General features: G+C 40.2%; 1 protein-coding gene across 5 annotated transcripts; it reads right to left on the reverse strand.

The window, feature by feature from the left end:
* Positions 1-5,072: 5,072 nt before the first annotated feature.
* ZNF41 (zinc finger protein 41) lies at positions 5,073-51,703 on the reverse strand. 5 transcript variants are annotated; one of them, XM_055563387.1, is made up of 6 exons: positions 47,884-49,145; positions 43,792-43,890; positions 35,696-35,930; positions 23,050-23,170; positions 22,690-22,785; positions 5,073-12,063 (listed from the first exon to the last, which is right to left on the reverse strand). In XM_055563387.1, exons 3-6 carry the CDS (start codon positions 35,765-35,767, stop codon positions 10,025-10,027), a joined length of 2,328 nt encoding a protein of 775 aa, XP_055419362.1. In that variant the 5' UTR covers positions 35,768-35,930; positions 43,792-43,890; positions 47,884-49,145; the 3' UTR covers positions 5,073-10,024. The 5 variants fall into 5 exon arrangements, with proteins under 5 accessions (XP_055419362.1, XP_055419368.1, XP_055419367.1 ...); XM_055563393.1 differs by lacking the exons at positions 43,792-43,890; positions 47,884-49,145 and adding an exon at positions 51,541-51,703; XM_055563392.1 differs by lacking the exons at positions 43,792-43,890; positions 47,884-49,145 and adding an exon at positions 50,971-51,498.
* Between the last annotated feature and the right edge of the window lie 20,386 nt (positions 51,704-72,089).

The raw sequence follows: 72,089 nt of genomic DNA on the forward strand, positions 1-72,089 counted from the left end.
TTAGAAGATAGAGTAGCCATCATAGTCAACAAAAGAGTCTGAAATGCAGTACTTGGATGCAATCTCAAAAATGACAGAATGATCTCTGTTCATTTCCAAGGCAAACCATTCCATATCACAGTAATCCAAGTGTATGCCCTGACCACTAACGCTGAAGAGGCTGAAGTTGAATGGTTCTATGAAGACCTACAAGACCTTTTAGAACTAACACCCCCAAAAGATGTCCTTTTCATTATAGGGGACTGGAATACAAAAGTAGGACATCAAGAAACACCCAGAGTAACAGGCAAATTTGGCCATGGAGTACAGAATGAAGCAGGGCAAAGGCTAACAGAGTTTTGCCAAGAGAATGCACTGGTAATAGCAAACACCCTCTTCCAATAACAAAAGAGGCAACTCTACACTTGGACATCACCAGATGGTCAATACTGAAATCAGATTGATGATATTCTTTGCAGCTGAAGATGGAGAAGCTCTATGCAGTCAGCAAAAACAAGACCGGGAGCTGACTGTGGCTCAGATCATGAACTCCTTATTGCCAAATTCATACATAAATTGAAGAAAGTGGGGAAAACCACTAGACCATTCAGGTATGACCTAAATCAAATCCCTTATGATTATACAGTGGAAGTGAGAAATAGATTTAAGGGACTAGATTTGATAGACAGAGTGCCTGATGAACTATGGACAGAGGTTTGTGACATTGTACAGGAGACAGGGAACAAGACCATTCCCAAGAAAAAGAAATTCAAAAAAGCAAAATGGCTGCCTGAGGAGGACATACAAATAGCTGTGAAAAGAAGAGAAGTGAAAAGCAAAGGAGAAAAGGAAAGATATAAGCATCTGAATGCAGAGTTCCAAAGAATAGCAAGAAGAGATAAGAAAGCCTTCCTCAGGGATCAATGCAAAGAAATAGAGAAAAACAACAGAATGGGAAAGACTAGAGAGCTCTTCAAGAAAACTAGAGATACCAAGGGAACATTTCATGCAAAGATGGGCTCGATAAAGGACAGAAATGGTATGGACCTAACAAAAGCAGAAGATATTAAGAAGAGGTGGCAAGAATACACAGAACTGTACAAAAAAGATCTTCATGACCCAGATAATCATGATGGTGTGATCACTGACCTAGAGCCAGACATCCTGGAATGTGAAGTCAAGTGGGCCTTAGAAAGCATCACTACTAGTCTTCATGGAAAAAAAAAAAAAAATAAAGCTGGTTTTGATAACTCTTAAAAAAAAAAAAAAAGAAAGCATCACTACGAACAAAGCTAGTGGAGGTGATGGAATTCCAGTTGAGCTATTTCAAATCCTGAACGATGATGCTGTGAAAGTGCTGCACTCAATATGCCAGCAAATTTGGAAAACTCAGCAGTGGCCACAGGACTGGAAAAGGTCAGTTTTCATTCCAATCCCAAAGAAAGGCAATGCCAAAGAATGCTCAAACTACCACACAATTGCACTCATCTCACATGCTAGTAAAGTAATCCTCAAAATTCTCCAAGCCAGGCTTCAGCAATATGTGAACCGTGAACTTCCAGGTATTCAAGCTGGTTTTAAAAAAGGCAGAGGAACCAGAGATCAAAATGCCAACATCCACTGGATCATGGAAAATGCAAGAGAGTTCCAGAAAAACATCATTTCTGCTTTATTGACTATGCCAAAGCCTTTGACTGTGTGGATCAGAATAAACTGTGGAAAATTCTGAAAGAGATGGGAATACCAGACCACCTGACCTGCCTCTTGAGAAACCTGTATGCAGGTCAGGAAGCAACAGTTAGAACTGGACATGGAACAACAGACTGGTTCCAAATAGGAAAAGGAGTACATCAAGGCTGTATATTGTCTCTGTGCTTATTTAACTTCTATGCAGAGTACATCATGAGAAACGCTGTGCTGGAGGAAGCACAAGCTGGAATCAAGATTGCCGGGAGAAATATCAATAACCTCAGATATGCAGATGATACCATCCTTATAGCAGAAAGTGAAGAAGAACTAAAGAGCCTCTTGATGAAAGTGAAAGAGGAAAGTGAAAAAGTTGGCTTAAAGCACAACATTCAGGAAACTAAGATCATAGCATCTGGTCCCATCACTTCATGGGAAATAGATGGGGAAACAGTGGCTGACTGGGCTCCAAAATCACTGCATATGGTGACTGCAGCCATGAAATTAAAAGATGTTTACTCCTTGGAAAGAAAGTTATGACCAACCTAGACAGCATATTAAAAATAAGAGATGTTACTTTGCCAACAAAGGTCTGTCTAGTCAAGGCTATGGTTTTTCCAGTAGTCATGTATGGATGTGAGAGTTGGACTATACAGAAAGCTGAGCACTGAATAATTGATGCTTTTGAAGTGTGGTGTTGAGGACTCTTGAGAGTTCCTTGGACTGCAAGGAGATCCAACCCGTCCATCCTAAAGGAAATGAGTCCTGGGTGTTCACTGGAAGGACTGATGTTGAAGCTGAAACTCAAATACTTTGGCCACCTGATGAGAAGAGCTGACTCATTGGAAAAGACCCTGATGCTGGGAAAGATTGAAGGCAGGAGGAGAAGGGGACGACAGAGGATGAGATGGTTGGATGGCATCACGGACTCAATGGACATGAGTTTGAGTGAAGTCCGGGAGTTGGTGATGGACAGGGAGGCCTGGCTTGGTGCAGTGCATGGGGTCGCAAAGAGTCAGACACGACTGAGCAACTGAAATGAACTGAACTGGACCGAACCCTTATGACCTCATTTAAACTGTAATTACCTTCTTGAAGTATCTATCTCCAAATATAACCACACTGAGGGTCAGGGCTTCAAAATATAAATTTTGTGGGAACACAATTCAGGCCACAATAATAATTCATAATGTGCAACAATGAACAAAGAGATATTCTAAGAGCAGTGCTTTGATAGAGAACATGCAATTGAAACATTTATTTCTAAACCTGGGGGAGAGGGACTTCCCTGGTGGTCCAGTGTTTAAGACTCCGTGCTCCCAATGCAGGGGTCCCAGGTTCGATCCCTGGTCAGGGAACTAGATCCCACATGCCACATCGAAGAGTTTAATTGTCACAACTAAAGATCCTGTATGCCACAACTAAGACCTGGTGTAGTCAAGTAAAAAAATTAAAATGATAGATATTAAAAAATAAAACTGGGAGAGATAAAACCATGAAGGGCTGACTTTCACGTCTTCACAAGTGTGTGCTCACACTCAACATGAGGATGGCCAAGGGAAGTTCTCCAATAGATAGATTCCTTCACTTTTTGGAAGAATCTGGGGAAAAGGAGGAGGCAGAGAGGATGCCACTATGACCATACAGTTCTCCCTCCCTCCCCAACAGCAGCTCAATGTCGTTTTATTCCTACCTGATGCAGTGGTCCCAGGACCAGGTCCACAATTGCAGGGGCCAGAAGCAGGGATGATTCCTAAGCAAGAAACTTTCATTGTACTTTCAAACTTTAATGTCAGAATTTGTAATGGCTTAATGTGATAGACTGTGCCTTCACCCAACTTGGAAAGTTGGGGTTGATGGTGAATACAGCTGTATTACCGAGTGGTTGAGACAAACCATGAGTTCCACACCTGTGCAATGATACCCTATACAAATGGGAGTGGGCTGAAGGGGAAGCATTTGCTAGATTGATATTGCTGATGACCATCTGGACCAGCACAGTGGATGAACCTATTGTCTCTTTCAAAGATGGAAAAATTTGGGTCAAATTCAATGATAAATGGAGAGAAGGAGGAATATAGCTGAAAGCAAAAGAATGAATAAATAAGTTATGCAACAAGGAAAATCCATTACATTGGTGCCCTGAGAGGCTCAGAATAAGTGATAATACTGTCTCAACTCAATTAAACCAGATGCCAGAGAGAATGAAGCCACTTGTTGCCAAGACTCCTCTTACTTTTGAAACCTGAGAAGGTCAAATGGAAGTCTACAAACCTGAGCAATATTGTTCTGGGAGATCAACTGGACTAATTGTTGATGACCTAGTGGGACTCTAGTAATGTGCCAGTATCTTTTGATATATTTTACTTTGGAAAAACACTTAACAGGACATCTACTCTTTTGAAAAATTTTAAATGTAGAGTATATAATGTTGACTATAGGCACAATGTTGTATGCAGGTTACACATATTATCAATGTTGTATGCAGGTTACACTACTATCACGGTGTAACACTGGCATTGTTGCTAAGATTATATTTGTATTGATGGTCAAATATATAGGGAAATTGAGTTAAAGGATTTTTCAGGATATAATATTGATGGCAAATGACTAGCTTGAGGAAGAAATGAATTTAGCTAATCATAAGCTAAATAGTTCCACACAAGTTTATCATAAGGTACAAATAGAGGCAGATCAGAGATGAAGAATAATCAAATTGGTATAAAATATGATAATGTATTTAATGGCTTGACAGGATGGATTGGAATGATTAAAATTGAGGGTGTTCTTAGAGACCCTTGAACTTGCAGTTGGTGTTGGAAGTGAGGGCAGTCTTATGTAGGGACTGTTTCCTCTAACTTCTGCCCAAGATAAGCATACAAACATCAGTTGCTTTTCTGCGTGAGTGCTAAGTCGCTTCAGTTTTGTTTGACTCTTTGCGACCCTATGGACTGTAGCCCACCAGGCTCCTCTGTCCATGGGATTCTCCAGGCAAGAATACTGGAGTGGGTTTCCATGCCCTTCTTCAGGCAACTGCTTTTCTACATACTAGTAATTAACAATAAGTAATTGAAAAAAATGAATACTATACAATAAAGTGGAAATAAAACATCAAGTAAAATAGCATCAAAATATGAAATACTTAGGCAACAATTTGTCAGAAGATGTGAAAGACCTGTACACTGAAAACTACAAAATACTGTTGAGAGAAATTAAATGGAGAGATATGCCTTATTTATCGGTCAGAAAACTCAATATTGTTAACACTTCAATTCTCCCCAAATTGATCTATAGATTCAAACCAATCTCAATAAAAATCACAGCAGCTTTTTATGTTGTTGAAATGAACAAACTTATTCTACCGTTTATATGCAAATGTTAAGGACCTAGAGAGCCAAAACAACTCTGAAAAAGAAACAACTTTATTGAGGTATAATTTAGGTTCCATATTTAAATTGTACAGTTCAATGACCTTTTAAAAAAAGTTTATTTTTAAATGTACAACAGGCTCCAAGACAACACTTCATTCTAGATATGGGTGGCAATAGATGTTATGGCAGAGAACCCAGATGCTTAAACAGGAATGGAATTGAGGATCACTTCAATGACCTTCATTAAACTTGCCCAGCTGTGCAACCATCACCACAGTCAAGTTCTGTAACATTTTTATCTCCCCAATAAGATTCCTCTTACTAATTCACAGTGATGATTCCCATCCTTACCCCTATGGTCAGTAGCTCAGCTGTATCCTATTTGTGTCCACATGGATTCCTCTGTCTATGGAATTTTCTAGGCAAGAATACTGGAGTAGGTTGCCATTTCCTTCTCCAGGGGATCTTCCAGACAACCACTGATCTACAGAGCTTTATAGATGTTACTTTTGTGGACATTTCATATAAATGCAATATTCAAATATAATACTAGATGTATTGCATCTCACTTCTTTCACTTAGCATATTTTTGAAGTTCAGCCATACTGTAGCATTTGTTCTTTTTTTATTGCTGAATATACCATATTTTGTCTATTTCTAAGTTGATGGATATTTAGATTGTTTCTACTTTTCTGTCTTGTATGAATAATGCTATTATTAATATTCAAGTGCAAGTGTTTGTATGAACACATGTTATATATCTTTTGGTTAGATTATAGAAGTGGCAGTACTGAGTCCTCTGGTAAATTTATGATCAACTTTTTAAGAAACTGCCAAACTTTTCCAAAATGGCTACGTCATTTTAATACAGTCACACCAGAAATGTAGGAAAGTTCTTGATTTTCCCTATCTGTGCCAACATAGCCATTTTAGTACATATAAAGTGGTATTTCATTGTGGTTTTAGTTGCTGTTGTTTAGTCACTAAGTCATGTCTGACTCTTATGTGACCCAATGGACTGTAGCCCACCAGGCTCCTCTGTCCATGGGATTTTCCAGGCAAGAATACTGGAATGGGTTGCCGTTTCCTTCTTCAGGGGATCTTCCTGACCCAGGGATTGAACTCACATCTCTTACATTGGCAGGCAGATTCTTTACCACTGAAGCCACTAGGGAAGCTTGTGGTTTTAGTTAAAATTTCTCTAATGCCTAATGATGTTGGGCATCTCTTCACATGTTTATTCATGTGTGTGTGTGTGTGCGTATATATATATGTGTGTGTGTGTGTATATATATATATATATACATGCTGTGCTGTGCTTAGTTGCTCAGTCTTGTCTCTTTGTGACCCTATGGACTGTAGCCCGCCAGGCTCCTCTGTCCATGGGGATTCTCCAGGCAAGAATACTGGAGTGGGTTGCTATGCTCTCCTCCAGGGGATCTTCCCAACCCAGGGACTGAACCCAGATCTCCTGCATTGCAGGCTGATTCTTTACCGTCTGAGCCACCAGGGAAGCCCAAGAATACTGGAGTGGCTAGCCTATCCCTTCTCCAGGGGATCTTCCTGACCCAAGAATTGAACCAGGGTCTCCAGCATTGCAGATGGATTCTTTACCAGATGAGCTACCAGGGAAGCCTGTATATATATATATATATATATATAATGTAGCTGGCAAACTCTCTCTTCAAATCTTCTGCCTAATTGTAAACTGGGTTGTGTGTCTTCTTTTTATTGGATTGTAAGAGTTCTTTATATATTCCAGATACAAGTTCTTTAACAGATAAATGTTTGCTCCCAGTCTGTGCTTTGTCTTTTCATTTTCTTAATGGTATCTTTTGAGGTTTGAACCTTTTTAGTTTTGATGAAGTCTAATTTATCATTTTTTCTTTATGGATCATGCTCTTGGTGTTGTATTTAAGAATTCCTTGCCTAATACAAGATCACAGAGATTTTTCTATGTTTTCTGCTAAACCCTTTATAGTTTTAGCTTTTATATTTACATCTTTGATCCATTTTTAGTTAATTTTTAGTATGGTGTGAAGTAAGATTTAAATTCATCTTTTTGCATATGTATATGTAATCATTCCTGCACCAAATGTTGAAAAGACTTTTCTTTTCCCAATGAATTGCCTTCACATTTTTGTAAAAAACTATGTTTACCATAGGTATCAGGGTTTATTCCTGGATTCTTTTCTATTCCATTGATCTCTCTCTCTCTCCCCATACTGGTACCATACTGTCTTGATTACTGTAATCAAGAAATTGGGAAGTTACTGTCCTTCTATTTTGCTTTTTGGCAAATTCCTATTTGCTATTTTTGGTCTTTTCTATTTCTATATAAATTTTAGGATTAGCTAATCAATTTATGGGGAAGAAAGCCTGTTGGAGATTTGATAAAGTTGTATTCAATATGTAGACTATGTGGACTATGTGCTTTATGTGATTTTTTCTTTTTTTTTTACCCTGTATATATAATACGGTAGATTGCATTGACTGATTTTTGAATGTTGAAGCAAGCAGTCTTGCATCACTGGAATAAATCCCACTTGGTCATGATGTATAAACATTTTATATGTTGCTGGATTCAACTTGCTAATATTTTGTTGCAGATTTTTACATCTATATTCACGAGGAATGTTGCTTGTAGTTTTCTTGTGATATGTTTGTATGGCTTAAGTATCAGGGTAATCCTGGCCTCATAGAGTTGGGGAGTGTTCCTTCCTCCTCTATTTTCTGAAAGATTTCTACTCAAATGTTTAATGCACTCAACCAGTCAAACCATCAAGCTTTGGGCATTTTTGTATGGGAATATTTAAAGTTACTAATTGCTTACTATTGTTGGTGAGATGTAAAATGGTACAGTCACATGAGAACCATGCTAAGTTTCAGATCTGAGATATCAGGCAACTGTCTTGGGAAGATACTATGGTGGGGTTGAAGGATAAGAAAATAAAAATTAAATCACACTGAGATATCACTATACATCCAGCATAATGGCTATAGTTTAAAAAAAAAAAGATGGAAAATACCAAGTATTGACAAGGAGCAACTAGAACTCATATACTGTGTTGGTGGGAGTGTACACTGGTGCAGTCACTTTGGAAAACACTGGTGCAGTCACTTTGGAAAACTAGTTTCATAAACTAGCTGAGCATATGGATACAATATAATCTGGCAGTTCAACTCCTAGATATATGCCTAACAGAGTTTATAAATATGTTCACCAATAGATAGGTACTAAAATATTTATACTAGCACTATTTCCAATAGCTCTAAGCTGCAAACAACACAAATGTCCATTAACAATAGAATGGATAAATATATTGTTGAATTTTCAGTGTAATTTAACCTGACAATAAGAATGAATTACCTAAAACTACATTTAACAATATGGACAAATCTCACATTTATAATGTGAATGAAAGAAGACAGATACTTAACAATATATTACCAAAATATGAAATATAACTACTGAGTGAATTTATATAAAATACCAAGCAGACAAAACTATTTAAGTCAAGATAGTGTTGACCTAGTGGGGGAGGTGGACAATAAGACCTGGAAGGGAGCACAGGGAGTTTTTCTGGGGTGCTAGTCATGTTCTGTTTCTTGATCTGAGTGTGTTCAGTTTCTTAGAATTCATTGAACTGTATGCTTATGACATATACATTTTCAGTATGCATTATACTTTAATTAAAAAGTTTAAAAACAAAATAAAACTACATGCTAGAAAGAAAGCCCCTTTTCTTAAGAGTATTTTAAAGATTTTTTAATTAAAAACAAGAAAGTGTTTACTTATCAGTGCTTAAAAAAAGCAGTGCTCTTTTTAGAGAAGTCTTCTGGTTATTCAACTATAATTATAATCATATCTTAGGCTAAATAACTAATGCAACATGACTTTATCCCATAGCAATCCACACAAAATTACTCTTAATGTGCACATAAAAATGAATATAACTTGGAAGAAAACCCACCATTTTATGTATTGAAACCCAATTTCTTTAACTGTTGTTTTTCAAACAGGAATCCCAAAGAAAGCAGAAGCTTCAGCGGAAGTCCAGAGTGCTGTGGCTCAGTTTCATTGTCTTAGGTTCAGTTACTAAGGGGATAAGAAGTTTATGGTCTGCAGCTTACCTAAATGATAGCTTTGGGAGTACAGATTAGAAGGTATGCTCACTACTTTCAAGTGTGAATCACCTGCTGCCACAGCATGGAATTGATAAGGGAACAACTGCCACCTTTAGACATATGTAACATTTAATAACTATATTCCTGTAACATAGGCTAGAGCTATGTTTAATTTGCCAATGCATAAAGTCAGAAATTAACATTTAAAATTTTTATTTCATATTTTAAAAATATACCATGGTGATGTCTCAAAGGGAAGAAAAAGAGCGCTTCCTCAGGGCAATCTTTTCCATGTCTTAAATGTCAATTATCATAAAAACTTTCGGCTTCTACTCATAAATCTATTAATATATTCCCAAATTGGTTTTTGCCTTGACTTCAGTGTCCTAAAAGTGTTTGGACAATGAATGCTCTTCTCCCCACCTTAGAAATTTGAAAAAAATTGGTCAGTATTGAGTAGTTTTACATTTCAGGGTGTGAAGAACAAATCAGTGCTGAATTGATAAAGCCCTTTATCCAAAAAGTGAAGCACAAGAGATTACATCTCCTGGGGTCTCTATTTCTACCATTTGTGGGAGAATGAGAGTGTCTGTGTGAATCATGAAACCAACCAGGGCTATTGCTCAAATACTTTACCAAAGTGGCTCCCTACACATATAATTGCATATCAACTTGTATTCCACCTGACTGAAGAATACTTGGCTTTGTTGACCTTTTGTTCACTGAAGCTATTTGTAGTCTGTCATATCTACTCCCCCTGCGCAATGATTGCAGCATCAGGCACTCCTTGTTGCCTCTGTGAGACAGCTGATGCACATCCCATTATGATTTTCAGCTGAAGGTATTTTCAGTCACCAGACTTATAGTTTTTCTGCACTATGAGTTTTCTGATGTTTAATAAGATTTGATCTGTCTGTGAAGGCCTTCTGACATTGTGTGCAAGCATAAGCTTTCTTTCTTGTGTGAATTATCTGATGCATACTTAGTGTTGCCTTCTGGATGAAAGCTTTCCCACATTTACTGCATTCGTAGTGTCTCTCTCCAGTATGAGATTTCTGATGGATAGAGAGGCGTGACTTCCAGGTGAAGGTTTTTCCACAATCACTACATTTATAGGGTTTCTCTCTAGTGTGGATTTTCTGGTGTGTTATGAGATTCGACCTGTCAGTGAAAGCCTTTCCACATTCAGCACATATGTTGGGTTTCTCTCCTGTGTGAATTTTTTGATGCACTCGGAGTTGTGACTTCTTGGTGAAGCATTTTCCACAGTCACTGCATGCGTAAGGCTTCTCTCCAGTATGAATCCTATGGTGTGCAATGAAGTGTGATTTTTGGATGAAGGCCTTCCCACACTCAGGACAAGCGTAGGGTTTTTCTCCTGTATGGATTCTCTGATGTACACTGAGTGTTGATTTCTGGATAAAAGCTTTGCCACATTCATTGCATTCATAGTGTCTCTCTCCAATATGAGATTTCTGATGTATTTTGAGGCGTGACTTCCATATGAAGGCCTTTCCGCAGCCATTGCATTTATAGGGTTTCTCTCCAGTATGAGTTTTCTGGTGTTTAATGAGATTTGACTGATCACTGAAAGCCTTCCCACATTCGGCACACATATATGGCTTCTCTCCAGTATGAGTTTTCTGATGTGTAGTGAGATTTGTCCTATGAGTAAAGACCTTTCCACATTCTGTGCATATATAAGGTTTTTCTCCTGTATGAATTCTTTGATGCACATGCAGCTGTGATTTCTTAATGAATGATTTTCCACAGTCACTGCATTCATAAGGTTTTTCTCCAGTATGAATTCTCTGATGTGTATTGAAATGGGATTTCTGGATGAAGGCCTTTCCACATTCAGTGCATATATAGGGTTTTTCTCCTGTGTGAATTCTCTGATGCATCCTGAGAGCTGATTTTCTTGTGAAGGCTTTCCCGCATTCACTGCATGCATAGTGTTTCTCTCCAGTATGAGTTTTTTGATGTATACTGAGGTCAGAGTTCTGAGAAAATCCTCTTCCACATTCATTGCATTCATAAGGTTTTTCTCCTGTATGAATTCTCATATGCCTAAAGAGATATGATCTGTGGAAAAAGGCTTTTCCACATTCACTGCATTTATAGGGTTTCTGCCCAGTATGAATTTTCTGATGTGTAATGAGGTTTGACCTGAGGGTAAAAGCCTTCCCACATTGAATACATATAAAAGGTTTCTCTCTTGTGTAAACACTTTGAGGTACCTCAATTTGTGGCTTCTGGGTGAAGATATTCTCATCCTTATTGCATTCATGGGATTTTTCTCCAGCATGAATTCTCTGATGCTCAAAAAGATGTGACTCCTGGGTAAAGGTATTCACATATTCAGTACATATATAAAGTTTATCTCCAGTATGAATTTTTTGATGGTGGGCAAGAACTTGTTTGTGGTCAAGATGTTTTTCACATTGATTAAGTTCATAGGAGTTTGTTCCTATATTAGCATTCTCATTCTTAGTAAAGGAAGAGCTATGTACAAAATTGTTACCATTTCCAAAAATCTTATCAAAGTTCTTTGTTGCATTGCTTTTATTGTGATTATGTAAATTTAAAGTATGCTTCAAACTTTTTCCAAATGTATCAAAGTTATGGAGTCTTTTAATTGAAGGAATAAGCCTGGTACTCACATGAATTATTTTTTCAATATTTTTATATTCATAGCCCCTCTCCTTAGTCAATACTTTCACATGACTTAAAGGGTTATTTTGGTTTTCTTGATTTCTTTCTAGCTGGTCATTACCTTGCCACAGTTCTTCTATAATGGAACACAATGAATCTTTTCCTATGGATTGACCAATTTTCTCACAGTGGAATGAAACTTCTCCAGAAATTCTCTGTTGTTGAGTTTGCCCAATATCCTCATCTAAAAAGAAGAAAAAAAATGAAAATGACTCCAGAACAGTTATCATGAAGTTTGGACAGGATGAACAAAAAAATAGAAGAGTCCATATAACAATCATGAAAATTCTTCTAGAACACTTAATATATGCAAAACAATTATATACCATTTATGATGTACCAGGTACTATTCCCAAGTGTTTTACACAAAATAGCTCATTTAATCTTCACTAAACCCTAATGGGTAGCTATCATTATCAATCATGTTTCACAGATGAGAGAACAGAAGCACAGAGAAGTTATGTAACTTGCTGAAGATTAAATAGCTAAATAAGTAAGAGATGGGGTTTGAACCTTGGGAATCCATATCCACTATGTAGGAAGTCAGGACACTGAGTAGGGTAATCAGAAGAAGAAACTGAAGTCTGTTATGGGTGAAGCATGAAAGGAAGAAATATTTCAGAATGCATGTCCTTATTATACATTAGCTCTAAAAACTTAATAATCTCTCTTCTTCCTTTTGTTTTTCCCTCTGAACTATTATGAGCATCGCCATTAAATTTATAGTCCTCAAATACCAATTCCTCTATATCTATAGGAAAACTATATGCTTTCAACAAGTGTCAAATAAGGCAAGCCATCCATCTATGGTAGAAACTATAAGCCATCCACCAGTATCTATTCACCTCTTCTTTTATAGAAATAGAACATAGCTGGGCTTTACCTTTATCAGTCTCACTTTGTTCTTACCAGTAGAGTGTGAGCAGAAGTGACATTTGCTGCACCTGGGCCAGGCCTTAAGACAGTGGGCAAATCTCCATTTCTCCCTTCCCCAGCCCAGAGGACTCAACAATGATCCAACATCAACCAACCCAGCTGACAACAATGGCCTAGGAGATGGCAGAGCAATAACTTGGAACATGGCTCCCAAATAACCCAACAGGATCAGAGTTGATTTGTTGAATGGACCCATTCACCTGAGAATGCTTATGTAAGAGAGGATATAGCTATATTAAGCTTGTTGCTTTGCTCCTCTGTGCATATTCAAAATGTATTGCCCTTGATATCAGCTCTAATTTCAGTATACCTCTAGGGAGGTGTATAAATGAATGCCTGTTATGAATGTATAAAGCAGATATGGTACCACTCATACTGATACTCAATTTGGCACAATTCTGTTACAACATAAAGAATTAACACACAAAGGCTGCAATTAATAACATTTCATGCAGTTATCTTCCCTTTCTAAATATAATCTATAGTCTTTTGAATTCCTCTGAGCATACACTTGAGGAATCCTTCTGAAAGAGAACAAAGTACCTTCCTCTGACTATCTCTCCAAATTCAATACATTTAAGTTTAATAAATATTCTCCATGCTTTGCTTCAGAAAAATTGAAGAATAAGTGCTCCAGTTATCAATTTATTGCCTTTTAACCCCGAATCACACTTCCTTGCCCACTCTACAAAAATGGATCTGAGTCTCTTTTCCTTTGGTAGCTGGCATGATGTTGAACCTTATCAACACAGGGTGATGGAGAAACACTGGAAGAAGGGGTTTTGCTTCCTGGTTCTAGGTGAGCTCACTCAGCATGCTCCTCCAGCAAGGGCAGCTTGTTTAACACCAGGCTCCAGAAGTGTGGTGGCTTCAGCAGCATCTGGCTCCTGATGCACATGCAGTTTCCCAGCCACCCAGATCTTGAAGTGCAGGTGACTTCTTTAGCACCCAACTCCTGCTGCTCCTATGGCTTCCCAAGAACCCAGCTTCTGCAATTCTTTGCAGCCAGAAGCACCCAGCACTTCTGGCACTCCTCTCAGATGATTTGCAGTGGAGTATTTCCAATGAGACACTGCCCCATGATCAGTTTTTTCTGGAACCAAAGAGGACAGATTTCCAGCAAGTTTCACCAGTGCAGCACAACAGCAACTCTTCTGCCATGCCATGAGCCGTGGATATGCCCTCCCTATAAGGTCTGTATTCACCTGTGGGAAGCTGAGGAGGCTCTCCTTTGGGTGTTCCTTCACAGCCCTTGAGCTACTCTCACACACTAATCTGCTATTTCTTTATTCACTAGAGTTCTCTTTACTCTTACTGGCTAATCCCTTATTACTTCAATCCCACAATAATCAATAATTAATGTTAAACTTTTCCTGTTCAAATTAGTATGTGGTTTCTTTCCCCGATTAGGCCCTAAGTTATACAATAAGAAACTGGCTTGCTTTCTTCAGTGTAAGAATGGATTTTTTTTAAACTCTTTTTTCATTATAGTTTATCATAGGATATTGAATATATTTCCATGTGCTATACAGTAGGACCTTGCTGTTTTTCCATCCTATATATAATAGTTTGATCTGCTAATCCCAAACTCCCAGTCCACCCCTCCTCCACCTGGAAACCATAAGTATGTTCTCTATGTCTGTGAATCTGAGAAGCAGGCTCTTAATTCTGGGAGCTTTCTAAAAACATACAAGTAAAAGCCTTAGTTAGGGGCTTACCTAATGGCTCAGATGTAAAGAATCCACCTGCAATGCAGGAGACATAGGTTTGATCCTTGAGTTGGGAAGATCCCCTGGAGAAGGGAATGGCTACCCACTCCAGTATTCTTACCTAGAGAACTCCATAGACAGAGGAGATTGGCAGGCTACAGTTCATGAGTTTGCAAAGAGTCAGACATGATTGAGCAACTAACACTTCACACAAAAGCCTCAGTTACTACATGGCCTAAAATCCTATGTTTTCCCTGAGTTCCTGTGGGATGGAGGATGAGAAAAAAGAAAGAGCCAAACATTCTGGAGTACTTAAGAGCCATTTCATGAAATAGTGAAATCTGATCACAAGGTGAAAATGTATCATCTGGATAGAGAGAGCACAGAGTAGGATCAGATTAGAGAAACACTATCAAATATGGCAGACATCAAGAAGACATTAAAAATGTACAGCAAAAGAATTAACAAAATGAAGAGACAACCTCTGGAATGGTAGAAGATATTTACAAATCATATATCTGATAAGGAGTTAATAGGCACAATATATAAAGAACACACGCAGCTCAACAGCAAAAAAGCAAAAACAAAAAACCAAACAAACCAATTAAAATGGGCAGAGAAACTGAATAGACATTTTTCCAAAGAATCTGTGCAAATGACCAATAGCTACATGAAAAGGTGCTCAATATCAGTAATCCTCAGGGAAATGAAAGTCAAAACCACAATGGATGTCACTTCACATCTATTAGAATGGCCATTATCAAAAAGATAAGCAATAGCAAGTGTTGGCAAAGAGGTGGAGAAAAAGGAACCCTTGTGCACTGTTGGTGGGAGTGTAAATTGGTGCAGCCACTGTGAAAAACAGTATGGAGGTTCCTCAAAAAATTCAAAGTAGACCCACAATTCCACTTCTGGGCATATATTCAAAGGAATTGAAATCAGGATCTTTTAGAGATAGCTGCTCTCCCATGTTCACTGCAGCATTACTCACAACAGCAAGATATGAAAACAACCCAAGTGTCTGTCAACACTGAATGGATAAAGATGTGGTATACATATACAATGGAATATTACTAATATCATACATGAAAATGAAGGACATTGTGCCATTTGCTACAACTTGGCTGAACGTTGAGGGCATCATGCTAAGTGAAATAAGTCAGACAAAGACAAATATTGCATGGTATTATCACTTGTATATGGAATCTATAAAAGCCAGACTCAGAGAAACAGAGTAGAGTAGTGGTTCCTGAGGACTGGAGGGTGGAGAGAATGGGGAGATACTGGTCCAAGAGCACCAACTTCCAGTTATGAGATGAACAAGTTCTGGGAACCTATTGTGCAGCAGGGGACTATAGATAATGATATTGCATCATAAACTTGCATGTTGCCTAGAGAGTAGATCTTAAATGTTTTTACCACAAAAAAGAAATAGTAACTGCGATAAGATGGAAGTGGTAGCTAACCTTATGGCAGTAATCAGTTTGCAATATATAAATATATCAAATCATTTATATATCTGAATTGAAAAAGTTGATAATCTTAAGGTGCTAATTACCTCTAAACTGATTAAATTTAATCACAATCAAAACTCACTTTCATAGCAACAAAGAAATGACTATAAAATTCAAATGGATACACAAAGTACTTACAGTAGCCAAACGAATTTGAAAGAGAAGAACAAACTTGGAGGACTAATACTACATGATTTAAAATTTATTACATAGCTACAGTAATCAAGACTGTGTAGGAATGGTGTAAATACAGATGAATACTTCAGTGGAACAGAATGAAGAGTCTAGTAAGAGATCCACACACATATGACAACTGATTATCAATAAAAGTGCAAAGGCATTTCAGTTGAAAGGATGGTTTTTAAGTAAATGATGCTGAAATGATTGAATAGCTATGTGCAAAAACAAAAAACAAACACAAAACTTTGATCCATACTTTAAATCACATACAGAAATTAATGCAAAATGAATCATAGAACTAAATGTAAAACCTAATTTTTCTGTGACCTTGGATTAGGTAAAGATTTCTTAGAAGCAATACCAAAAGCACAATCCATAAAACAAGGAAAAAGATAAATTAGACTTTGTTAAAACTTTAAATGCCCCATGAAAGGTATTGATAAGCAAATAAAAAGAAAAAATTTGCAAAACACATACCTGATAAATAACTTTTGTCCTGAATATATAATGAACTTTAAACTCAACAATAAGAAAACAATGTTTCCTATAAAAACTAGGCAAAAGATTTATAAAAACACTTCACCAAAGAAAATATATAGATGTCAAATATTAGATATTATGGAAATACTAATTAAAACCTCAGTAAGATACAACTATCTTACTGTTAAAATGGCTAAAATTTTTTAAATGGACAATTCCAAGTTCTGGTGAGAATGTAGATCAACTGGAACTCTCATACATAGCTGGTTAGAATTTAAAATCGTATAGTCACTTTGGAAAACAATTTGGCAGTTTTTAATAAAGTTAACACATACTTACTATACAACCCAGCAGTCTGACTCGTAGATATTTACCCAAGTGAATGAAATCTCATCATCACATAAAATATGTAAACATATTTATAGCACCTTTATTATCACCCAAACTGGAAACTATCCAAATACCCTTCAGATCATTGAAAATGGCAGAGTAGAAGGGTGTACGCTCATCTCCTCCGTGAGAGCACTGAAATCACAACTAGCTGTTAAACAATCATCAACAGGAGGACACTGGAACCCACCAAAAAAGATACTTACTCCATGTCCAAAAACAAAGAAGCCACAAGAAGATGGTAGAGGGACTGCAATCATGATAAAAATCAAATCTTATACCCACCAGGTGAGCAACCCACAAACTGGAGAACAATAATACCAAAGAAGCTCTCCCACTGTTGTGAAGGTTCTGAGCCCCATGTCAGGCTTTCCAGCCTGGGGATCTGGCAAAGGGACTAGGAATCCCCAGGGAATCTCACATTGAAGGGCAGTGGGATTTGATTACAGGACTTCCACAGGACTGGGGGAAACAGACTCCATTCTTGGAAGGCACACACAAAATCCTGTACACAGCAGGACTCAGGGGAAAGGAGCAGTGACCCCACAGGAGACTGAACCAGACATACCTGCTAGTGTTGGGGGATCTCCTCTGGAGGTGTGGGTCAGCAGTGGCTTTCTACAGGGATGGGGGCACTGGAAGTAGCAGTCCTGGGAGTTGTCCCTTGGTGTGAACCCTCTTGGGAGTTTGGCATTCGCCCTACCATAGAGCCTGTAGACTCTAGGGCTGGGTCGCCACAGGCCAAGCAACTACCAGGAGGGGAGCACAGCCCCCACCCATCAGCAGGCAATCGGATTAAAGTTTTACTGAGCACAGCCTGCCCACCAGAGCAAGACCCAGTTTTTCCCACCACCAGTCCTTCCCATCAGGAAGCTTGCACAAGCCTCTCAGTCTCATCCACTGGAAGGCAGACAGAAGAAACAGAACTACAATACTGAAGCCTCCAGAATGAAAACCACAATCACAGAAAGTTAATCAAAAATGAAAAGGCAGAGGATTATCTCCCAGATGAAGGGACAAGATAAAACCCCAGAAAAACAACTAAACAAAGTAGAGATAGGCAACCTTCCAGAAAATGAATTCAGAATAATGATAATAAAGATGATCCAGGATCGTCCAGAATTTTGGAAAAAGAATGGAGAAGATGCAAGAAATGTTTATCAAAGACTTAGAAGAACTAAAGAACAAACAGAGATGAACAATACACTAGAAGGAATCAATATAGAATAACTGGGACAGAAGAATGGATAAGTGACCTGGAAGACAGAACGGTGGAAATCACTGCCACAAATATAGAAATATAGAAAAAGAATACAGAAAAAGAATGAAAAGAAATGAAGACAGCCTAAGAGACCTCTGGGACAACATTAAACACACGAACATTCACAATAGAGTCCCAGAAAGAGAAGAGAGAGAAAGAACCCACGAAAATATTTGAAGAGATAATAACTGAAAACTTCCCTAACATGGGAAAGGAAATAGTCAACCAAGTCCAGGAAGCACAGAGAATCCCAAGCAGGATAAACCCAAGGAGGAACACACCAAGACACATACTAATCAAACTGACAAATACCCTTCAGTTGGTGAATGGATGAACTGTGGTACATCCATGCTATGGAATACTACTCAGCAATAAAAAGGAATCAAGCTATGGAAAACACAACAGGAGGAGTAAGTTTTGAAAGCTAAGTAAAAGAAGCCAGGTTCAAAAAGCTTCATACTGTATGATTCCATTTATATGACATTCTGAAAAAGGCAAAACTACAGAGACAGAAAAGAGATTAGTATTTTCCAGGTCTGTAAGCAGTGGGAAGGAGTGACACAATAAAGGACCTCAGGTAATTTTTGTTCTATATCTTGATTATTGTGGTGGTTACATGACTGTATGCATTTGTCAAAACTCATAGAATTATTATTATTATTTTATTTTGTCCACACTCTGAGGCTTGTGGGATTTTTATTCCCTGACTAGGAATTGAACTCAGGCCTTCAGCAGTGAAAGCACTGGGTCCTAGCCACTGAACTGTCAGGGAATTCCCCAAAACTCATAGAATTATTAATAAAAATAAACCTCATAGAATCATAAGATATGTTAAAAGTGGAGTTGTGCAAAACTGCAAGGAGATCCAACCAGTCCATTCTGAAGGCGATCAGCCCTGGGATTTCTTTGGAAGGAATGATGCTAAAGCTGAAACTCCAGTACTTTGGCCACCTCATGCTAAGAGTTGACTCATTGGAAAAGACCCTGATGCTGGGAGGGATTGGGGGCAAGAGGAGAAGGGGACGTCAGAGGATGAGATGGCTGGATGGCATCACTGACTCGATGGACGTGAGTCTGAGTGAACTCCGGGAGTTGGTGATGGACAGGGAGGCCTGGCGTGCTGCGATTCATGGGGTCGCAAAGAGTCGGACACGACTGAGCGACTGATCTGATCTGATACAAAACATTCAGACACACGTTTGAATTGGAAATACATGGCCATGTTTTTTGTCTTTGAGAATGAACAGTTATATGTGAATAATATTAGGGTTTTTTTCATAAAGCTAATGTCAAAATAAATAAAAACATTTTAGGCAATGAAATCTGTCAGTATTTGAAGTGAACTAATAAAAAGAATGGAATCAGCAACTATAATCAGTAATAGAAAAATTATAATCCAGGCATAAGAAAATATGGAGCTGGTTTTGGATGGAACTGAAACGGTAACAGGCAGGAAGGCTAGGGGTCTCCAAACGGAGGAAATAGGCTGCAAGTGTCAGACATTTTTTATCTGTCTTAAGCTGCAAGAGGAAACAAACTTCAAGTGTCAGGTTTTTTTCCCCTTTCTATACAAATTTAAATCTGCCTGCAGTGCAGGAGACCTGGGTTCAATCCTGGGTTGGGAAGATCCCCTGGAGAAGGAAATGGCAACCCTCCAGTATCCTTGCCTGGAAAATCTCATGGACAGAGGAGTCTGGTGGGCTGCAGTCCATGGGGTCGCAGAGTTGGACACGACTGAGAGACTAACACACATACAAATTTAAAAGGGGGTTTCTTTTAAAATTCTGTGCTGCCATGACAACACCTGGTTCCACCTGAACTTAACTTTTCTCAAACAAGCTTATGGAAATATTTTTCTTAAGCTATGTTAATGAATGTATTTACCCTAAACTCTGTCTTTCTTCAAGTCAGTTCTGCCTAAGACTCAGAACCGACTTGACAAACCAATGTTTTACTCATACAAATGTTCTCTTAAGCTATGTTAATTAGACTATGTCTTTGCTTGGAAACCTGCCTTTCTTCAAGATTCATGTCAATTGTTTTATGGCCCAGGACAACTCACCTTGTGCCAATATTATCTCAAAATGCATGTTGTGGGTGAGGAGCCTGGTGCCAGTCTCTGAGTTTTGAGACATTTCCTTTCTCTAATTAGCAGCCTGTTCAGTTCAGCTCAGTCTCTCAGTCGTGTCCGACTCTTTGCTAGTAGCTATATAACTTCCAGCTAAAGGCTAGAAGCTTTCTCTATCTCTTTTATACTTTAATAAAACTTTATCACACAAAAGCTCTGAGCAATCAAGCCTCATCACTGGCCCTGGATTGAATTCCTCTCCTCTGGAGGCCAAGAATCCTGGCATCTTTAACGGCTCAGCAACAACCTTTCAGAACTAAGAAGATGGGAACTAAGAAGATGGATTGAGAACTAAAAACGATATTTGCAAAAATGAAAAAGCAATAGGAACTGTAGAGTGATTAATTTAAAATGACTGAAAGATTTAAGAAACATTGACAGAATATGACAAAAGTTGGAAGGTGAGAAGGGCTTCTGATATATGAGGTAATGATTTCCATTTCTGATATATTGAGTAGTAAGAGAAACATCTCAAGGGAACTTTCTGAGTAGCTAAATATAGTGCTAAAAAGTACTAGGGGAAAAAAGACTTGAGATGTCAAAAGCAGAGTCATCAGAGTCTTCAGAATTTCAGGATGGATGAATCCTTGAATATATATAAGACTGGTGAACAGTAGACAGTCTCTGTAGGGAAATCTCATTTATGAGGATAATGAGGAGATGCCTGGAAAAGCGGGAAAATAAAAAAACTGGATGCAAATCAGTATGAACCAGAGTAAATTTAATCAAAACAAGGGGAAGATGAGCAAGGTCATTCAAAGGAGCAAAACTCAAGAGACCACAACAGGTCAGTGATGAAATGCTCAAACTAAGTACTGGAGAAATGAGAAACAAAAAATGAGATTCCACTTTATACCCATTGTTGGCCAAAAAATGAGAAACATTCAGGATGAGAATATACAGTGATCTCAGGCAAACCCTCTTTTCTATACGTCCCTGAGAAAATCTCACACTCTGTAAAGGAACATTTGTGTAGAAATGTATTGTAGAATTGCTTGTCTTGCTGCTGCTGCTGCTGCTAAGTCACTTCAGTCGTGTCCGACTCTGTGTGACCCCATAGACGGCCTCCTACCAGACTCCTCTGTCTCTGGGATTCTCCAGGCAAGAACACTGGAGTGGGTTGCCATTTCCTTCTCCAATGCATGAAAGTGAAAAGTGAAAGGGAAGTCGCTCAGTCGTGTGCAACTCTTAGCAACCTCATGGACTGCAGCCTACTAGGCTCCTCCGTCCATGGGATTTTCCAGGCAAGAGTACTGGAGTGGGGCGCCATTGCCTTCTCTGATTGTTTGTCTTAGATGGGCGTTAATGAAAACCTAGGTTCCACCACTGGATGAATGGTTCAATAAGATGTGGTACTGGCACACTGTGGAATATTATGTAGCATAGTATTCTACTGTAAAAGACCCAGATGCTAGAAAAGATTGAAGGCAAAAGGAAAAAGGGGTGGCAGAGGATGAGATGGTTAGATAGCATCACCAACTCAATGGACATGAATCTGAGCAAACTCCAGGAGATAGTAAAGGACAGGAGAGCCTGGCATGCTGCAGTCTATGGGGTCACAAAGAGTTGGACACGACTTAGTGGCTGAGCAACAACCACAAGTAAACTCATACTTTAGGCTTTAAGAGGATACCACACAAATTCAAAGATCAAATACATTAGATCTGTTACCAGTGGGAGGAGGCATAAGGGATGGATATGAGGAATTAGAATAAAAGGGAAGAAAAATTAAAATACCTGAATGTACAAGGAAAGAACCTAAGATAAGAGGGTGGGAGTGGAGTAGGAAGAATAAAAGTTCCCAGGTAAAATAGTTTCCCAGGTAGCACTAGTGATAAAGAATCCACCTGCAATGCAGGAGACGTAAGAGACACAGGTTCAATCCCTGGGTTGGGAAGATCCCCCGGAGAAGGAAATGGCAACCCACTCCAGTAAGATAGGGTGCTATATATGTGCTGGTACAGAGGGTACAGAGGTTAGAGACAGCTCTTTTATCAAAAAGCAAAGAAGACAGTGGATATTGGCGAGGGTCATACTTGGGTCATACTTGGCCCTCGGGTATTAGAGGGGCTTCTGTCAACTCTTCCAAGTGACTGCAAAAGTTTAGAGCCTTCAAGACAGGTTATCTTCAGAGCCTTTCAAAGGTATCAGCCTCTCCTAGAAAAACAGATCTACTCCACATCCCCCATTTTCTCAGGTCACACTCACTCACCTGAGCAGCTGTGATGTGGAATTTCTTTGTCCAATGTCCATGACCCCTCTCCTTGCTCCAGTCTGAAGATGATCTCTGGTTTGGGAACTTGGTAACCTGTGAACAGGACATGATACAGGATTGGGTCCTGTTAATTGGGTTTCTAGGCCTTTCAACCACATTTCTATTTGTTGTTCAGGAAAGTAATCCCATTCCCTGGGAATAGAGTAATAATCACAGAAGTGTAAAAGGACTGAAGAATCTCAGGCAAATCAAAGATGACACCGTTACACACTTTAGATGCCCCAGAGCTTTCAGCAGCAGAGAATGGAGGCAGCCTCCCTGAGGCCCCCAGGAAGTGCACAGGGCAGCTGTGCTTACCCACTGCGCACAGGTGGCTGTAGGTCTCCAGTGTCACCTCCCAGTACAGGCGCCGCTGAACAGGGTCCAAGTGCTGCCACTCCTCCTGGCTGAAGTCCACGGTGACATCCTCAAATGACACCTGTAAAAATACAGTGCCATTCAAGATGACACAGTGAGCACTGGGCGATGGAGGGAAGAGGACTAGGAAGTTAGTTGTTTTTAATGATTTTTACCATAATGTATCATGTAGGCTTTCCACTCAGCACAGTTTTGCATTTTATTTTGTGAGAAAAAAACACACTAAAGTATCTTGACATTTGCTATGTATTACATTCATTCATTTATTCATTCAGTCCCTGTTTTTTCAAACATAAGGATTAAAATAGGCTCCCTTTAAGTCCTCAAGTTAACATAGGGACTATATATATAATACATTTACTGGTTGATTATGTGCCAGCCAATGGCAATATAGAATTGACTAAAATAAAAAACAACTTAAAAAAAAAAACTTGGACAACCAACATAAGAAGATACAAAGGGGTCTAAAAGGCATTTCAAAGAAATGTACTGAGGGGAAAAGCAAAACAACAAAACCTTTAATAGGTAACAGGAAAAAAACATAGTATAGATGAATATCTTTATGATCTTGGATTGTGAAAATAATTCTCAAACAGGATGCAAAAAACACTAACCATAAAGAAAAGATTGATATCTGTCTACAATAAAGTTTAAAATTTCTATTTTTAAAAAAGACCATAAGAGAAAAAAAAGAAAATCCAACAAATAGAAGATATCTCCAGTAAATATTACTGACAAAGGGCTCCTATCTAGAGAAATGTAAAGAACTCTTAGAAACCAATTAAAAAAAAAAGAGGCCACCTAGTAGAAAAGTGGGCAAAAGATTCGAACAAGCATTTTATGAACGAGGAAATACAAGGCATTAATAAACACAAAAAGAGTTCAATCTCCTTAGTAACCAGAGAATGTACATTGAGGTAACGAGTTACCATTACACAACTTCTACAATGTCTTCAATGAAGAAGACTGGCAATATCAAGGATGTGGAGAAAAACTACCCTTATACACAGTTGTTGAGAAGGTTAACTGGTACAGCCACTGTGGAAAACAGTTCCTGAAAAAACTAAAAACAGAGCTACCAAATGATTCAGCAGTTCCACTCCTGGGTATATATCCAAAGAAAATGAAAACACTAATTTGTTCATAGCAGCACTATTTACAATATCCAAGGCATAGAGGCAACCCAAGTGTCCATCTGCAGAGGAATGGATAAAGAAGATGTAGTATATATATACACAATGGAATACTACTCAGCCATAAAAAAGAGTGGAATTCTGCCATTTGCAACAACATGGATGGACTTGGAGGGTATTAGGCTAAGTGAAGTAAGTCAGACAGAGAAAGCCAAATACTGTATGATATCACTTATATGTGGAATCTAAAAAATAAAGCAAACTGGTGAATATAACAAAAACAGAAACAGACTCACAAACATAGAGAACAAACTAGTGGTTACTGGTGGGGAGAGAGAAGTGAGGAGGGGCAAAGTAATGGGCGGGGATTAAGAGGTACAAACTACTATGTATAAAATAAATAAGCAACAAGGATATATTGCACAGCACAGGGAATATAGTCAATATTTTATAATAACTATAAATGGAGTATAATCTTTAGAAACTGTGAATCACTATGTTGTACACCTGAAACACATTTATTAACAAATCAACTACACCTCAATAAAAGTTTTTTAAAGACTGGCAATATGAAGTGTTGAAGAAAACATGGTGCAATGAGAACTCTCATATGTCTGATGGAGGCGTATATTGGTATGACCACATTGGAAAGCATTTTGGCTTCATCTGGTAATGTTGAAGCATGCATACACAAGGACACAGTGATTCCATCCATGGAAATACGCTCAACTGGAATATTTGCTCATGTGCAACAAGAGGCATGTCCAAGAGTATTTACAGCAGCATTATTCAAAATGTATGTAATATTTCATGATAAAAAAGTTTTAAGTTAACAGTAACATAATAGTATCTACTTTCTTTGTGGGAAAATATCAAGGATATTTTCTTAGTTGCTTTTATCTGCATAATCACTAAGCATATACCACATGCCCACCAACTAATCAAGACTGGTTTTTTGGTTAGGGAGATCCTGTAGGACTGGGGGAGAGAACCATGTGAATGTATTACTTATTTAAAAATTAAGTTAAAAATTACCAATGGGTCCAAAATGGAATAGACAGAATTCTCCCTATTTCTGGTACTAAGTGCAGCTATGATCTCTGGACATTACATATTAAACAAAGAAGACTGTCAGTTGGAGAGACCTTGGTTAGGGACCTTGGAACTTGAGGAGTGACACAGTGGTAATTTCCCTGAGTTTTCTTTTTGTTCCATGTATCTTGGAGTCAGTGATGGAGAATTTGGCAATCCAGAATGCCAAATGGTGCAGATAAAAACAGCCCCAAGAAAGTCTGCTCTCTCTAGCCAAAGTACCAGGAAAGGGGCAATGTAACAAGGGAGAAAAAATTAGATAATTACTGCCCCATCCCCATTCCCATCAGTAAATGCTAAACAGGGAGTCCTGGTTTTCATCCCTGCCTGGGAATAATGAGGCCCCTCCCTGACAGTGTAAATTTAGGCCACTGTAAATTTGGGGGGGTCCTGAACTTCTATCCCCAACCCAATAATGAGGTGCCTTTTTTGTCTCCCCACCAGGACGGTGAAAGAGAGAGTCTGGTGCGGAGCATGAAATTCCACATCCACCCAGCAGCAGCAAGATGCTTGTCCCCTCTGGGGTGTCAAAGGAGGCCAAGTAGGGACCTGAACTTCCACCTCCACCTGGCAGTAAAAAGGAGATTCTCCTTTTTTTTTTTTTTTTTTGGTAGAACAGTATTGGAGGGAGGTTGCTAAAAAACAGGATTTAAATAGTATCCAGAATCTCCGAGTTCCCAAAATATCCAGGACATAACTGAAAATCAGGCATCATGTGAAGAAGCAGGAAAAATCTCAACTGGAATGAGAAAAGACTGAGATGACACAGATGTTAGAGTTATCAACAATTGTAAAGTAGCCACCATAAAAAAGCTTCAATGTATTTAAATGCAAAAATAGTCTCATAATAAAAAAGGATATAAAAAAGAATAGAATGAAAATTTTAGAACTGAAAAATATAACTAAAATTTTAATACTCAATGGATGAGCTCAACAGCAGAATAGAGAGGACAGAGGAAAGAATTAGAGAACTTGGTAAAACAACAGAAATGATCCAATCTGAAGAAGAGAAAGAAAATTGATGGGAAAAAATGAGCAGAGCCTCAGGGAAATCTGAGACTATAATAAAAGATCAGGCATTCATGTCATCAGAGTCCCAGGGGAGAGGAGAAAGTATGAGGCTGAAAAGTATTTGAAAAAATTATAGCTGAAAATTTCTCAAATTTTGTAAAAGATATAAACAGAGTTTCAAGACGCTGAGCAAACCCCAAAAGGATAAGCCAAAGAAATTCTACCAAGACACATTATAGTCAAACTTCAGAAAACTTAAAGACATAGAAAGAATATTGAACTCAGCAAGTGAGAAATGATACGCTACCTATAGGGGAAAAATACATTGATAGCATCTGAAACCATGGTCGAGAGAGGCAGCACAACATTTTTCAAGTGCTGAAAGAAAAGAACTGTTCACTCTGAGTTTCATACCTGGCAAAATTATCCTTAAGAAATAAAATATCATGGCAAATAAATACATGAAAAGATGCTTAGCATCATTAATTATCAAGGAAATGCAAATCAAAACTACAATGAGATACTACCTCATACTCACTGGGATGGCTAGATCCAAAAACTCAGATAATAACAAGTGCTGGTGAGGATGTGGAGAAATTGAAAACTTCACACACTGCTGGTGGGAATGTAAACTAGTGTGGCTGCTTTAGAGAACAGTCTGGCAGTTCCTCAAATGATTAAACAGAAATTCTACTCCTAGGTGTATGTATACTTGAGATAAGTGAAAATATATGTCCACATAAAAATGTTTACAGGCAGTATAACTTATAACAGCCAAAAGGTGGAAACAATCCAAATGTACATTGGCTGATAAAGGAATAAACAAAATGTGGTACACTTGAACAGTGGAATGCTATCCAGGAATGAAAAGGAATAAATACTGATACATGTTACAACATGTCCATGCTACACTTCTTCCCTATTTGCCTACTTACATATATACCTAATGAGCTATCATATGGACTGGTGACTTTCTACTTTATTCAGTGGGTTGTAACCTATTATTACCATGATTTATTTTGCTATTCAAATTGTCCCAGACTTGGCCAGAGGGAGTTTCTTGAAAACATTATGCTGAGTGAAAGATGTCAGACACAAAGATCACATGTTATATGATTCAATTAATGTGAAATGTCCAGAATAGTGAAGTCTATAGAGACAGAAAGCATATTAGTGATTGCTTAGTGTTGGAGGAGGCAGGGAGGTGAGGTGGAGGAGAGTGATGGCTAAAGGGTATGAGGTTTCTATCTGAGGTGATGAAAATGTTCTAAAATTGATTTTAGTGATGGTTGCACATATCCATAAACATGCAAAAAACACTGAATTGGACACTTTAAATGAGTAAATTGTATGGTAGGTGAATTATATCTCAATAAAGCTGTTACTAAGAAAGAAGACACAAATGGGGAAATCAAGATATTCTCAGATGAAGGAAAACTAAGAAAATCTGTTGGCAGCAGATGTACCCTTAAAGGAAGCTTTTTAAATAGGAAGGAGATGATAAAAGAAGTCCTGCAACATCAGGAAAGAAGAAGAATGGAAAAAGAAAAAATATGAATAAATACAATAGACTTTCCTTTTCCTGTTGGGTTTTCTAAATTACATTTGAAGGTCAAAGCAAAAAGTATAACATTTTTATGATGTGGATCTCCATGTATATATAGAGGAAATATTTAAGATATTAGTAACAGGTGAGGGTAAAGGGACTTAAAAGGGAACTAAGTTTTCTACACTTCACTCTAACTGATAAAATGTCAACACCAGTAGAGACCTATACAGTGATGGAATAATTCTGTATCCAGATTATTATACAGGAATCTACACATGTGTAAAATGGCAGAGAATAACAAGCACACTGCAGAAATGTCAATTTCTTGCTTGTGATAATTGTACTCTAGTGATACAGGATGTAACCATTGGGGGAAACTGGGTAAAGGGTTACATGAGACCTCTCTGTACCATCTTCACAACTTCCTGTAAACTTATAATTATTTCCAAATAGAAAGTTTTAACAAACTACTAAATTACCCTCAGAAAGACTGGAGTAGGAGCACAGCAAAAAAGATCAAGATGTTATTAAAAAGGAGCCTTCACAGGGGTTCCCTGGTGGTCTAACGGTTAGGATTCCAGGCTTTCACTGCTGTGGCCCGGGTTCAGTCCCGGGTCAGAGAACTGAGATCCTGCAAGTTGTGCAGCACAGCCAAAAACAAAAACAAACAAACAAAAAAGCAAAAGGAGCATTCACTTCTTTCCTGTTTATCTGCCTACCTGTGTACCTACCTACCTATTATAGGGACTGGTCACTTTCTACTTTATTCAGTAGATAGTAATCTATTACTATTATGATTTCTTTTGCTACTCAAATTGTCCCAGATTTGACCAGAGGGAGCTCCTTAAAAGTGGCTCCTGTGTCATTCTGACATGTTCCCATCTTTTGAGTGCTTCATTACTTCCCAGCATAATGAGTTCTTCTATAATCATTTTGTACTTTTCTCTGTTCTAACCCCGGAGTAAGTCATTTCTCCAAGAAGTTCTAGTTCCTATTAGTGACAAATGGTAAATCAAGGTGCGCTCATTGTGCCTGGCATATAATCATCCTTTCAGGACTCAGAGCAAGGAATGTTTTTCCTTATATGAGACTGCCAACTAATCAATATAGAAGAAATGATGGAATCAGAAAAACACCATTAGGAAAATAGCACAGTTATTAATTGCTACAGGCAAGAATCGTTGCTTGATGCTATAATCAATGGACAAAAGCATGAGAAGCAGGATATTCACATAGTCCCAAAGTATTTTCCCACAAAATATTGGGTTGGCCAAAAAGTTCATTCAGGGTTTTCCACAAAATGTTACAGAAGAACTCGAATGAACTTTTTGGCCAACCCGATAGTTATTAATTACAAAGAGAAAGATAGTAACTTTATATAGTACCTGACAGGCAACATCTTAGCCAGGTGATCAAAGTTAACATTATCAATAAAGGACAAACTAATATTGAATGCTTGCTGATATGACACACTGAGAACACAGCATCATTTCTGTGATATTCCTGACAAAAATGAATACCCTGAATCTAATTATGAGGAAGCAAGAAACAAACCCAAATTGAGGGACATTCTTCCAAATGATCAGTGTCATGAAAATCAAGGAAGGGCTAGAACTCTTTCAGAAAGGCTAAAGGGACACGAGAACTAACACAATACACGTGCCTGGATTGGATCCTAAATCGAGCAGAAATGCCAAAAAGGACGTATTGAGACAATTGGGGAAACTATTTACAAATGGTATGTTAGTAGAGAATTGATGCTTTCAAACTGTGGTGCTGGAGAAGATTCTTGAGATCCCTTGGACTACAAGGAGATAAATCAATCCTAAAGGAAATCAACCCTGACTATTCATTAGAAGGACTGATGCCTAAGCTGAAGCTCCAATATTTTGGACACCTAATGTGAAGAGCCGACTCATTGGAAAAGACTCTGATGCTGGGAAAGACTGAAAGCAAAAGTAGAAGGGGGTTACAGAGGATGAGCTGGTTAGATAGCATCACTGACTCAATGGACATGAATCTGAGCAAACTACAGGAGATAGTGGACAGAGGAGCCTTTGTGTTCATGGGGTCGCAAAGAGTCAGACACAACTTAGTGATTGAACAACAACATACACATAAATACATAAATTGAGAAGAGAAAGCAAATGTGGCAAAATGTTAACAGTTAGTGATTTGGGGTGAAAGGCAAAAGAATCAAGAGTTTCAAAATGATCAATGCTTTAAAACTCAGGAGAAAACATAGGTGAACATTCGTTTAAGGCAAGGATTTCCTAAACAGGAGAGAAAATGCACTAAGTATCAAGACAAGATCTAGTGATTCAGCTATGAGGAAATGAGGAGCCTTTATTCATTGAAAGACCCTTTGTTCTTTGGGGGCCCTTATTAGTAAGTGCACAGGGACATAGAGCAGGCACAGAACTCACAGTACCTGCTCCACCACCTGCAGCTCCAGAGGCAGATCCACAAGCACTGGGCCATGCCCAGCACTTCTCCACCCACCAGTTCTCCCGAGCACAGCCTCAAAGGTTGCCAAGAGGAGGAACTCCACTGGAGCCTCTAGCCACACACCTGACCTGCTCTCCCTCACTGCCCAAGGGCACTTACCCAGGAGAAGTCCCAGGGTCAGGCTGGAGGGAAGCTCTCATTCTGCCTGCCCACCCTCCTGATCCTTGTTCTCTTGCCTGTGACCTGAGCCAGGACAGACTGGGAGGTGTGTAGGTGACACAGGGGAGGAGCCTCAGATGTGGGGGAGGGGTGGCTACGTGGCAACTAGTGTGGAAAATTTAAAATATTCTACCATTTGGCATTGTTAAACATTTTTTTTAAAAACTTTTTTATTGAATGATAGTTAATTTACAATGTTGTGTTAGTTTCAGGTATACAGCAAACATATATATATATTCATATATATGTATGTATTATATATACATATATGTATTCTTTTTCAAACATTGTGAAACATTTTAACAACTCTGACAGCCCAAGCTGGCAGACAAAAAGACCATCTTCACCTGTCTCTCCCTCCCTTGGATTCACACAGGGAAAGTGTACAAAGATCTTGCCAGGCACAGATGCCCCACTTCCATCCCTTTTCCCACCAAAATAAGACACTTTTTTGGACTCTACCCTGGTTGGGAGGGGTTATGTGAGGTGATGGACAGGGGGTTTTGGAGCTAGCAATTAGGATACAAAGTTGCTAATACAGACCCATCCAGATTCTAGCCTCACCAGCCACATATGAAAAGGTATGGTTTTCTGGCCCATTTCCACCATGGAGGATGGCCTGTGTCTCTGCCACCATCAGAACCCCTACAGGGACTTCCTCATCCTATGTGAGGATCCCTGCTAAGCCCCTGATGGCTCGCCAGTGAACCACACAGCAGTGTCTCCCTTCAGGGTCATCTGTGTCCCAGAACTCTCTGCACTCTCAGCCCTGGGGCACGCTATGCTGCCAGGATCCATCACTTACTGCCCATTTTGTCCCTGGCCATCTGCTCTGTCCCACCCTGCAGTCAGCCTGCTGGGGCTCAGTCCTCCAGCTTCAGGGCTACTCTCACTCCTGCCCCAGCACGCTTCTCCGTCACCTCCTGTGAGATGATCCTGCCCTTCTAAACCCTATCCCAGCCTAGCAGACGTGTTCTCAGGCCACTTACTAGGCTGCCTGAAAGTGTGCAATGTAGTTCACTCTGCCCTTACTCAGAGCTAGATTCCCAACCTCTCTGCATGTTCCTACTTAGCTGGGGGTGCCCTGGTCTTTCCTGCTCCCTCTGGCTGTTTCCCTTCTCATCAGATTGTTCTCTGTGTACTCCCCCCTCCGTCTTTCCCTGCTTACCCTGCCCACTCCTGTCCCCTGACTTCTCCTGCTCCTTCTACTGGTTCTTTTTTCCTCTGCATGGTCCCCATTCTGACTCTTCCTTGGTCCCTGTTTACTGTTCCCTCTAAATGTTTCTTGTTATTTCTGAGTGTCCTCTGGTCTCTTTCCTGATGCCTCTGTTTATTGCTTCCTCTGATGGTCCCTTGTTTCATTGTTCCATGCCTCCTATTTCTTCTTCCCTCCGACTGATCCCTGGTGCCCCTGACTGTCCTGTGTTCCCTTTGGCAGCTGTCCCTCTAGCTGATCCTTAGTCTGTGGCACCATTATGGTTGTGCCCAGTCCATCTGACTGCTCCCTAGTCCTGATGAGGCTTTCTCATTTCTTCTAGTTGATACAGACTGACTGCCCTTTGAGTTTTCTGACTTCTCTCTAGACTCAATTCTTTCCTGTCCCTTAGGCTGTCCTGGAATGCATTTCTAATATGCTCTCATCTGATGCTCCTGTGTCTGGTCCATGGACCACACTATGTGGAGCACTGGTCTACCCAGCTCCTAGTCTAGGCTCTTGATCATCAGTGTATACTACTTCTATGTGCTCTGTGACACTGTACTTTCGTCTTCTCCATCACTTGGATTATGTCTGACCTTCAGTTCCTTTGACTGTTTCTTAGGCAAGGTGAACAACTGTCCCAGTATGCCCAGGACTTTCCCTGTTTTAGCACTGAAGCCCCACATCCCAGGAAGCCACTGTTGCCCTATCCCTCTGGAACTCTGGATGTCCCCTGGCTCTGGCAACTCTCTATTAACCCCAGTGCCCACTACATGGGCTCTGGCTTTGGGAAAGGATACTATGCCTTCCAGCTCTTCTCTAGTCCCTCTAGTTGTTCGCTAGTAAGTCGGGCTACTATCCAATACCAGATACACTTTTGATGCCCACTGTGCTGTTCCCTAGTCCTCTGGTTAGGCCCCAGAACTTCTAGAGCACACCCAGCACAGCTTTGCTGTTCCCCAGCCTCAGTGACTATTCCTTGGTGCCCCTGGTACCCTTGGCTACTCCTCAGCTTTGGAGGCCCCTTTCTGTCTCTCCAACTGTCCCATGGGTCTGTCACTTCCCTGCTCCTCCAACCTGTTCTATAGCTTCAGCAGCTGGTACCAGATTCCTCCAGCTGCTGCCTACTCCCAGGCTCGTCTTTCCCATTTCTCCCCATTTCCTGACCCCCGGTACCTGTGCCTTTCCCCACCCTCTCAGATTTTCCGTCTGACCCCTGGTATCTTTGAAGTGGCTTATCTGGCAGGCTCTTACCCAACACACCAAACCTTTTTGTTTTTTCCATCTAGCTGAGTCTTCTGTTTCCTCATCCCTCTGGCTGGTCTCTGTTCCCTCTGGCTGCTATCTGATTCCTCCATCTCCTGGTTTCTCCTCCTATTTTGAAATCTCTCCGATTGTTCTCATACCTTCTGGATCTTGTGTGCTCCCCACTATTACCACTTCTCCAGCTTAGACTACTATTTCTTGGTCTCTTTGCTGCTCTCTGGCCTCTGGCTCTTGTTTTTCCATTGCCTCTGTTTGTTCCACTGCACTCCCACCTGTCTCCTGTGCCCCTTGGCTATCTTCTGTCTGGAGTATGTGCACCATGGTCCTCTAGATGTTCCCTGTGGCTATTCCCTATCTCTCTTTCTTTTACTGACCCCTCTTCCTGTTTTTCAGCTTCAGTCACTATTTCTTAGCCCAACTGACTGTTCCTTACCTCCAGGGACATTTTTATTGGTTCCGTGGTATCTGCCCATTTCCTGCTTCTTGACATCTAATGAAAAAACTAAGAACTTAACAAATAAATACGTGAATAAATAACATTCACCAGGGTCTTTGTCATTTCCACTTCTTCTTGAAAAGGGGGCATACATCTATGGTTGGCAACAAAAACCTACTATGTATCACAGGGAACTATGCTCAATGTTATGTGGCAGCCTGGATGGGAGGGTGGTTTGGGAGAGAATGGATACATGTATATGTATGGCTGAGTCCCTTCACTGCTCACCTGAAACTATCACAACACTGTTAATTGGTTATACCCCAATGCAAAAATGCTTTTGGTGTTAAAAATATAAATTAAATTAAAAAATAAGTCTATGATTGGGAAGGAAGACATAAGTCTTGTGCCTTGCAGAGACCAGAATCATTCATCCAGAAATTCCCACACATTGGCTGGGCAAGGGGCCATGTGCAGAAGGAGTGGGGAGGACCACATTGCTGTGACCCCAACTGGTGGGTCTGTGACTGATCTGATGGAGCAGAAACCAGACAAGGATAGTTTTCCAGAGTGGAAGTGCCCTCCTGTTAGGCAGCAGTTTGTTTATCATTCAGTGTCCCTATACCTTTTACTCAAAATATAACTTCAGTGACTTGGGCAAAAAGATTTAAATGTAAGAATTTCACCATAGCAGTTTTCATCACAATAGAAAACCTCGAATGCCCTAAGTTCACATACAGTGGACTGGTTAAATGATAGTTTATCCAAAGGATAAAAAGCTACTATGTTATGTATCATGTGAAGAAAAATATTTACTGTCTAGAAAATTATACTGAAGTGCAAGGCAATGGCAACTCACTCCAGTACTCTTGCCTGGAAAATCCCATGGATGGAGGAGCCTGGTGGGCTGCAGTCCATGGGGTCGCTAAGAGTTGGACACGACTGAGCGACTTCACTTTCACTTTCATGCACTGGAGAAGGAAATGGCAACCCACTCCAGTGTTCTTGCCTGGAGAATCCCAGGGACGGGGGAGCCTGGTGGGCTGCCGTCTATGGGGTCGCACAGAGTCAGACACGACTGAAGCGACTTAGCAGCAGCAGCAGCAGCCAAGTTAAAAAGGAAACAACCAAATACTACAATTTCATTTTTAAACTTGAGCTGTATCGTGTGTATGTGTGTGGTATGTATGTATACTCTCAGCCCCACATGTGTATATCCACATACCCACATACATGCACGTACAAAGGGAAAAAACTGTAAGGAAAAAGCTAAATGCTAACAATGGTTAACTTTGACTAATGCTGAAATTATAAGTAATGTTTTATTTTCTACTATTTGCTTACCTGCATATTCTAAATAATGAAATTACTAAATAATAAATATCAAAATAAGTTTTAAAAGCTTAATGTTATTCTAATGACCACATGATCCTGAGCCCCTGTGACAACCAGCCTGTCCCCAGAGTTGACAGTAGACTCAGGACAGTTGGAAGGAGGGAGCTGTGGGGCAGGGTCTGGCTCCCTTGTCTTCCTCTGTTTACACAATTTCCAGGGAACTTTTAGTGGGAAACCTGGTCTTGGCTGGAGTGTGGTGAGGGTAGAGGACACAGTCAGGAGACCTGGTACCAGTCCACTGCTGTCACTCAAAACCCCAGGGGCCTGGGCAAGTCATGTACCTTCCCAGGCCACTTTATTAATCTTTGAGAGGAGTAGGAAGAACTAGAAGGGCCCTAGAGACTGTGCTCACCCTACTACCCTGCCATCCTCTAAGCTCCAAAAAAGGGGACTTTTCTCCCTAGATCAGGATAGAGGCGGAATCAGCAAATCCCCAAGGATCAGCTGAGTGCGTGCACAGAGCCAGTGGGTAGTGGAGGGAATATGCTGGGCATCAGGGACAGTGTCTCCATGGCTGGGGCCAGTGGTCAATTCTAGCTGGATCTTACCCACAGACACTCTACAGGGAGCTGCTTCCCCTTCCCCCAGGCGGTGCAGCTGACCTTCCATCCCACCTTTTCTCCATCGGCTGCATCATATTTTCCACTGAAATAGGAAGTGATCTGGATGTGGGACACCAGCCACGTGGTGCTCACCCTCAGCAGGGGGATGGTGATTCATTTCAGTGGCAGCAAGTCTGGAATTTGCCCTTCCTGTCCCCGCCCTAAGTCCCTAGCAACAGGTCAGAGCCATCTCCTCACTGAATGAACTCCTGCCCCTGAAGCCCTCTCCCTCCTCACCTCACACATGCTGCCTTGTCCCTCTGCAGCCAGGTCTGGGGACCACTGGGGATAGCTCTGGTCGGCTGGCATCTTCCTCAACCCTTGGGCTCTCTTGCTCACAACGCTGCTCTTCTTGAGACCCTGAGGCTAGGCTGGTCCGTGGACTCAGTGTGAGCTTCTGGGGCTGGAAGGAAGATCCTGCAGCCTTCACTATGGGGTCTGGCCCAAGGGCTCCGCAGAGACTTCAAAAAACCTGGAAAGGCAGTGTCCATGTGGTCAATCATTCAGCATTCAGCATTCAACCCACAAGCGTTTCCTGGGGGCACCAAAGAATAGTTAACACTGGATAGTGTGGGAAAGTTCAGTAACCAACACCTACATAGAATGCGGACAAAACTCATGTAAAATGAATGAGAGTTTTAATTCCAGCTCTTTTGCATTCTAGCTAGAATCTAGGGAAGTCACTTTAGTCTGAGGTTTTTCACTTTAAAACTGAGGATGAAAACACCCATCTCACAGGGCTATTAGAGTTAAATGACATGATACTTCAAAAGCACTCACTCTTATTTGGCACTGGGAAAACACATCCCATTGATATTAAATATTGCTGTTATTATAAGGTACAAGGAATGTTTTGTTAGTACTTCATTTAATTTTCAAACTCATCATATGAACTACGTATTACTTTTTCCTATTATTCTCTTTACCATCAGATAGAGCTGTTTGTAACTATTAAGAAATTTGCCCCTGGTCAGGGAACTAAGATCCCACAAGCCACATGGTGCAGCTATATATAAAAAAAAATTACGCCAAGATTACTTAGATTAGGGGAAGGACAGGGATTCAAACCCAGGTCTGCCTAACTCCAAAGTACATTTTCTTTAACTACTGGGCCATATGGTATTCTATATGTGGAAGAATCACAATAAACATTATTTCTGTTTCTTGCTGCCTTTAAAGTGCTCTGGTTGAAGGGTGACCATATCACATATGCATAAACCAATATTTTGTATAATTCAGTGTACATTCTGGGAAATTTATAGAGCCCACTCTCTTTTGCCAAAGATGGAAACATAAACTCTTTGTACCCTCTCCCCCAATTCCCATCTGGCCCTGAAAGTCAACATGTCTGCACAGGCTCCTAAATTGGTAACCTACAATGCTTGACAAAAACTGTGTCCCAAATGGTGCCATCAACTGGTTTCCTTAGGCTCTTCAAATAATCACCAACACAGGCAACACAACCTCAATAGAAAATCAACTATTAGTCTGTTCAATGGGTCCAACCTGACTTCCTGTAGGACTCCATAACTCACAGCCCATATATAGTCAATGACGCTCATAAACCCCTCAAAATAGACCATCACATACTAAATCAAAGGTCCTGCAATTACCAATGTTCATAGGTCCCAATCAATGACTCCTATAGGGTTGCTAAAACTGACTCCCAAAGACCTGAAATCCAAGGCTTGCAATGAATCTTTTACCACCTCAGTGTCCCAATCAGTAACTCGCACGGACTGATCAATGACTTCAGATCTCCAACTCTTATAAAACCTCAAGAATTTCTACAGAGGTCCCAATTACTTACCCACATATATCTAATTATGTTTCTTCAAGGATTTCCCAAGATTCTCACTCACTGATTCAACATGAATGCAATCTATAGGCCCCAAATTATCTAATCTTCAGTTCAGTTCAGTCGCTCAGTCATGTCCGACTCTTTGCGACCTCATGGACTGCAGCACGCCAGGCCTCCCTGTCCGTCACCAACTCCCGGAGTTTACTCAAACTCATGTCCATTGAGTCGGTGATGCCATTCAACCATCTCATCCTCTCTCATCCCCTTCTCCTCCTGCCCTCAATCTTTCCCAGCATCACAGTCTTTTCAAATGAGTTAGCTCTTCGCATCAGGTGGCCAAAGTACTAGAGTTTCAGCTTCGACATTAGTCCTACCAATGAACACCCAGGACTGATTTCCTTTAGGATGGACTGGTTGGATCTCCTTGCAGTGCAAGGGGCACAGAAGCACGGCTGAGAGGAGCTACCCCACGTCCAAGGTCAGGGGTGGCGGCCGAAAGGAGCTACCCCACGTCCCAGCATCAGGGTCTTTTCAAATGAGTCAGTTCTTCCCATCAGGTGGCCAAAGTATTGGAGTTTCAGCTTCAGCATCAGTCCTTCCAATGAATATTCAGGACTGATTTCCTTTAGGATGGACTGGTTGGATCTCCTGGCTGTTCAAGGGACACTTAAGAGTCTTCTCCAAAAAAAAAAAAAAAAAAAAAGAGTCTTCTCCAACACCAAAGTTCAAAAAGCATCAATTCTTCAGTGCTTAGCTTACTTTATAGTCCAACTCTCACATCCATACATGACTACTGGAAAAACCATAGCCTTGACTAGACGGACCTTCGTTGGCAAAGTAATGTCTCTGCTTTTTAATATGCTGTCTAGGTTGGTCATAGCTTTTCTTTCGAGTGAGAGAGTCAATTCCTAGGCAGATTGATAAGAAGTCTGGGGTCCCCAAGGAGGAGAAAGGGGCCTGGGGCTCTCAAAGCGGAGATAGGGCTCTGGAATTCTCAAGGAGGAGGAAAGGACAAACATCTTTTTTTCTCTACATTCCTTAGTCTTAGCGACATAACACATTTTTTCTTTAAGTCTGAAACTGATGATTACACCACAAATAGCTCAGTTTGAACTCTGTACTAGTGATTATACAACAGCAGTGCATCCTGACTGAGGGCAGTTTCTCCTTCCTGAAAACCTTCTGACTAATCCTGATATCTTACAGTGTAAATTATGGGACTGGGTCTGGTAAAATTTTCACAAACTTGAGACATTCTTTTGATTTATTGTAATAATTAATTAAAAAGTATATAACTCCCTTGCTAACATTTGCGAGGGGGTGGCATTCTCCATCCCCCTTCTGATGTCTATGTCAGAAGCTTTCTCATCCCTTTTCTTACTTTAATAAAACTCTGCTACACAAAAGCTCTTAAGTGATCAAGCCTGGTCCCTGGTCCCAAAGTTAAATCTTCTTCGGAGATCACGAATTGGACATTGTTCACCATAAGCTATCACAAGGAGCAAGCGTCTTTTAATTTCATGGCTGCAGTCACCATCTGCAGTGATTTTGGAGCCCCCCAAAATAAAGCCTGTCACTGTTTCCATTGTTTCCCCATCTATTTGCCTTGAAGTGATGGGACCAGATGCCATGATCTTAGTCTTCTGAATGTTGAATTTTAAGCCAACTTTTTCATTCTCCTCTTTCACTTTCATCAAGAGGCTCTTTAGTTCTCCTTCACTTTCTGCCATAAGGATGGCATCATCTGCATATCTGAAGTTATCAATATTTCTCCTGGCAATCTTGATTCCAGCTTGGGCTTCCTCCAGCCCAGCATTTTGCATGATGTACTCTGCATTTAAGTTAAATAAGCAGGGTGACAATATACAGCCTTGACGTACTCCTTTCCTGATTTGGAACCAGTCTGCTGTTCCACGTCCAGCTCTAACTGTTGCTTCTTGACCTGCATACAGATTTCTCAAGAGGCAGGTCAGATGGTCTGGTATTCCCATCTCTTTACGAATTTTCCGCAGTTTGTGGTGATCCACACAGTCAAAGGCTTTGGCATAGTCAATGAAGCAGAAGCAGATGTTTTTCTGGAACTCTCTCAGTTTTTCAATGATTGAACGGATGTTGGCAATTTGATCTCTGGTTCCTCTGCCTTTTCTAAATCCAGCTCGAACAACTGTAAGTTCTGGGTTCACGTACTGTTGAAGCCTGGCTTGGAGGATTTTGAGTATTACTTTGCTAACGTGTGAGATGACTGTAATTGTGCGGTAGTTTGAGGATTCTTAGGCATTGCCTTTCTTTGGGATTGGAACGAAAACTGACCTTTTCCAGCTAATCTTATTGGACTTTAACTCCATGATCCTCCCTGACAAAAATCTTTGCAATCCTTCACTCCCAGAGGAACCAAATCAACCCCAAATCTGGTTTGGCACTGAATTGAAAGGGTAAAAAGAAACCTTAAAATGCTGCCAGGGGGGACTTCCCTGGTGGTCTATTGACTAAGACTTCATGCTCCCGATGCAGGGAGCCTGGGTTCGATCCCTGGTCAGAGAACTAGATCCCACATGCTGGAACTAAGAGTTTGCATGCTGCAACTAAAGATCCTGAATGCTACAACAAATACTGAAGATATCAGGTGCCACAACTAAGCCCCAGTGCAACCAAATAAATTTTAAAAATAAATAAATACATAAAAATAATATCACATGAAAAGCTTCTATTAAAAGAATAGTTGTAAAAAAATGCTCCCAAGCAGAAACAACATGCTATTTACAATGGAAAGGGATCACAATGGCACTAGACTTATTTGCAACAATTAAAAACCATATTAGACAAAAAACATCTAAAAATTATTGAGAGAAAGGGACTGAGATTTAAACATTTAAAACCCACTCATGCTCAATACCATTCTTCTGTCACAGCAAAACACAATTTTAGACATACAAACATTTATAGTATTATATGGCAATATTAGCATCTTAGGAGAATACTCAAGGGAATAGTGTAAACAATTACAAAGTAAATAGTAATAGAAAACTCAAAATTGGAGGAATGCACTTTTGAGAAATGATTATTGCAATTGATATATACTTATAACTGACTAAAGAAAAATAATGTAATTGGGGATTTGGAACAAATAACACTGTTACTTTGTGGCTCAGCTGGTAAAGAATCTGCCTGCAATGCAGTTCGATCCTTGGGTTGGGAAGATCCCCTGGAGAAGGGAAAGGCTACCCACTCCAGTATTTTGGCCTGGAGAATTCCATGGACTGTATAGTCCATGGAGTCACAAAGAGTAGCACACAACTGAATGCCTTCCCTTCACTATTATTAAGTGGAAAAAATTTAAATAACTTATCCAAGGTCACATAGATTGTAAGTCTTACTCCAGAGCCTGTTCTCTTAATCATTATGTTATACCACCAGTATTCATGTATGGATGTGAGAAAGCAAAAGTGAAGTCGCTCAGTTGTTTCCAACTCTTTGCAACCCCATAGACTGTAGCCCACCAGGCTCTTCCATCCATGGGATTTTCCAGGCAAGAGTACTGGAGTGGGTTGCCATTTCTTTCTCCAACAGATATGAGAGTTGGACCAAAAAGAAGGCTGAGTGCTGAAGAATTGATGCTTTCAAACTGTGGTGATTGAAAAGACTCTTGAGAGTCCCTTGGACAGCAAGGAGATCAAACCAGTAAATCCTAAAGGAAATCAATCCTGAAATATTCATTGGAAGGACTGATGCTGAAGCAGAAGCTCCAATACTTTGGTCACCTGATGCAAACAGGTGACTCATTGGAAAAGACCCTGATGTTTGGAAAGACTAAAAGCAAAAGGAGAATGGGTTGGCAGAGGATGAGATGGTTAGATAGCATCACCGACTCAATGGACATGAACTTGAACAAACTGCGGGAGATAATGGAGAACAGAGGAGCCTGGTGCTACAGTCCATGGGATCACAAACAGTCAGACACAACTTAGTGACTGAACAAAAACAACAACAAATGCTTAAAACTATAAAACGCTGATGAGGCAAATCAACGAAGATCTAAATAAATGTATAGGTACTGTGTCTATGGCATGGTAAAAATACCAATTCTCCACTAGTTGATCTGCAGATTTAATACAATTTCTACCAAAATCTCAGCAAGAATTTTTTGTAGATATAGGCAAAATTATTCTAAAATCTGTGTGAAAAGACAAAGGATATACAATATAGAACAGTTAAAGCAATTCTGACAAAGAATAAAGTGGGAGAAATCAACATACTTGATTTCAATACTTTTTATTTACCCCAGGTGGCGCTAGTGGTAAAGTGCCTGACTGCCAATACAGAAGACTTAATAGATGCGGGTTTGATCTCTGGGTTGGGAAGATTCCCTGGAGGAGGGCACAGCAACCCACTCCAGTATTCCTGCATGGAGAATCCTATGGACAGAGGAGCCTGGCCGGCTACAGTCCATAGGGTGGCAAAGAGACGGATACGATTGAAGCAACTTAGGATGCACACATAGGAATCAAGACAACGGGGTATAGATGAATGGATAGGCACATAGACCAATGGAACAGAATCAGTTCAATTCACTTCAGTTCAGTTCAGTTGCTCCGTCGTGTCCGACTCTTTGTGACCTCATGGACTGCAGCATGCCAGGCCTCCCTGGGCGTCACCAACTCCCGGAGTTTACTCAAACTCATGTCCATTGAGTCGGTGATGCCATCCAACCATCGCATTCTCTGTTGTCCCCTTCTCCTCCCACCTTCAGTCTTTCCCAGTATCAGGGTCTTTTCCAGTGAGTCAGTTCTTCCCATCAGGTGGCCAAAGTATTGGAGTTTCAGCTTTAGCATCAGTCCTTCCAATGAATATTCAGGACTGATTTCCTTTAGGATGGACTGGTTGGATCTCCTTGCAGTCCAAGGGGCCTCAAGAGTCTTCTCCAACACCACAGTTCAAAAGTATCAAATCTTCAGCACTCAGCTTTCTTTATAGTCCAACTCTCACATCCATACATGACCACTGGAAAAACCATAGCTTTGACTAGACGGACTTTTGTTGGCAAAATAATGTCTTTGCTTTTTAACATGCTGTCTAGGTTGGTCATAACTTTTCTTCCAAGGAGTAAGCGTCTTTTAATTTCATGGTTGCAGTCACCATATGCGGTGATTTTAGAGCCCCAAAGAATAAAGTCTGTCTCTGTTTCCCCATCTACTTGCCATGAAGTGATGGGGCCAGATGCCATGATCTTAGTTTTCTGAATGTTGAGCTTTAAGCCAACTTTTTCACTCTCCTCTTCCACTTTCATCAAGAGGCTCTTTAGTTTTTCTTTGCTTTCTGCCATAAGGGTGGTGTCATCTGCACATCTGAGGTTACTGATATTTCTCCCAGCAATCTTGATTCCAGCTTGTACTTCTTCCAGCCTAGCGTTTCTCATGATGTACTCTGCATATAAGTTAAATAAGCAGGGTGACAGTATACAGCCTTGATGTACTCCTTTCCCTATTTGGTACCAGTCTGTTGTTCCATGTCCAGTTCTAACTGTTGCTTCCTGACCTGCATACAGATTTCTCAAGAACCAGGTCAGGTAGTCTGGTATTCCCATCTCTTTAATAATTTTCTACAGTTTGTGATGATCCACACAGTCAAATGCTTTGGAGTGGTCAAGAATTTTCTACAGTTTGTGGTGATCCACACAGTCAAAGACTTTGGCATATTCAACGAAGCAGAAGTAGATGTTTTTCTGGAACTCTCTTGCTTTTCTGATGATCCAACGGATGTTGGCAATTTGATCTCTGGTTCCTCTGCCTTTTCTAAATCCAGCTTGAACATCTGGAAGTTCATGGTTCACGTACTGTTGAAGCATGGCTTGGAGAATTTTGAGCATTACTTTACAAGTGTGTGAGATGAGTGCAATTGTGCAATAGTTTGAGGATTCTTTGGCATTGCCTTTCTTTGGGATTGGAATGAAAACTGATCTTTTCCAGTCCTGTGACCACAGATGAGTTTTCCAAATTTGCTGGCATATTGAGTGCAGCACTTTCACAGCATCATCTTTCAGGATTTGAAATAGCTCAACTGGAATTCCATCACCTCCACTAACTTTGTTCATAGTGATGCTTTCTAAGGCCCACTTGACTTTGCATTCCAGGATGTCTGGCTCTAGGTGAGTGATCACACCATGGTGATTAGCTGGGTCGTGAAGATCTTTTTTGTATAGTTCTGTGTATTCTTGCCACTTCTTCTTAATTTCTTCTGCTTCTGTTAGGTCCATACCATTTCTGTCTTTTATTGTGCCCATTTTTGCATGAAATGTTCCCTTGGTATCTCTAATTTTCTTGAAGAGATCTCTAGTCTTTCCTATTCTATTGTTTTCCTCTATTTCTTTGCACTGATCACCAAGGAACGCTTTCTTATCTCTCCTTGCTATTCTTTGGAACTCTGCATTCAAATGGGTATATCTTTCCTTTTCTCCTTTGCTTTTCACTTCTCTTCTTTTCACAGCTATTTGTAAGGCCTTCTCAGACAGCCATTTTCCCACTGCTCCAGTGCCTACCATCTTGCTGAGGTTTCTCTGATCTTGGGCATGGGGTATCTCCTCACAGCCACTCCAGCGAAGCACATGGAACAGAATAGAGGACACAGATATCGCCTCCTACAAATACAGTCATGTAAATTTTTTTTACAAAGGTACAAAAACAATTCAATATCTTTTCAACAAATGGTGCTAGAGTAATTGGATATTGACAAGCAAAAAAACAAACAACAACAACAAGACATAAAACAAAATAAACCCAAATTAATCTCATTCTAATTGTTACACTGGGGTTTCCATAGTGGCTCAGCAGTGAAGAATCTGCCTGCAATGCAGGAGATGCTGGTTCGATCCCTGGGTAGGGAAGATCCCTTGAAGGATGGCATGGCAATCCACTCCAGTATTCTTGCCTGGAGAATCCCATGGACAGAGGAGCCTGGTGGGCTAGTCCATAGGGTTGCAAAGAGTTGGTCAGATATGACTGAAGCAATTGAGCACGAGAATGCATAAAAAATTAACCTAAAATGGATCATAGATTTATGTGTAAAATGTAAAACTGTTGGAAGAGAACAGAAGAGAAAATTGTCAGGACTTAGGGCTTAGTGAAGAGTTCTTAGTATGACACCAAAAACATGATTTTTTAAAAAGAAAAAATAGATAAGTTTATCAAAATTAAAAATTGTAGCTCTGCAAAAGACACTCTTAAGAGGATGAAATGACAAGCTGCATACTGAGAGAAAATATTCACAAACCCCTTATTTGACAAAAGACTAATATTTATAACATATAAAGAACTAAATGGACAAAAGACATGAAGAGACATTTCACCAAAGAGAATATGTGGAGGGCAAATAAGCACATGAGAATATGTTCAACGTCCACAGACAAGCATATTCTAAAATTTATATGGAAAGACAAGACCCCTAGAATAGCTAAACCAGTCTTCTTTTTTTTTTTTGCCACGACATGTGGCAAGCAGGATCTTAGTTCCCCAAACAGGAATTGAACCCACACTTTCTGCAGTAGACTTGCGAGTCCAGTGGACCCAGAGCTAAACCAGTCTTAACAAAGAAGGATAAAGTGGGAGAATCATCCTAATAAATATTAAAAGTTTACTACATGGATATATTAATCAAAAACTGATCTGGGCAGAGGGACAGACACATATCGATGGAACAGAATAGAGGATGCAGAAATAGCCCCACATAAGCATGACCAACTGATTTTTTTTTTACAAACATGTAAAACAACTCAATGGTGCTAGAACAACTGTATATCCAGAGCAACCTTCCAGGCTGAATATAGATGTTCTGTGAGGAAGGCATGTCCAGAGAGGGCATGGAAACTCTGTACCTCTTCCCCCATAAGTTGCCCTGTGGATCCCTTCCATCTGGCTGTTCCTGAGTTGTATCTTTATAATAAACTGGTAAACAGTTTTTTCTTGATATCTGAGCTATTCTAGCAATTACTAAACCTGAGGAAGAGGTGCTGGGAAACCCCAATTTATAGCCAGTAAATCAGAAGTATGGGTGGCCTGGGACTTGCAGTGACTGGCATCTGAAGTGGGGGCAGTGGGATTGAGCCCTTTAATTTATGGGATCTGATGCTAACTCCAGATGGTTGTTGTTTAGTTGATAAGTCATGTTTGACTCTGAGACCCCATGGACTGTAGCCCACCAGGCTTCTCTGCCCATGGGATTTCCCTGGCAAGAATACTGGTAGGCAGTGTCAAAATAGAAAGATGGTAATGATAACCTTATATGCGAGACAGCAAAAGAGACACAGATGTATAGAACAGTCTTTTGGACTCTGTGGGAGAAGGCGAGGGTGGGATGATTTGAGAGAAAAGCATTGAAACATGTATATTATCATATGTGAAACAGGATCGCCAGTCCAGGTTTGATGCATGAGACAGGGTGCTCAGGGCTGGTGCACTGGGATGACCCAGAGGGATGGGATGGGGAGGGAGGTGGGAGGGGGTGCTTAGGATGGGGAATACACGTATACCCATGGCTGACTCATGTCAATGTATGGCAAAACCACCTCAATATTATAAAGTAAAAAGCTTCCAGTTAAAATAAATAAGTTAAAAAAATTGAGTTGTTGGACATTCAGCTGGTGTCAGAGAATCAGAGTTTTTAGATTGGACACCAAAAGCATAATCCATAAAAGCAAACACTGATAAACTGGGTCTTGTCAAAAATTTAAAAACCTTTGCTCTGAAAAAGATCAGAGGATGGAAAAGATAAAGAGAATGAAAAGACAAGCTACTGACTGTGAACAATACGTGAAGATAACATATCTGACAAAAGACTGGTATGTAGAATATATAAAACACTCTCAAAACTCAACAGTAAAATCATCCAAACAATTAGAAAATACTAACAGACATTTCACCAAAGAGGATACATAGATGGCAAATAAGCATATGAAAATAATTCCCCTATTATCTACCAGGGAAATGCAAATGAAAACTACAATGAGATATCACTACACATATATCAGAATAGCTAAAATAAATACTGACAATGCAAAATGCTGGTGAGGATGCAGAATAACTGGATCTCTCCTACATTGCTGAAAAAATGTCAAAAGTTTATATACTACATGATTTGATCAATATAACAATTTTGAAGTGACAAAATTTTAGACATGGAGAACAGATCAGTGGTTTCCAAGGGTTAGTAGAGACAAGAGGTGAACAGTGTGGTTATAAAAGGGCAAGGCTAGGGATCACTGTGATATTGGAACCATTCAGTATTTTGACTATGGTGATGGATACACAAAGCTTCACAGGTGATCAAATTGTATGAAACTTAGTACACACATATATGTATGAGTAAGACTGAGGAAATCTGATGAAGATGGTTGAATTGTATCAGGATCAAAATTCCGGTTGGTATATTATACTTTAATTTTGTAAAATGTCACAACTGAAGGAAACTGAGCAAAGTGCACATGGGATCACTTTGCATTATTTTTTTTACAACTGCATGTGAATCCACAGTTATCTCAAAATATATTTCAATTAAAAATGTTTAAATGATGTTCAATGTCAATGTTCAAAAAATTGTTCAAAGCTTTTGTAAGCAAAGGAAACCACTGACAAAATGAAAAGACAACCTACTAGATGAGAGAAAACATTTGCAAATGATATGACTGATAAGAAATATCCAACATATTATATATAAACAGCTCATACAACTCAATATCAAAAAACAACCCAATTTAAAAATGGGCAGAAATGATACTGTGTATAGTACCAAACCCTATATATGCTGTATCTCTTATACACATGCATACCTATGATAAAATTAATTTACGATTTGGGTACAATAAGAGATTAACAACAACTAATAATAAAGTAGAACAACTATAACAATATACTGGGACAAAAGTTAGGTAAATGTGACCTGTCTTAAAATATCTTATTGAATGGAAACGCAGATATAAAGAACAGACCTGTGGACACAGTTCGGGGAGGAGAGGATAGGACAAATCAAGAAAGTAGCACTGACATATATACACTACCACGTGTATATAGCTAGCTAGTGGGAAGCTGCTTTATAACACAGGGAGCCCAGCCGGGTGCTCTGTGAAGATCTAGAGGGGTGGGATCAGGTGGGGGAGGCTCAAGAGGGAGGGGGTAATATATATGTATTATTATGGCTAATTCACATTGTTGTACAGCAGAAACCAACACAACACTGTTAAGTAATTACCTTCCAATTAAAAACACACAGAAAAAATGGGCAGAACTAAATAGACATTTTTCCAAAGAAGAAATGAAGATGGTCAACAGGCTCATGAAAAGATGATCAGCATCATTAGTCATCAGGGAAATTCAAATCAAAACCACAATGAGATATCACCACACACCTGTCAGAATGGCTATTATCAAAAAGCCTACAAATAACAAATGTTGGCAAGGATGTGGAGAAAAGGGAACCCTTGTACACTGTGATGGGAATGTAAATTGGTACAGCCACTGTGGAAAACAGTATAGAGGTTTCTCAAAAAGCTAAAAATAGAACTACCATATGACCCAGCAATCCCACTCCCATCACTTTACTTAGAGAATATTGGCTTAAACAACAAATATTTATTTCTTACAATTCTGGAGGCTGGGAAATCCAAGCTCAGATGTCAGCAGATTTGGTGTCTGGTGAGAACCTGCTTCCTGATTCATAGACAGCCATCTTCTTGTGTCCTCACATGGCAAAAGGTGGAAAGGAGCTCTCTGAGGTTTCTTTTATAAGGACACTAATCCCATTCATGAGGGCTCTACCCTCATGACCTAATCACCTCCCAAAGGCCTTACCTCTTAATACCATCACACTGGGATTTAGATTTCAAGGTGTGAATTTGGGTGGGAGGGGCACATAAACATGCAGTCCATTGCACACATCAAAAGATTCTCAACATTCATTAGGGAAATAGAAATAAAAACCACAATGAGACACCATTCACAATCGTTAAGATGGCTAGAATAAAAAAAACAGACAATAACAAGTGTTAAGAATGACACATTGAAACCTTCATATATTGCTGGTAGCATGTAAAATGGTGCAACTATTTTGAAAAACAGTTTGGCAGTTCTTTAAAGGTACCGTATGACCTAGCAATTCCACTTCTGAGAGAAATGAAAATATACAAACTTGTGTACAAGTTTTTGTACACAAACGTTCATGGCAGCATTGTTCATAGTAGCCAAAAAGCGAAAACAACCCAAATATCTATCAACTGATGAATGGATAAACAAAATGAGGTATATCGACACAAAGGAATATTATTCAGTAATAAAGAATGAAGTACTGATACATGGTATAGCATGGATGAATCTTGAAAACATTCTAAGTGAAAAAAGATAGTCACTGAAGAGCATATATTGTTTTATTCCATACATATGAAAGGTCTAGAATAGGCAAATTTATAGAGACAAAGTAAATCAGTGGCTGCTTGCAGCTGGAGGTATGGGGTGGGAATGTGGAACCAGTACAATGTTTCCTTTTGGGGGTGATGAAGTGTTCTAAAATTGGACTATGAGGGTGATTTGCACAACTTGAACATACTAACAACAATTGAATTGTAAGCTTTAAATGTTGAAGTTTGTGGAAGATGAATTATATCAATAAAGCTGTTAGAAAAAGAAAAGATCATGTAGTTAGTAAGTGGCCATGCAGGATTTCAAATCCAGTATCTGGAAAGGGGAAGGTATTTAACAAACATTTGTTGAATGAATAAATGAATGAATATCCTTCACTTCCAAATTAGCAACAAGATAGAGGTTCTCTCCATCAAGTATCATTCAACATTGTTCTGAAAGCTCTCGCTAATGCAATAGAAAATGAAGTAATCAGAAAAAAATATTTGAAAGGAAGAGAGAATCATTGTTAATTGAATGTGACATGATATTATATCTAGAAAAACTAAGAGACCATAAAAGGCAACTATAATTCACATGAGAATGTGATAACTGGATTGTATAAGAAATAACATACAAAAAGAAAAAAATTTTAATCAATATTTCCCCCCTATGGAAATAGAGAAATGTGCTATTTATTGTGATGATGAAATCAAGTGTAAAATATCTAAGAATGAACTTTAAAAAAAGGTCCTGAATCTATAAGAAGAAAACTATAAAATAGAGTTTTAATGGTTGCTTTTGAAGTAAAATAAAGTGGTTTTTAACATTCATATGAAAGAATATATGCTAAAAAATATTAACGAAAACAACCAAAGAAAGCAAGAGTGAGGGGATTAGCACTATTAAATATTAAAAGTATTCCTAAAGTCACAACAGTTTTTTGAAAGGGAGTAGATACATATATAGAAGAAAAAATTGAGTTCAGAAATAGAACATTTGGGAATTTATGTGACAAAAGTGGCATTTAACTGAGTTTGAAAAGGGTATTCATTTAATGATTGGTGCTGTCAAATATTCTAACCAAATGGAAAATACAAACTTTAATCTCATCTCATACCACACACCAGAATTTTCCAGTTGGATTAAAATTTAACCCTAAAACAATGAAAATTTAAATTTAAGTCATGTATTTACTTAAGCACCAAATCAAGGAGAACTCACTAGGCAAGACACGATATTTAGAACTTGTAAAGAAAAATTATCTAATCAGATGACTATTTTTCTAATTATATACGAAGACATGTTTCAAAAATCAAGATATAAAGAGAGATAAAGGGAAAAGAAAAAAATAAAGAGAGATAAAGGGGAAAATTACAATAAATGACAGAAGGTTAATATCCATAAATTAGTGAGAAAGACAAACTACATAAAGGAAAAAAAATAGCTAAGGATATAAAAAATTTTTAAATACATTTCAGTGGCCAATAAATATGAGATGTTCGGCCGCCAGTTGTCAGGAAGATGCACATCAAAGTAAGCTTCATACTGTTTTGTTTGGCCCTCAGAGCAGAAATTTAAAAAGCAGCAACAATCAGTGCGGGAGATGATTTTGGAGTGAGCCCTTTTATATGCTGCTAGTGGGAGATATAATTTTACAAAAGTCTTGGAAAATAACCGAAATTTCAATATATACCATCCACTTTAAGGAACATCCATTCCTGTACCTAATGATCACTCAGATGACAGTCTCTGGCTATAATTTAGAAATCAATAACAAAAATTTCAACTTTGGGGCAAATAAAAATCTCATACCTAAATAACTAAGGGATCAGAGAGAAAACCACAACAGAAATTAGAAAACATTATTAATAAACTATGGTGGACGTGTTACATATAAAAACTTGTGACATTAAACTAAAGTGTTCTTAGAGAAAAATTCATGAAAGAGAAAATTATGGAATATTAATTAAGATAAGCATTCAATTTAGGAATTAAAAAATAGGAATAAAAGAAAAAATCTAAAGAAAAGAAATAATGAAATCAAGGGCAGAAACTAATGACACAGGAAACAAAGATACAGGAGGACCAAGAAGATCAAAAGTAGGTTTTTGAAACAATCACATCTCAATTCTAAAACCACCGATCACTGATGCCATGAAGCAGCGTGGGGTCCATAGGCACCTCTATCACTATCAACAGTCCCAAATAAATGTATCATTCATCCCACAGAGCTCCATCACTCACACCACAGAAACCTTGTCCATCCACCCAATAAACCCAATCATATACCTTATAGACCCTGCAACACTCATCCCACGGCCCTCATCACTCACCTCAAAAACTATCACTCACTCATTCTCCAATCCTCACCTCACAGGCTCTCCACCATTCACTCTACAGACCACCCATTACTCTCCGAAAGATCCTCATCACTCACATCACTGAACCCCATCATTTACCTCACAGACCGCTCCATCACATAACCTCAGTAATCCCCATGACGCCTCACAGAACGCCCATGATTCGCTGCACAGGTCCTCGAAGCACCAACCTCACAGAGCTCGAATCACATCTCTGACACCAGATCACTCACACCACAGTCCCCATTCCTTACTCCACTTACCCCTGATCACTCACTCCATAGACTTCCACTGCTTATCCCACAAACCCAGTCACTTACCCCATCAGTGGCCTCCAAGAGGCTCATCACTCACCCTACAGACTCCTCATCGCTCACCTCATCAATGCCCCCTTCTCACCCTATAGACTCTGTATCACTGACCCCACAGATTCCCCAAAATTCAGCACACAGACTGCTTATTACTTTCCCTACTGCCTCCATCATTCACCCACAAACCCGTGTCGCTCCACCTCACAGACTCCAGAGAAGCCCCATTACTCACCCCACAGAATACCATCAGTGAGCAAGAAAGCTATGTCCTAACGCCCCCATAATTATGTCAGTGCTTTACTGCTGCTAAATCGCCGTCTCAATTAAACTCAGTCCCAGAGCCCAAAGTGTTGAAACTGCCTCTGCGGGACGCTGACGTTTCTGGACTTCACACTGCACATGCTCAGTGTCGGCGCCGAAGCCGCCGTCCACCCCAATTACACCGGGTGCACTCACGAGGTGTCAGTGCGTGCGCGTGTCTGTGTGTGTCGGAGGAGAGGCGGGCTTTCCAATTTTCTTTAGTGACTTTGTCAGACCACTAACATGGCTGTCCTCTTGGGAGTGTCTCTCCGGGAGTCGCCATCTTGGGAGGGTGGGCATCTCTGCGGCTGCGGAACCAGCGGTCCCTCGCCAGACCTGCCTCGGCGGAGTTTCCTGGGAGCCGATCCGGCCCAGCAGGTCGGGCTGCGGCTCCCAGACTCTTCCGTCCTGCGCCGCATCCTCCACTGTTACCCCAAGCGTAGGCCTGGTGTCTTCCCTTCTCTGCGTCCTGGGGCCCCGCCCTCCGGCCATATCCCCAGGGGCCGACGCATCCTCACACGTAGTAACTCCCCCTGCCCCCTCCCCTATCCTAGCTAGAAAAACACCTCCAAGCCACCGGCAGGACACTGGCGCCCCCTCCCAGCCCCCACTTCTCCACTTCTCCAGGTGCAGAAAGGCCCTTGATCCGTGCAGGCGGCTTGCGGCGGCAGAGCCCCGGGCGCCGCTGCGTGCCCACCTGACGGCGCCTCTGTCCACTTGTCAGCTGGGGGCATCGCCCGGCTCCGGCTGTCACCGACCCTGGGTATTTGCCACGGGGGGAATAGTACGTGTCAAATTTAGGCCAGGAAGCGGAAGTTGCCCGCAGCGAGAGTTTAACCACTGTGGGCGCGGGGAGCTGAGGTGGTTGAGCGCCAGAAACCAAGTATCTGTGCACGGAGCAGGGGCGGGGGACTTGTGACATCAGTAATGGGACATTTCATTCATTAAAACAAGAAAAAACTCGAGTACTCAGGCTTCCCTGTTTCCTTATATAAGCATGAAGGCTAAAGCTCTCTTCTAAATATCCAAGGTTTCAAGGTTTTTTGTTTGTTTTTTAAGATTATTTATTTATTTAATATTGGACTGTGCTGGTTTTCTTCCTTGCTGCTGCGGGTTTTCTCTAGTTGTGGCGAGTGGCTTATTGCGGTGGCTTCTCTGGGAGCCCGGGCTCTAGGCACCAGGCTTCAGTAGTCATGGAGCTTTGGCTCAGTAGTTGTGGCACAGGGGCTTAGTTGCTCCTCAGCATGTAGGATCTTGGAGCCGGTTTCTGCTTCATTGGCAGGTAGATTATTAACCACTAGACCACCAGGAAAGCCCCAAGTTCCAAGTTTTGATTTGATTCATTTTCATTAGTATTCAGTTTCAAGTGCTAATTTGTAATGGTTTCCCCCTTTTGCAAGGATTATTTAGAAATCCAGTGTCAAACTTGCCTTAAGCCTCAAATATGGGACCCAGTTTTCCACAATGTTTCATTTCTTGATTGAAAAGACTGTATTTTCCAGCTGTTGGGTTTAGCATATGTGTTTATTGGTTTGAGCTTGTTAGTGTGTTAGTTGGGAAATGAAAATATCTCCTGTCATATTAATAAATAAGAAATGTTTAAGGAGGAAAGAGACAGAACAGGCTCCATCTTGGGCCAGACTGTGGACTTTGAGCTATATGCCCAGTATCTATGGAAATGACATACCAACTGGAAAACCAGACTCCCCGGGATGGAAGAGCCCCAGGGCTCGTACCTAGACTCTCCATCAGCTAAAAGAATACCCTAATTATGTATGTAACCAAATAGAATCACAAATTCTATTATGCTTATTGGGGTATGACCACAGGCCTATTGATAATTGTCCACTGTTAACTACCTATGCTTAATGCATATGAATCACCGGTTAACTTTGTATCTTTCTTTTTATTTGTTCAGACTAGTTTCAGAGAATTTGAGGAAGTGGGTTTGAGCATGTACACTTAGGGTATATAAGGTTTTCACAAAAACTGGTCGGGGTCCTTGGCTAAGAGAAGACTCAGCCTTGGGCCCGCCAGTGTAATAAATTGCACTCCACTATCTGCATTGTCCTTCTGAGTGAGTTTGTTTCCAGGAATGTGAGGCTACAACCATGTCACTGCTGCTGCTGCTAAGTCACTTCAGTCGTGTCCGACTCTGTGTGACCCCATAGACGGCAGCCCACCAGGCTCCCCTGTCCCTGGGACTCTCCACGCAAGAACACTGGAGTGGGTTGCCATTTCCTTCTCCAATGCAGAAAAGTGAAAGTGAAGTCTCTCAGTCGTGTCCGACCCTCAGCGACCCCATGGACTGCAGCCTACTAGGCTTCTCCGTCCATGGGAGTTTCCAGGCAAGAGTACTGGAGTGGGGTGCCACTGCCTTCTACAATGTCACAGCCATCAGCTATTTCTGGCCTCCAAATGTGAATGATCGCTCCCAAAACTGCCATCCAGCGGGCGTTGCTACCCCCATAGTAATTGCTGAGGAGCTGGAGGAATACCGGAAGCAAGGTGAACAAGGAAACAGGATTGGCCCCAAATAGCTGAGGTGCATATGAAAGGAATGAATTCAGTGAGCTCAGAGGCTTGCATCTTTCCATACAAAGAAAGCTAAATTCCTTGATACCTGAGATGTGGTGTTCAGACTACCTGCTCTCTTCGTTGCAAACTTGCACAGAGCCTGACTTCCCTTCCTGCCTCCTTGGAGCAGTTTTCTCAGAGCTACTGAGATGCTGTCTCCCTGGCTCAGAGTCCTAAACATTCTCACCAAACAAAATAGCCCTCTACTTTCAGGTTGTGACTATACTTTTTTAGTCGACATAGTGTTAGTTGCTCAGTCGTGTCCAACTCTATACGACCTCATGGACTGTGCGGCCTGCCAGGCTCCTCTGTCCATGGAATTCTCCAGGCAAGGATACTGGAATGAGTAGCCATTTCCTTCTCCAGGGAATCTTCTTGACGCAGGGATTGAACCAGCATCTCCTGTGTCTCCTGCATTGGCAGGCAGATTCTTTACCACTAGTGCCACCAGGGAAGCCCTTAAGCTATTTTAAATGTGTTTGTTCTTCCTGATGATTTTCTTCTGTGTGCTCTCTGAGTTAGTGAGAGAGATCTCCCACTGTACTCGTAAGTCAGATTTTCATTGCACCAGTCAATTTTTGCTTCCTATGTTTTGAAGTTTTATTATTAAATCCAAGGGTATTGTGTTGTTGAATAGATACAGCCAAATCACTTCCCCAAAATATTTTAACATTTCCTACTCCCACCAGCACAGTATGAGTCCACCAAGGGAAATCTTTAGCACTGAATGTTGATGCTCTAATTTTTGCCAATCTGAGGGGTAATTTAATTGCTTTAACTTGCACTACCCTGACCACTTGTGAAACTGAAGCTCTTTTTCTGTTTGTTGACAATTTAGATTTTCTCTTTGGCAAATCTTCATAGCCTTTGTTAAGTTTTCTTTGCAGTGATTTGCTTTTTCTTATCAATTTGTAAGAGCTCTTTGTAAACTAGAGATATTGGTTGCATTGCAATATTTTTCCCCAACTCATTTTGTCCTTTGCATTTTGTAGGTGTCCTTTTATCTGTAATTAGAAAAATGTATTCTTTCGTCAAAAATAAGCTTTCTTGGACTTACCTGGTGGTCCAGTGGTTAAGAATCTGCCTGCAGGGAACATGGGTTTGATCCTTGGTTCAGGAAGATTCCACATGAGAGCAACTAAGCTCATGCACCGTAACTACTGAGCCCATGCACCTAGAGCCCATGCTTCACAAGAAGAGAAGCCACTGCAATGGGAAGCCCACATACTGCAACAAGAGTGGCCCCTGCTCCCCACAACTACAGAAAGCACAGCAACAAAGACCCAGTGCAGCCAAAAATAAACATTTTTTTTAAAAAGCTTTCATTTCTGGCTTCTTTGTTTCCTGCCTTGCACAGACCCCTTCTCCATTCCAAGTATTCTTAAAAAGATAGTCTTAACATTTATTTCATTTTTGTTTTAAAATTTTCTACTTATACCTTTATCTAGTTGAAATTGACTCTGATGTATGGTATGAGATTAAGATCAAGCTTCATTGTTGCTGCATCAAATAGAAACAAATCCACTTGGATAGGGAGAGACTAGAAAGAAAGGCTATTGCAAAGAGGGGGAGAATCCCCATCTCAGAAATCTGCAAGCATCTCAAAACCAAACAGAAAAGGGCTTTTCTTTTATAGATAGGGTAAGGAGGAGGCAAGCCAAGATAAGCCGACTCTGTGGAAGAGAACCTGCACAATCAGGGAAAATGACTAATGGGATCTGTCAGGAGAGTGTCCACTGTGGTCAGCCAATTCTCAGGAGATGCTGAGAAAAGGGCATGTTCCACATATTTTTTTGAGCTTCCTCAGGCTTGAGGGCAAGCAGAGTTCAGGAACCTGTATGAAAGAGAAAAGCTTGGCTAAACTTCGGCTAATAAGCATTTTGTTGTGGTTAATCAATGTTTAGGGGAGAAAAGAATGAGAATTTGGAGGGTCTGTGGCCATGTTATCAACAAACAAGTGGTGTCTGTGAGTCCAAAGTCATACAGTGAAGAGGGGATCTTTGCTGTAAGCAAAGAATAACAAAGAAGAACACAAAAGAGTAAGGGAATTTCTTAACCTTCACTATTTATCAGGATCACGGGGCTCAGGTAAAATTCAACATTATCAGCTGGCACCATTTATGGAACATATTACCCACAAGCCCCTGAATTAAATGTCATTTCTGTCATATAAGGTCACAAATATATTTAGCTTAATCTGAACTCTATCATGTCTCTGTAATCTGTATGATTTCAAAAGATTTTTGTTCTCACAGATTTACTTTTTCTATAAACTTTGAAGTTTAAAATCATTTTATAAAGTTTAAAATTGAATACTACCCCTCCTCAAAAAAAACCCCTCCACAAAACAGAACTATTGTAATTCTGATTGGAATTGTATTATATCAATATTATACTTCGGAAAGAGTTAATGCTTTTTATTATGACTTTGAGGAGATACCTCACATCCAAAGGCAAAGGAGACGCCCCAGCAAGAAGGTAGGAGGGGCGAATTCACATTTAAAATCAAACCCCATTCCAGCCAGAGACGCTCAGAGGGCTCAAACAAACCTTGTCTGCACCAGGACCCAGAGACCCCACAGAGACTGAGACAGAACTGTGTCTGAGCATCTCCTGTGGAGGTACAGCTCAGCAGTCGACTGCTACAGGGGCAGGGGCTCTGGGTGCAGCAGACTTGGGTATGATATATGCCCTCTTGGAGGAGGTTGCCATTAACCCCACCATAGAGCTGCCAGAACTTACACAGGACTGGGAAATAGACTCTTGGAGGGCACAAACAGAACCTTGTGCGCACCAAGATCTAGGAGAAAGGAGCAGTGACCGCACAAGAGACTGACCCAGACTTGCCCAGGAGTGTCCAGGAGTCTCCAGCTGAGGCGTGGGTCAGCGGTGGCCTGCTGCAGGGTTGGGGGCACTGAGTGTAGCAGTGCGTGCATGGGGCCTTTTGAAGGAGGTCGCCATTATCTTCATTACCTCCACCGCAGTTTGAAATGAAAGTGAAAAAGTGAAAGTGAAGTCGCTCAGTCGTGTGCAACCCCCATGGACTGTAGCTCACCAGGCTACTCTATCCACGGGATTTTCCAAGCAAGAGTACTGGAATGGGTTGCCATTTCCTTCTCCAGAGAATCTTCCCAACCCAGGGATGAAACCTGGGTCTCCCAAATTATAGGCAGATGCTTTACCATCAGAGCCACCAGGGAAGTCTTAGGGGCCACCATAGTTTGGCCCCAGGTAAATAACAGGGAGGGAACACAGCTCCATCCATCAACAGAAAATTGGATTAAAGATTTACTGAGCATGGCCCTGCCCATCAGACAAGACCCAGTTTCCCCTTCAGTCAGTTTCTCCCATCAGGAAGCATCCATAAGCCTCTTATCCTTCTCCATCAGAGGGCAGACAGACTGAAACCACAATCACAGAAAACTAGCCAATCTGATCACATGGACCACAGCCTTGTCTAACTCAATGAAACTATGAGCCATGCCGTGTAGGGCCATCCAAGACAGACGGGTCATGGTGGAGAGTTCTGACAAAATGTGGCCCACTGGAGAAGGGAATGGCAAACACACTTCAGTATTCTTACCTTGAGAACCCCATGAACAATATGAAAAGGCAAAGAGATAGGACAATGAAAGATGAACTCCCCAGGTCGGTAGGTGCCCAATATGTTACTGGAGATCAGTGGAGAAATAACTCCAGAAAGAATGAAGAGACGGAGCCAAAGAAAAAACAAAACGGAGTTGTGGATGTGACTGGTGATAGATGCAAAGTCAGACGCTGTAAAGAGCAATACTGCACAGGAACCTGGACTGTTAGGTTGATGAATCAAGGCAAATTGGAAGTGGTCAACAGGAGATATAGCAAGAGTGAACGTCGACATTTTAGGAATCAGCAAACTAAAATGGACTGGAATGGGTGAATTTAACTCAGATGACCATTATATTTACTACTGAGGGCAGGAATCCCTTAGAAGAAATGGAGTAGCCATCATAGTCAACAAAAGAGTACGAAATGCAGTACTTGGATGCAATCTCAAAAACGACAGAATGATCTCTGTCTGTTTTGAAGGCAAACCATTCCATATCACAGTAATCCAAGTCTATGCCCCAACCAGTAATGCTGAAGAAGCTGAAGTTGAATAGTTCTATGAAGATCTACAAGACCTTCTAGAACTAACACACAAAAAAGATGTCCTTTCATTATAAGGGACTGGAATGCAAGAGTAGGAAGTCAAGAAACACCCAGAGTAACAGGCAAATTTGGCCTTGGAGTACAGAATGAAGCAGGGCAAAGGCTAATAGAGTTTTGCCAAGAGAATGCACTGTTCATAGCAAACATCCTCTTCCAACAACACAAGAGAAGACTGTACACATGGACATCACCAGATGGTCAACACTGAAATCAGATTAATTATATTCTTTGCAGCCAAAAATGGAGAAGCTCTATACAGTCAGCAAAAACAAGACCGGGAGCTGACTGTGGCTCAGATCATAAACTCCTTATTGCCAAATTCAGACTTAAATTGAAGAAAGTAGGGAAAACCACTAGACCATTCAGGTACCACCTAAATCAAATCCATTACGATTATACAGTGGAAGTGACAAATAAATTCAAGAGATTTGATCTGATAGATATAGTGCCTGAAGAACTATGGACAGAAGTTCATGACATTGTACAGGAGGCAGGGATCAAGACCATCCCCAAGAAAAAGAAATTCAAAAAAGCAAAATGGCTGTCCATGGAGGCCTTACAAATAGCTGTGAAAAGAAGAGAAGCAAAAAATAAAGGAGAAAAGGAAAGATATACCCATTTGAATGCAGAGTTCCAAAGACTAGCAAGGAGAGATAAGAAAGCCTTCCTCAGTGATCAGTGCAAAGAAGTAGAGGAAAAGACTAGAATGGGAAAGACTAGAGATCTCTTCAAGAAAATTAGATACCAAGGGAACACTTCATGCAAAGATGGGCTCAATAAAGGACAGAAGTGGTATGGACCTAACAGAAGCAGAAGATATTAAGAAGAGGTGGCAAGAATACACAGAAGAACTGTACAAAAAAGATCTTCTTGACCCAGATAATCACGATAGTATGATCACTCACCTAGAGCCAGACATCCTGGAATGCAAAGTCAAATGGGCCTTAGGAAGCATCACAATGAACAAAGTTAGTGGAGGTGATGGAATTCCAGTTGAGCTATTTCAAATCTTAAAAGATGATGCTGTGAAAGTGCTGCACTCAATATGCTAGCAAATTTGGAAAACTCAGCAGTGGCCACAGGACTGGAAAAGGTCAGTTTTCATTCCAATCCCAAAGAAAGGCAATGCCAAAGAATGCTCAAACTACTGCACAATTGCACTCATCTCACATGCTAGTAAGGTAAGGTAAGTCACTTCAGTCGTGTCCGACTCTGTGCGACCCCATAGACGGCAGCCCACCAGGCTCCCTCATCCCTGGGATTCTCCAGGAAAGAACACTGGAGTGGGTTGCCATTTCCTTCTCCAATGCATGAAAGTGAAAAGTGAAAGTGAAGTCGCTCAGTAAAGTAATGCTCAAAATTCTCCAAGCCAGGCTTCAACAGTATGTGAACCGTGAACTTCCAGATGTTCAAGCTGGATTTAGAAAAAGCAGAGGAACCAGAGATCAAATCGCCAACATACACTGGCTCACAGAAAAAGCAACAAGAGTTCCAGAAAAACATCTACTTCTGGTTTATTGCCTATGCCCAAGCCTTTGACTGTGTGAATCACCACAAACTGTGGAAAATCGTTCAAGAGATGGGAAAACCAGACAACCTGACCTGCCTCTTGAGAAATCTGTATGCAGGTCAGGAAGCAACAGTAAGAACTGGACATGGAACAACAGACTAGTTCCAAAATGAGAAAGGAGTATGTCGGGGCTGTATATTGTCACCCTGCTTATTTAACTTATATGCAGAGTACATCATGAAAAATGCTGGGCTGGATGAAGCACAAGCTGGAATCAAGACTTCTGGGAGAAATATCAATAACCTCAGATATGCAGATGACACCACCCTTATGGCAGAAAGTGAAGAGGAACTAAAGAGCCTCTTGATGAAAGTGAAAGAGAGGAGAGTGAAAAAGTTAGCTTAAAACTCAACATTCAGAAAACTAAGATCATGGTATCAGGTCCTGTCACTTCATGGGAAATAGATGGGGAAACAGTGGCAGACTTTATTTTGGGGGGCTCCAAGATCACTGCAGATGGTGATTGCAGCCATGAAATTAATAGATGCTTACTCCTTGGAAGAAAAGTTATGACCAACCTAGACAGCATATTAAAAAGCAGAGACATTACTTTGCCAACAGAGGTCCATCTAGTCAAAGCTATTGTTTTTCCAGTCGTCACGTATGGATGTGAGAGTTGGACTGTGAAGAAAGCTGAGTGTTGAAGAATTGATGCTTTTGAACTGTGGTGTTGGAGAAGATTCTTGAGAGTCCCTTGGACAGCCAGGAGATCCAACCAGTCCATCCTAAAGGAGATCAGTCCTGAATATTCATTGGAAGGGCTGATGCTAAAGCTGAAACTCCAATACTTTGGCCACCTGATGCAAAGAACTGACTCATTTGAAAAGATGCTAATGCTGGGAAAGATTGAGGGCAGGAGGAGAAGGGGACGACAGAGGATGAGATGGTTGGATGGCATCACTGACTTAATGGACATGAGTTTGAGTGAACTCCGGGAGTTGATGATGGACAGGGAGGCCTGGGGTGCTATGGTCCATGGGGTCGCAAAGAGTCGGACATGACTGAGTGACTGAACTGAACTGAACTGATTATAATAAGCCTTTATGTCTAAGGATTTGATGTGTCTCTATTTGATTATGTCTTGTATTATGTGCTGCAATGATGTTTTATGGTTTTCTTCTTATAAATCCATCACTTTTTTGGTTAAATTTATCTTGTGTGTGCATGTGCGTATGCTCAGTCGCTTCAGTTGTGTCCAACTCTTTGCAACCCCATGGACTCTAGCCTGCCTGGCTCCTCTGTTCATGGGATTCTCTGGGCAAGAATACTAGAGTGGGTTGCCATACCCTCTTCCAGTGGATCGTCCCAACCCAGGGATCCAACCCGCCATCTCCTGTGTTGCAGGTGGATTCTTTACCCACTGAGCCACCTGGGAAGCCGAAATTGATTCTTAGATATTTATAATATTTGTATTATCATTGTTAAGACTTATTTTTGCTAAATCTATCTGCTAACTGCTAGTATAGTGAGAAAAGACCTATTTTTATGATTTTATCTTATATTCAGCTCCTCACCAAAACTCCCTACCAATTCTGGTAGCTTTTGGTAGTATAGTCTTTTAGGTTTTCTAATTGTATAGTCATATCAAATTTAGATAATAGTCTCTCTTGTATCTGCTAATTGATGTGATTAGTTCTTTTTTTTCACTGAATTAACTGTCCAATATGGTAGCCTCTAAGTTTATGTGACTATTTAAATTTATTGAAGCTATATAAAATTTATTAATATAATTCAGTTTCTTAGTCACCTAGCCACATTTTAAGTGCTCAATGGCAGCACATGGCTTGTGGCTACTGTATTAGGCAGCTCTATATATAGAACACTTCATCATTGTGGAAAGTTGTTTCAGACAATGCTGAGATAGAACCTTAAAAATAATGTTGAGTAATAGATATGATAGAGAGCATTCTTATCCTGTTGTCACTTTTAATGGAAATTATTTTAACCATTTTACCATTTAGTATAAAGTTTTCTGGCAATTTTTGGAAAATTGGATTTATCAATTTTAAGTAGTTTCCTTCTATTACTTTTTTTTAGTTTTATCATTAACATAATAGCTCATGAATTGCATTGTATACCTTTTTATATTAAGTGTTACATGGCTTCTCTAAAGTGTTGGTGTAATGAAGTATGTCAATTGATTTACAAATATTAAACCATACTAGCCTTCCTGAAATCATCTTAATAGTTATGGTGTGTTATTTTCTCAAGACATATCTGGATTTATTTGCTATGTTGATATTTTATTTAGAAAAATTTAACCATATTCATGAAATATTGTCTCTAGTTATCTTCTTTTTCAAGCAATATATTTCAGCTCTGGTATTAAAATTATTCTCCTTTTATAAAATAAACTGGGAAACTTCCATCTTTCTCTATGAACTGGACTCTATAGACCCATTTAGTCCCGATTTACTTTAGATAGTGTTTCTTAATTTCCAACTGATTAAGATGTTTTGGTAACATTTGAATTTATTTCTGTTTTTGTTGGCTTTTATCAGAGAATGTGATCTGCCAAAGTCCCACTTGAAAAAAAAATGTATCAATCATTTCTCTGAGGCAAAATTAGACAATTGAATGTTTTTTAATGCTGTAAGAACATAAGAGTAGAGACTATATAGTCTGCTTGTAAGATTCAAAATTCTTTTATGTCTTTTAAATGTGGCTTATTGATTACAATTTTCATATCTTTTCTACTTTTAATTATTTTTGTTAGCTTGATCTATCATATTCTGAAAGAGGTATAACCTCCACTATAAATTATGAATTTAGAATTTTGTTCCTTTTCTATGAATTTTTGCTGGTGTTATTGGTGTTAGTGTAAATATTTATATACATTATTAAATATATCTTCATCTAATGTATGCTTTATTATTACACAATGTCTCTTTCTAAAAATCTGTTGAATGCTTTTGGCCTTTGAGTTTAACCTGATAATTGTATCATCAGGCCTCCTTTATTATGCTTACATTTACCTGATGTATCTTTACTAGTGTTTAGTTTTGCCTCTTTGTGTGAAACATGATTTTAGGAAACAGTGCATAACTTTTGTTTTTTAAACCCATTTCACAGTTTTGTATAGGAGAACATATGAAAATATGCCGATTTTGTCTTCCATCAGACTGCTTCCCTTTTTCTGCTTTCTTGTTGACACTCTTTTTCAATTTCATTTGCTGTCTCTGTGCCAAGCTTCTATTCATTCTCCTTCTCCCTCTCTTAGTAATTTGGAAATTTGATTTTGCTTATCAGTTTTGCTGGTGATTATCCTTCCATTACTTATAAACATGATTCAAATTTTCTCTATTGGTCCATGAAACACACACACACTTTCATTTATTCCTAATTTCTCAGGAGAAGGTTATCATTTAGAAATTTTTACTTCTTCATTTGACCCTCACCCAAATTTCTATTCTTTTCTGAGATTATTTTTAAAAATGAGAATGGAAGCTGGGAACATGGTGGCAGCAGAGTAGTTTTTAAATCTCTCTTCATGCCAACATGCAAACAGACAGAGCAACCACGTAGCAGCACCAAAACCCATAGACAATATTTACAATGAAACTAGGGGACACAATATCTCCAGCAAGGTAGATTTTCTGCAGATATGACTGCCAGCAATATTTTTTATCTCCGTTAGGGCTTGCCACTCCTTCCATTCACATGTGGAGCATATTTTTTCACTCTTTGTGTCTGGGCTGGGCTTATTTTCTGTTTCACCAATAAAATGAAGTAGAAGTGACATTCTGGGGCTTCTGAACCTAGGTGTTAAGAGGACTTGAACTTCTGCTTTAATGTGAAGGGAACCTAGACACCCTGTAAAAAAGTCTTTCTATTTTTCTGAAGACCAAAGCTCTGAGACACCATTTTAACAATGAGTCCATGTGCATGACAACAGAGGTCCAAATGACAACTAGCACCAAGGTCCCAATCGTAATGACAGCACCTTGGATCTTCCAACCCCATTCCAGTTGCCTCAGACATCATATGGAGAAGAAATGGAGCCATCTCCACTGAGCCCTGCCCAAATTTTTGATCCATAGAATTGTGAACAATAAAATGGTTATTATTTTAAGCCACTAAGTTTTGGTGCAGTTTATTTCCACAGCAATAAATAGTCAAAATACCCATGAATCTCAAAATATGTGAAGGTGAAGACAGCTCATCAATAGCCACAAGAATTGTATAGTATAGTTATCCTTGTAGGAAAAAGCAGGGAGAAATAGGGGCATTTGACAGACCTGAGTATAGGAGAATGCCAAAACAGTCAACAGGGGTGGCATGCCAACTCGAATTCAGCAGCTGAAACTGAGAGATGTTTTACTTCATTTAGTAACAGGTGAATGTAAGGGGTCTGCAGTAAGATCTGAGGGGGGCTGTGAACTCTGACTGTGCTTAGGAGTCCCCAAGACTACCCTCCAATGCAATGATTCACCAGAAGAACTCACAGAATTTAGCAAAGCAGTTATACTCGTTGTTAAGGTTTATTACAACAAAAGGATAGAGATTTAAATCAGCGATGGAAAAGATCACATGGAGCAGAGAGACCAGGAGCAAGCTTCCACTTCTCTCCCAGCAGAGTCATCTGGCTCAGTGCTTAATTCTCCCAACAAGATATGGGGTAACACACAGAAGTTCATATTGCCAACAAAGAAAGCTCATTTGAACTTTGGTCAGAATTTTTATTTGGAGTTAGGTGGGCAGAGCTGACCTTAGTTACTAAGTCCCTCCAAAGTTCAAGCTGATTCTGGATGGCCCAAGACCTCCACCATAAATTACAGCTTTAAAATAAACTATATGGCATGGCTTGTGGATTCAAGCAAACAAAAGTGCTCTTAACAGACAGGCTATTCCAAGGGCTTTGAGGTTGTCTACCAGGAGCTGGGCAAGGGCCAAATCTTTCTTTGGAATGTGCAAGGTTTGGACAACCTAGACTTGCTGAGTTAATCCTTCATTGTACACCGGTCCACTAGGGCTCTCTTCCAGAACAAGGTTCTACACTGAGGAGAAAGTTCTGGGGGTAAAATAAAAATTGAGCAGGTTAGAACAATGGAGAGTAGGTGTATTCATTTCCTATGGCTGCTGAAGAAAATTACCTCAAACTTGGTGGTTTAAAGCAACAGTAATTTATTCTCTCACAGTTTTAGAGGCAAGTAGTTAAATCAGTATCACTGGGCCAAAATCAAGGTCTCAGCAGGGTCCAGCTCCATCCAGGTTGCCAGCATTCCTCACTTCTGAGCCCTCACCAGCAATGCTTTCAGCACCTCTGTTTCTATCAGAAGTGTATTTTAGGCAATCTAGGCTTTTCTGTCACGTTCTTTAAGATTCTTCCAGCCTCTGCATATTATCCGACTACCCTATTCCAAAGCCACTTCCACATTTTTTAGAGATTTGTTATAGCAACACCTCACTTCAAGTACCAAACTCTGCATTAGTTTCCTATTGCTACTGGAACAAATCACCACAAACTTGGTGGCTTATAACAACATAAATTTATTCTCTCACAGTTTTGGAAGCCAGAAGTTCCAAATCAGTATCTCTTGGCCAAGACCAAGGTGTTGGCAGAGTCATGCTCCCTCTGGAAGCTTTAAGGGAGAATTTGCTCCTTGCTTTTCCAGCTCCTGATGGCTCCTGTCATTCCTTGGCTTGTGGCCGCATCACTCCAAACTCTGCCTCTGTAGTCATATATCCTTTTCCTCTTCAATTTGTGTGATCTTCTTTTGCCTCTCTCTTATAAAGATAGTTGTCAAAGGGCCCACCTGGAGAACTCTGGATAATCTCATTTCAAAATCCTTAATCACCTCTGCAAAGTCTTTTTTTTTGGTCATATGGTAACATTCCTAGGTTTCAGGGATTCAGACATGGCTTTTTTTAGGGAGCCATTATTTGGTCTACATCAGTAAGAAAAGAGAATGTCCAGGTAAAAGTAGGGGAATAGAGTTAAGAAATCTCAGAAATAACTTGCCATAATCTAGCACTATGAAAAAACAGAAGAGGGAGCTCTGACATTTGAGAAGCTACTCTGAACCTCTGCCTCCTTCCGAAAGTTAAGGAAAGCTAATTTCATATAAAGAAGAGAAAAAAAAGGAAAGAAGGCAAAAAAAAAAAAAAAGTACAGAAAGCAAGTCCCATACAATGTGCTGTAAAATAAAAGAATAAGAAGGCAGAATATCAACCTTAGAGACAATGAAAGCATGATTAAAACGCATGCTTATAGAACACATCAAAGTTATAGCCAGCTTTTGTTTTGTTTTGGTGTTTTTTGGCCGCACCACTTCTAAGCTCCAATCAGGGATTGAACCCCAAGGCCCTCGGCAGTGAGAGCATGAAGTCCTAATCGCTGGACCCCCAAAAAATGCCTGAGGCAGCTATTTTGAAGAAGCTAAAAGACATTAAGAAAATGGTACAAGGCAATAAAAGAATAACACAAACAAGTACTAGAAAAATTCAGCAACAACTTGTATGTTGGGAAATATTGGGGAAAAAAGAAAAAGTAATTTCAGAATAGAAGATTAAACTCTAAGGATCACAAAGCAAATAAACACAATACATGATGGCTTAAGGGAAATAGAAGGCAAAAAGGAAGAATGTTTAAAAAATATTTTATTTATTTTTTTGACTGCATTGGGTCTTAGTTGAGGCACAAGGGCTTAGTTACTCTGCAGCCTGTGGGATCCAATCAGAGACTGAACCTATGTCCCCTGCACTGCAAGGTGGATTCTTAACCACTGAGCTACCAGGGAAGCTCTGGAACATGTTTCTTTAAGAAAAAAGAAAGAAAGAAAGAAAAAGATTTGAGGACAAATGATCAATATTAAAGGTAGAAAAAGAATATCCAATTCATACTTCATAGAAGTCCCTGAAATAGAAACCCAGATGGAGGGAACAAAACAAATATTAAAAATTATAGCTCCAGAAAACTTCCTAGAATAATTTTAAAAGATTAAAACAGCATATTAAGAGAGAACACCTTACTTCCTTCTGCTTCTGGCCAAGATGGACTAACAGGGACCAGATTTTCCCTCCAATCTGAAACAACTAAAATGATGATAAAAAGTATATGAAACAATAGATGGGAAAGTAGAAGCAGTGACAGATTTTATTTCCTGGGCTCCAAAATCACTGTGGACGGTGACTACAGCCATGAAATTAAAAGACACTTGCTCTTTGGAAGGAAACCCATGACAAACCTAGACAGCATATTAAAAAGCAAAGACATTGCCAACAAAGGTCTGTATAGTCAAAGTTATGGTTTTTTCAGTAGTCATGTATGGATGTGAGAATTGGATCATAAAGAAGGCTGAGCACTGAAGAACTGATGCTTCAAATTGTGGTGTTGGAGAACACTCCTGAGAGTCCCTTGGACTGTAAGTAGATCAAAACAGTCAATCCTAAAGGAAATCAACCCTGAATATTCATTGGAAGGACTGATGCTGAAGCTAAAGCTCCAATACTTTGGCCACCTGATGCGAAAAACTGACTCACTGGAAAAGGCCCTGATGCTGGGAAAAATTGAAGGCAAAAGGAGAAGGCAGGTGGCAGAGGATGAAACGGTTAGATAGCATCACCGACTCAATGGACATGAATCTGAGCAAACTCCGGGAGATAATGAAGGACAGAGAAGCCTAGTGTGCTGCAGTCCATGGGGTCGCAAACAGACAGATACAATTTAGTGACAGAACAACAACAATATGAAACAATGGTCTTCAAGTTGGACATCTGGCAATGAAGAATAGTGATCCGTGAGAAGGAGGAAACAAATGAAATGAGTCCTACAGATGCCTCAGCCTGGATAGAGTTTCCCGTCATAGCACTGACAATGGAAAATTCAGGTGAAGCCCAGTATTCTCCTTGAGTTAAGGAGATGGACTTGGGAATCCAAGGAGACCAAGGAAGCTAGAGTTCACAGGTTAGGGCGCTGAAGAGAAAAGAGATACATAGAAATGAAAAGAACTCCAGAGATCTGCAGAGGGTCCTGCTTGAGTCTTTGGCTGAGTACTCCTCAGCTCATGCAAGTGATGAAACAACACAAGGCTGGGTAAAGAACCACCAGGAAGGATTAAAAAGAATTATCTTTAGAGTTCAAAGAAGACTTTGAATAGTTTCTAATCTCATCAGATAGAGTAAAAAACCTCATAATGCACAGGGAATCAAGTAGAGTACTTAGAAGGCCAATAGTGGGGGCAAAATATGCCCTAGGCTATATGTCACTCTGGGCTTCCTCGGTGGCTTAGACAGTAAAGAATCCGCCTGCTATGCAGGTGGCCTGGTTTGGATCCTTGGGTTGGGAATATCCCCTGGAGAAGGGAATGGCAACACACTCCGGTATTCTTGCCTGGAGAATTCCATGGACAGAGGAGCCTGGCAGGCTACAGTCCATGGGGTCGCAGAGTCAGACACGACTGAGCGACTAACACCTGACCTTGATATGCTGCTCTGGCCCTGCCTGCATGCATGCATGCGTGCTAAGTCACTCAGTCGTGTCTGACTCTTCTGACCCTATGGACTGTAGCCCGACAGGTTCCTCTGTCCATGGAATTCTCCAGGCAAGAATATTGGAGTGGGTAGCCATTTCCTTCTCCAAGCATTCTTCATGACCCAGGAATGGAACCCAGGTCTCTTGCAGGTTTTTTTGTTGTTGTTGTTTTTTTGACTACTAGCGCTATCTGGGAAGCCCTCTGGGCCTGTCTAATAAAGCCTAAAAGCAAGATCTGAAAAAATCCAACTTTCCCCAATAAATTAACTGTGTCCCAGAATAAACCTTTTATTTATAAGAATACAAAAATATCCATCCCCAAGCAAGATAAAATTCACAATGTCATTCATCTCCTAAAAAAATAACCATGCATGGGGAATTCCCTGGTGGTCGAGTGGTTAGGGCTCCATACTCCCACTGCAGGGTGCATAGGTTTGATTCCTGGTCAGGGAACGAAGATACCAAATACCGTGTGGCCAAAAATAAATAAATAAACATGAAGTATTAAAAAAAATAATGAGACATGCAATGAAGCAGGCAAATGTAGGACACAAAATTTGGAGAAAAATAAACTGACCAGATTGATCCAGAAATGATATAGATTATGAATCAAAAGTGAAGAACATTAAAATAGGCATTATAACTCTATTACAAATGTTCAAAAGCCTAGATTATGCATATTAAGTAGAGACATGGAATTTTTTTTTTAAATCATGGTCTGGTGGGATTTATTCTAAGAATGCAAGATCAGTTACATATTCAAAGTCCAATGAATATAATTCACCATATTAACAGAATAAAGAATGAAAGCCATGATCATATCAATAGATATATTTTAAAACAATTTTACAAAATCACACATTTATGATATAAAAACACCCAGTAAACTAAAAATGATGAAAGCTAGCTCAACTTGCTAATGGGCATCCACAGAAAAATCTCTTCTTAATGTGATACTTAGTGGTGAATGCTTTCCTCCTAAGGTTGGCAAAGGTGTAGGAATGCCCATTCTCACTGCTTTTATGGAACTTTTCTTTAAAGGCCCAAATAAAACTTCTGGAGACGAAAAACTACAATATGTGAAATGAAAAATGAATGGATAGAATTAACAGCAGATTAGATATAGCAGAAAAACTGATCAGTGAATTTGAAGGCACAGTGATAGAAACTATCCAAACTGAAATGCCGGAGGAAAAAAGACTGAAAAATGAACAGATAAAATCAAGCTGCCTAATATATATACTAAAGCTGAAACTCCAATACTTCGGCTACCTCATGCAAAGAGTTGACTCACTGGAAAAGACTCTGATGCTGGGAGGGACTTGGGGCAGGAGGAGAAGGGGACAACAGAGGATGAGATGGCTGGATGGCAATACCGACTCGATGGACCTGAGTTTGAGTGAATTCCAAGAGTTGGTGATGGACAGGGAGGACTGGCGTGCTGTGATTCATGGGGTCGCAAAGAGTCAAACTCGTCTGAGTGACTGAGCTGAACTGAACTGAATATATATACAAGATGAGGAGCTGACTGTGGCTCAAATCATGAACTCCTTATTGCCAAATTCAGACTTAAATTGAAGAAAGTAGGGAAAACCACTAGACGATTCAGGTATGACCTAAATCAAATCCCTTATGATTATACAGTGGAAGTAACAAATAGATTCAAGGGATTAGATCTGATAGAGTGCCTGAAGAACTATGGAGAGAGGTTCATGACATTATACAGTGATCAAGGAGGCAGTGATCAAGACCATTCCCTAAAAAAAGAAAGGCAAAAAGGCAAAATGGTTGTCTGAGGAGGCCTTACAAATAGCTGAGAAGAGAAGAGAAGCTAAAGGCAAAGGAGAAAAGAAAAGATACACCCATCTGAATGCAGAGTTCCAAAGAATAGCAAGGAGAGATAAGAAAGTCTCCTCAGTGACCAATGCAAAGAAATAGAGGGAAACAATAGAATAGGAAAAACTAGAGATCTCTTCAAGAAAATTAAAGATACCAAGAGAAGATTTCATGCAAAGATGGCACAATAAAGGACAGAAATGGTATGGACCTAACAGAAGATATTAAGATGACATGCCAAGAACTATACAAAAAAGATCTTCATGACTCAGATAACCACAATAGTGTCATCATTTACCTAGAGCCAGACATCCTGGAGCCCAAAGTCAAGAGGGCCTTAGGAAGCATCACTACAAACAAAGCTAGTGGAGGTAATGGGATTCCAGTTGAGCTATTTCAAATCCTAAAAGATGATGCTGTGAAAGTCCTGCACTCAATATGCCAGCAAATTTGGAAAATTCAGCAGTGGCCACAGGACTGGAAAAGGTCAGTTTTCATTCCAATCCCAGAGAAAGGCAATGCCAAAGAATGCTCAAACTACCACACAATTGCACTCATCTCACACGCCAGCAAAGTAATGCTCAAAATTCTCCAAGCCAGGCTTCAGCAGTACGTGAACCGAGAACTTCCAGATGTTCAAGCTGGATTTAGAAAAGGCAGAGGAACCAGAGATCAAATTGCCAAAAACCACTGGCTCACAGAAAAAGCAAAAGAGTTCCAGAAAAACATCTACTTCTGCTTTATTGACTATGCCAAAGCCTTTGACTGTGTGGATCACCACAAACTTTGGAAAATTCTTAAAAAGATGGGAATACTAGACCACCTTACCTGCCTCCTGAGAAATCTGTATGCAGGTCAAGAAACAACAGTTAGAACTGGACATGGAACAAAAACTGGTCTGGTTCCAAATTGGGAAAGGAGTACGTCGGGGCTGTATATTGTCACCCTGCTTATTTAACTTATATGCAGAGTACATCATGTAAAATGCTGGGCTGGATGAAGCACAAGCTGGCATCAAGATTGCCAGGAGAAATATCAATAACCTTAGATATGCAGACATCACCCTTATGGCAAAAAGTGAAGAAGAACTAAAGAGCCTCTTGATGAAAGTGAAAGAGGAGAATGATAAACCTGGCTTAAAACTCAACATTCAAAAAATGAAGATCATGGTATCTGATCCCATCACTTCATGGCAAATAGATGGAGAAACAATGGAAACAGTGAGAGACTTTATTTCCTTGGGCACCAAAATCACTGCAGATGGTGACTGCAGCCATGGAATTAAAGTTCCTTGGAAGAAAATCTGTGACCAATCTAGACAGCATATTAAAAAGCAGAGACATTACTTTGCCAACAAAGGTCCATTTAGTCAAAGCTATGGTTTTTCCAGTAGTCTTGTATGGATGTGAGAGTTGGACTATAAAGAAAGTTGAGTGCTGAAGAATTGATGCTTTTGAACTGTGATGTTGGAGAAGACTCTTGAGAGTCCCTTGGACTGCAAGGAGATCCAACCAGTCCATCCTAAAGGAAATCAGTCCTGAATATACATTGGGAGGACTAATGCTGAAGCTGAAACTCTCATACTTTGGCCACCTGATGCGAAGAACTGACTCATTGGAAAAGACCCTGATGCTGGGAAAGACTGAAGGCAGGAGGAAAAGGGGCCGACAGAGGATGAAATGGTTGGATGGTATCACTGACTCGATGGACATGAATTTGAGCAAGCTCTGGGAGTTGGTGATGGACAGGGAAGCCTGGTGTGCTGCAGTCCATGGAGTTGCAAAGAGTTGGACACAACTGAGTGACTGAACTGAACTGAATAGATAGGTAGTTG

This window comes from Bubalus kerabau, chromosome X, assembly GCF_029407905.1.
Source record: "Bubalus kerabau isolate K-KA32 ecotype Philippines breed swamp buffalo chromosome X, PCC_UOA_SB_1v2, whole genome shotgun sequence".
In the NCBI taxonomy this organism is placed as follows: domain Eukaryota; kingdom Metazoa; phylum Chordata; class Mammalia; order Artiodactyla; family Bovidae; genus Bubalus; species Bubalus kerabau.

What these genes read in the sequence shown, in the direction of transcription:
- ZNF41 (XM_055563393.1), bottom strand. Translation starts at nt 35,767, where the DNA reads ATGCCAGCCGACCAGAGCTATCCCCAGTGGTCCCCAGACCTGGCTGCA. An exon ending in CAGCCACCTGTGCGCAGTGG is followed by an intron (nt 22,786 to 23,049) that starts GTAAGCACAGCT and finishes TCCTGTTCACAG; the next exon opens with GTTACCAAGTTCCCAAACCA. An exon ending in TCCACATCACAGCTGCTCAG is followed by an intron (nt 12,064 to 22,689) that starts GTGAGTGAGTGT and finishes TCTTCTTTTTAG; the next exon opens with ATGAGGATATTGGGCAAACT.